The sequence below is a fragment of the Thermobia domestica genome, chromosome 12 (assembly GCF_964235325.1).
Source record: "Thermobia domestica chromosome 12, izTheDome1.hap1.1, whole genome shotgun sequence".
Taxonomy (NCBI): domain Eukaryota; kingdom Metazoa; phylum Arthropoda; class Insecta; order Zygentoma; family Lepismatidae; genus Thermobia; species Thermobia domestica.
Window position 1 is genome coordinate 223,941,287 of NC_137465.1, and position 72,089 is coordinate 224,013,375.

At 34.9% G+C, this 72,089-nt stretch overlaps 1 protein-coding gene across 1 annotated transcript; it reads left to right on the forward strand.

Moving 5' to 3' along the window:
* The first annotated feature begins 31,539 nt into the window (after window positions 1–31,539).
* Window positions 31,540–36,720, forward strand: LOC145666274 (uncharacterized). Its single transcript, XM_081733337.1, has one exon. The coding sequence runs from the start codon at window positions 31,540–31,542 to the stop codon at window positions 36,718–36,720; it is 5,181 nt and encodes a 1,726-aa protein (XP_081589463.1).
* The last annotated feature ends 35,369 nt before the right edge of the window (window positions 36,721–72,089 follow it).

Sequence of the window (72,089 nt, forward strand, 5' to 3'; positions counted from 1 at the left end):
TTTAAAATTTACTGGTGAGTACTATAATTTAATGAGGAAAATAAGAATAACAGCAACATCAAAAGAAGTTATCGAGAGTTGGTTGAACAAGTTACTGTAATCAATAAAGTACGTTATCTCCTCTCCGTCTGAAGTTAGTTCGTAAGTACTGCAAAATTAATGAGGAAAATAGGAGTAATAACGGTATCACAAGAAATTATCGAAACTTGGTTGAACAAGTTTAGTATGGTTAACAATATGCGTTATCTCCTCTTCGTTTGAAATTTATTAGTGAGTAATGTCAATTAATGAGAAAAATAAGAGTAATAGCGACGTTAAAAGAAGTTATCAAGACATGGTTGAACAATTTAGTGTGATTAGCAAGGGGTGTTATCCCCTCTTCGTTTGAAATTATTAGTGAGTATTGTAATTTTCATTTTGACTAAATTACAATGTAAAGTGAAAGGTTTAATACTCAATGGCTGCTTACATAAATTTAGTTGCTCCTCTCCTTCATTAAACGTAATCTACATAACATTTCTAAACCGCGAAACCAGCTGAATCCACCAGCCGATCTATCTATGCAATGTTTATCATTCATTTAATTTGAATTATGTACAATTCAAAAGTTATCAGATTAGCAACAAAAGAAAACAAGTAAAGTAAATATGTATCAAAATATGAGGTCACCTGATGGAAGAGATGAAAGAATTGTGCTACCTAAGGAGTCAAATAAGAGATAATAATACGTGTAAACAAGATGTAACATCAAAAATTGCTAAGACGAAGAATGCATTTGAGGAAATACAGAAGCTTCTAGCCGGAAACATCAATATAAATCACAAGAAAAGGCTGGTGAAAGCATATTTACTGAGTGTAGTATTATATGGATCTGAGATGTGGAGTCTAAGAGAATAGGGAAAGGTTGAACAAATTCCTTCGAAATGTGATGCTATAGACGAATGTTGAAAATTATATGGTGGATGAGATATCAAACTAAAAAGTGACGGAAATGGTTCACGAAAGAAGATGTACAATGAAGAACGTTTCGAAGAGAGAAATTAGGATTATTGGACACATTTTTAAATGTAGAGGAATCACGCCATTAAGTGTAGATGAAATGGCAGAAGGAATAATATCTAGGGGAAGACAGCGATAATACAAGGAAAGAAATGTTCCTTCTAAACGGACTGGATAGCGTGGGTGTTTTCATTGCACGGGTTCAGATTCGGTTGAAACAGTAGATTCAGTTTCGTATGATCTACGTGCTAAAAGATTGCCTTCAATACAAGCCCCAGTAGTGGTCAGATCCGGTTTAAACAGTAGTGGCCAGATCCGGTTTACCAAACGAAGTAGCTCAAGTGGTAGAGCGTTGACTTCGCATTCGGGAGGTCGCGGGTTCAATTCCCTCTGCCGACCATCGTGACTGAGGTTTTCCAGGGTTTTCCTCAGTCTTACCAGGCAAATGCCGGTATGGTACGTACTAAACAGGCCCTGGCCGATACCTTCCTAAATCCTTTCCACTGTTGTTGTTGTTAGATATCCAGTATTAAATTGTCTCTGAACTGTATCTGGTGATTGTTAAATAAATAAATAAATAAAGATCCCGTCTCGTATGATCTCCGCACTAAAATGTTGCATTCAATACATATCCCAGTAGTGGTTCAGATACGGTTCAAATAGTAGATTCCATTTCGTATGATCTGTATGCTAAAAGGTTGCCTTCAATATATACCAAAGTATGGTTCATATTCGGTTTAAACACAAGATCGCGTGTCGTACGTGTGATCGTGCTAAAAGATTGGTTAAACTACAATTAAACTCCTAACTAATTCAAAAATAATGTTAGATGCCACCCCTATGTCTTGGACGTTAAAAAAGATGGTTGTTTAATGAAATCGAATTTATTACGGAAGAGTTGATTAAAAGAGGGTAAGAAAACTCAGGTATCCCGGGAAAACCAAAGAACACGATGTGTCAAACACAGATTCATGTGTCCTGGGGTCTAATCAAGGGCCCCTTGTTTCACCACAGAACCATCGCGACCCCTAACAAATTTAAAATTTACCTTAAAATACATTTACAAGCAATTAGACCGCTTGGATGCCAAGTGACCTAACTCGAAAATTGAAATTTTCTAGGAGTGAAATTTGAAGTTCGATATATCATGAACAATTCATCTGTTACGTTAGAAACAAAAGCCACGACTATGTAGCTTATAGTTTTGTAATCTACTGTTTACAAATACAGTATCTCTTTAAGAAGTTACCTGTCTATACAGACAAATGAAACCATTTTTTGGAAAATAAAAATTAAATGAAATCTTTGAGTTTTACGTCCCACGATTATGCCGACTAGGCTGAAGGAGACGATGATGATGAGAAATGAATGAAATGGTGAAATGAAGAAAGTGGGAAGAAACGGGAGAACCCCGAGGAAACCTACGCACACGGCCCGTTTTTTATTTTTTGAGTTTGACTACTTGGCATACAAGTGATTCAATTTAATAAGAATCCTTTTTAATGAGTTTGATTTACCAAAGCTCCTGTATTATATACTCTGTTCATGTGTCCGTCCTCCGTTCGGGAGACAGAAAGTCTCAAGAAGCACTTTATGAATCACCATTAATATTGGTAACGATGTAGAGAGTCAAAAGTGAGGAATCCAGTCCGTTGATGGAGATGGTATTCGAACCAGAACTAGTAGAATCAACCATTGCCGTTTTTCACGTTGACCACTATAGACCAAAAACGATAATAGATCAGAAACGGTAGACCAAAAACAGTACAAACCAAAACAGTATACACCAGAAACGATAATAGACCAGGAAAGGTAATACGCTAAAAACGGCAGGGACCAGAAAATAAAGTAGACCAAAAACGGCATAGACCAGAAACGTAAATAAACCAAAAACGGTATAGACCAGAAACGGTAATAGACCAAAAACGGTATAGACCAAAAACAATACAAACCAAAAAACGATAACAGACAACGAGAAGCGGTTTTCTGTAATCACTTAAGCGCCACAAGAATATATTCCATTTCCACTCTCTCTACTAAATCTGGATGTGGTAGAAATTTACACAATTAGAATGTCAATTGAAAATATATCAAAATATACTGTATATATCAAAATATATACTAACCAAAGCATATTCTCGCCTCGTCTTGCTAAATTTTTAGAAATCCCTTTTTGTCTTGATTCTCGAAGGAATTATTTCTCAATTTTTCGTCTGGTCTTAAGTTTTGAGCAACTTTTCTCGTCACGTTTTGTATAATATATCCCGTTTTTAGTAACTCTTCTCGGACTATCAGCCAGGTGAATGCATTGATATCGGACGTTTCGAATCCAGACATCGCATTCATCTTCAGGGATTGTAAATTATCCTTATTACAATCCCTGCAAATGAATGCGATGTCTTCATTTGAAATTTCGGATGTCAGTACATTCACCTGGCTGATAGTCCAAAAAGTGTTAGTAAAATAATATCGCCAGAAAAAGAAAGAAACAATTCTTTCTTCATATACCTCGCTTTTTTCATCTAGAAGTTATGAAAATTGTTTCGCGTCATGAGTTTTCGGGGATTTAGGAATAAGATTTCTGGGATTTTGGCATCTATGGTCGTTGAGCCTCTCAGGAATGAAAGATGACATACTTGGCAACACATTAACCGAGGAAAGGGAAGGAAGGAAGCGACCTGCGACCTATATGTTAGGTACCATCCCGGCATTTTATTGGTATGAATGAGGAAAATTCAGGAAAACCTGTCAGGCCTAAAAATGCTGTTACACTTTTCCAACCGCGTGTCCCTACCGTGACGTCACACATTGTCCATGTAATATATGTGACATAACAATAGTTAAAATATGTTTATTATTGGCGTATATTGTGTAATGACTTCTATCTTTAAACGTCAACAAATGCCGTTCATTGTGTTTGTACAGTTTATAACTTTATCAATTTGTAGTTATTATGTTTCAACCATATAATAATAAAACAAGGTTTAAGATCTAAGAATTGGATGAACCAGTGCTCCCCAAGATTTGACAAATTTTTGGTCTAGAAAACGAGACGAGAAATCAGGGGCTAATCTAGCCCTACCCCCCCCCAGTTTTTTGAATGACCAAAACAATTTAAGAGTCTTCATCCTGGCGAAATTAAAATACCGCTAATTTTATAGTAATTATGTGATATCTTCAAATAGATAAAAGATAATTGAAATATGGAACAAGAGCGCCCTAGACAATATTATTTTACATGAGAAACATTTATCACGACTCACTTATCTGCTTTCGATTTCGAGCCATTTTGTAAATCGGCATTTATTTTCGCGTTTCTAAACAGCTGAAAACGGAAAGCCACTAGGTGACTTGTGATAACGGTACCTCACGCAAAATAATATTGTCTAGGGCGCTCTTGTTCCATATTTCAATTATCTTTTATCTATTTGAAGATATCACATAATTACTGTAAAATTAGCGGTATTTTAATTTCGCCGGGATGAAGACTCTTAAGCTAGTATTTATATATTTTTGAACGTGTACAGTAAACTCATGATATACCTATCACAGTCTGAGTTCTGCCTAGCTCCCCCCAGCTTTACCTTCTAGATCCTCCACTTCCAGAAATTATTACCGTTCTTCGTCTTCTTTTTAATTTAAAATAAAAAAAGTACTTTCGTCTCATTTTTGAGGCGAGAAATGAGATTAAACTAGAAATGTAACGGGAAAATATTGGACATTTTCTTGTGAATATTACATTTAGCAACGCATAACAAAAGCAGGCCTCAATATAGCTGAACGGACACTAACTCAGTTTCTAGCATTTTTATTATTTTAATTGAAGACTATTAGTATCAATTGCTTTGTATATATCAACATTAAAATAAAACTGATATTAGAAGAAATAAGAGAAAAAAAATTCTCTCATGTTAAAAGGTCATAAATCTCCCTTAGTTTTTTTTGTGTAACTTTAGCTCCGTATGAAAAGGATATTTTAAAAAAAAAGTCCATGCATTTTTCATTTTGTGTTTCTGTATGAATATGTTACTGTATATATGAGTGTGTGTTCCCTAAAACCTGTAATAGCCTCTGTCCAATAACTGTCAATCATATTGGAAAGACTGACGTTAGATATCGTCGCCCCCTCCCCCTCCATTAAAACAAAAGAACCTAACACCTGTCTCTTGTTATTAAAATACGTATACGGACAACGGCACAATACCTGTCATCTGCTATTAAATGTATGTATAAATGTGTATATATTCCAAGAAAGGAAAAGTAAAAACGCAAAAAGGCACCAAAAATATGAAGTCAATATGACATATGACAATACCCTTAAATCCTAAAACACTTGTTACACTATATTTATCCTCACATACGTAGACTGCATAACAAAAAACAATGAATCGATAGGAAGCACATACTTTGTCCTTTCTGATGTTGCTAGACGGGTATAAACACTTTTTTTTCTTTTTTAACTTTTCTGTTCATAAATGTTACACGAAAGCTAAATTAAGATTATAAATTACATTTGACAGGTAATTAGAATTCTGAATATGAACTCTGATTACTTTGTGGCATTTCCATATCTTAATGTATATTGGACATGCCTCGTATACAATAGGTATTTATTGTAATACTATTTTTGTGCTCCCATTGTCCATAACCAAATATGGTCAACTACAAAATTAATTCATTTTCCTCTTAATGTTCTTTAAAATGAATGTTCATCGATTATTATTCATAGCAACGATAACATTGTTTTCCCGCCTTTATGCCATGTGTTATTTATTTTATATGGTTTATGAAGTTTACCATAGTAAACGTTTTACACAAGGCCATATCCACATGAAACATGCTGAATTAATATAAACTAGAACACATATTACTGGATAAACATATATAGTAAGTCCGGTACAGATGGACCACTTTTTTTTCTGCCTCCAGTAACTCGGATAATTGCCCATGAAGAGCAAGTTATTTTCTGCACGAAATCCACAAAAAGATTTTCTGTAACCATAACTAAAATCAAAATGAAAAAGAGATAATTTTGTACCCGAAATTTAAGCTTGAAAAAAAAAAGATTTAACTGGTCCATCTATCCCATAGTACTGTGGGACTGATAGACCATTTGCAGAACCTAAACAACAAAAAAATATTTTAGAACAGTTTTGTCTTTAAATAGGTTATATTACTAAAGTAGATATTATATAGCTAATAGAAACCAATGGCTTTGGGCAGAAACTTTTTAACTAACAAACGCTAAAACACTACGGTATTTGGTCTTCAAATGAAATTAAATAAAAAACAGAAACTTAACGTTATATGATTGGGCTTAGGGCCGTGCCGTGGAAAATCAGCGCCCTGGGCGAGAGTATACGACGGCGCCTCCATACATATATTCCAAGCAATTTTTCCTATCTTTTTTCCTTTTTTCTCCCGAATTTTTCGCCCCACTTACTTTGGCGTCCCGGGCCGACGCCCCGCTCGCCGCATCCCCCGGGGCACGGCTCTGATTTTGATAAAGGAGCGATTCTGAAATAATTAGTGGAATGAAAATGTGAGATGAAAACGAGGAAACCTCGAGGAAATCGACAAGCACGAAGTTGTCCGCCACAAACTGACTTGGCCTGAGATGTAATTAAGTTTCCCTTGCACCAGAAATGAGCGCTTTACACACTCATAATCTGTAGTTATGTTTCTTAAGTGCATGAGAACTTGAATTTTGAATGATAGAAATTGATTGTGTGTGTATGTGTGTGTGTAAAATTGGTAGATCCCAGCCTTCAGATAGCTAAAATGACACAGAACGGCATGTGAATGTCTTTCCAATGGTCTACTTGTTGCTATAGTTCCAGCATTTCCTATTGTTTTTTGTGATATAAGGCAAAATTAAGGATGCTTTTTGCACAAATCAACAACCTTGCATAAAATAGCCAATATTGAAGGAATAATATTAAGAAGACGGAGTGTGTAGTTCGATATCTCGTGCACAACACCAGAGCCGTAACCATTTAGAAAGTGCTATAGATATACCGCATTGACTTGACACCTAGTATTCCATTCCAAGCGCTACTATCGGCTGAAGGAATTCCACTCCGTTTCGCTAAGGCTTTCTCGCTTAGCAACAGTTGAACCCTTGCTCAACGCATGGGTGTGTAGCGGGTGAGCTTTTGTTCACATTTTTGCCACAGCTCAAGACATTTTGGCAGCACTATAGTAGCCCCTATTTTGCGCGATCTCTCGTAAAAGACTAGTAAATATCGCGCGCGACGTTGATAAAGCACGAACAACCTGATGTGTTGAAAATAATACAAAATATATTTTAGAAACATGACTTAATATACTACATAACAAAATACTATAAGAACTTAATGTACTATAACAATTTAATTATAAACAGCTCTATTAAAATAGCAAACCACGTTGAAATAGACAGTTACTTAACGGATAAAACTGCATTGAAAGAAAACTTTACCTCAGGCCTTTAACCAAAAAGGGGGAGACGAGATCAGTTTTGGGGAGAGAAGGGCTAGCTTGACTTTACATCTCATACATAGAGGCTACATTCCAGCAAACAACTGATATCTTATTACGTATTATTAATGTCGTGAACTGCGCTTATAGTGGAATATTACTAGCATTATTATGGAAAATAAAAAATTGGCGCAAATTGATTTATTCATGATAGTTTGATTTGATTTGATTTTCGTCTAGCGTCCCATGGTGCAGCGAGGCTATATGAGAAGTGTACCTATAATTTAATATGTAATCCGAACCACATGAGCTCCCGCCGAGAATGGAGCCCGGGTACCTCACGCCAAAGTCACGTACGCTAACCGCTTAGCCACGAGGGAGCTTTTTACTTATGACCAGGCCCGTATTTATATATTGTGCGCCCCTGTGCTCTAAATAATTTGGCGCCCCCTGCACAAACTTACAGTATGTTTCAAACAAGGAAACAAGCCTTGATTCTCCAAATATACCAGTTTTTGTTGAGTACACTCAGAAGAATCTGTTCTCCGGACAGTGGTATATTGTACAAATATACGAAATCCTCTTGCTTACTACAGAAATCAGTATGGAGCATGCGTTATCCATATGCTCTGCCCTTAGTCGTTACATCATGCTGTTGCAGGATATGTGACATCTAACAGTTTTCCGTACATCAGATACATATACTTATGTTACCTTCGTCAGCTATATGTTATATACGTCCATTTGCATGTGAGATCCTGACCGCCTACATTGTTTCAGGCGGAACGTATGGAACACTTATGCGGAAAGTATTATAAAACATGTGTTTTCAGTTATGTCTGGTGTACGTTAAATCCAAAAACTACAGGGTTTTCGCATGTAACCTACCTTTTTACTTACGTCACCTACATTTTTTCTCAGTGTAGCAGTTTAGGTATGACAAGTTACAAAAGTTACAACATAATTTTAAGTGGCATACTTCTGTCAATGATGATTATAACGTGGTGTTGTGTCCGAAGGTATTTGTCTGACCCGAAGATGTCTGGGCAAGGTGAACCCATGGTATTTTGCCATTGGCTTCCATGGCATGATGATGACGTGCTAAAGACAGGATCTATAGCTTAACTTGGGATCCGAACCACTTGTATCCCCACAAGTAATCGATCCCGGAACCGCTTGATTACAAGGCAACGAGCTTAGCCACTCATCCATTGGGGACACATTGCAATATAATTTATTCACGTAGGTTTTAATTTACTATCCGAAGAAAATGCATCCTATTAATTCTTAAGCCGTCTGTCTTTAGCGCTTTTCAACTCAAGAACCGTAAGAGATAGAAACATGAAATTTTAATGCTTTAAAGCTCTCAGAGAAATGATCAAAATGACCTGTTTCAGTTTCCTAGCTTCACACCTGAGTTGAGATATGGTGGTGCAAAGTACCCATACGATTAACATGGGGGTATTTTAAAAATAATCGAAAACGGCCAATATTAAAGTTGAATTCATAGTTTTTTGAGGTTGCTGAGATGAATTAACAATATTAATCCAATTCAAGTTCATACTCTACTTCCCAGGGTGGTGGGGGGAGGTTTTAAAAGTAATCGTAAACGACAGATATTAGTGTTGAATTCATAGTTTTTGAGGTCGCTGAGTTTAACGGTATCAGTTTTCATGATGTTCAAGTTTAGAGTCACTGTTTGCGGTGGGAGTGGGGAAGAATGACATTTCAAAATAATCAGATAAGCTAGCTAATTAGTAACTACTGTAATTAGAGCAAATTAAAACACATTAACAAATTTTCCCGCGCTTGCGCGTGACTCTGCGCGTTGCTACTTCCAAATATTACTTTATTGTGAATCTTTTTTAAAAATTCAAAATTTTCCGCCCCCCTAAATTCTACCGCCCTGTTTTCGAGCACAGAATAGCACTTACCTAAATACGGGTCTGCTTATGACAGACATCAGACAAAAAGATGTATTTCCCTAATGAGAAGTTAAAAACAAGAAAAAACTTACGTTTTTTTCTAACTTAAATTCAATTAAAAAGTTTTATTTTTAGTTCTATTGATCAAGCTTCATAAAAATTGAAAATATTAGAGAAAGAACTTTATCTCACAATAGAAGAAGATACAGAACTTATGGAACTTGTTGCAATATTAGGCAACATGTTTAATACATCTATATAGCAAGTTGCAGAATACTCAATTGCTTAGTTAGAGCTCTATGTATCTTTCTAGCACCAAGGATATAAGAGATGTGGACATATAGTTTAAAGTTGAATTCGAACCACCGTAAAACGTTCAAAATTTCAAGATGCTTTCCCCGTCAGGAACTCATGTGGTTTGGATTCCATATTAATCTGTAGGTCCCGTCTCATATAACCTCGCTGCTGAAGAAGACTTTAAACTCAAAATCAACTCAACTCAAGATGTTTCCACTAGGAGTCCAAGCCGGAACCATATGCAACAAAATTGAGCGTCATATCAATCAGATTTGAGCAGAAGGATAGAACAATAAAAGACTAACATAAAAACTTAAGAAGAATCATACTTGTTAGTTACAAAATTAATGTAACATAGTAATCATTTTAACATTGATTTTGCATTTTTAAAAAATCGAGATTTCAATGAATTTACACGTTTGATAGCCTCTAAATGTTGATAAAGTGTTTTCTTAATGTCTGGCGTCTATTTGTGTATTCCACTTTCCTAAAGGCCATGTCGTTCAATGTGCTCGAACCAAATTACAAACTTAAGGATTTTATAAAACGCTTTAGTATGCGTATTTTTAAAGTTTTTTTCTTGCTATCTAAAATAATGGGAATTTGAAGCGCAGGGCGAAAAGTAAAATTATCTCGAAACTGGCTCCAATGGTTTTGTTTATTTTCTTAACTCAATATTTCATTATTTATGTATGTATGTATGTATTTATTTATTTAACAATCACCAGATACAGCTCAGACGCAATTTTATGCTGGATATTTAAGAACAATAGTAATCATTTTAATTGGAAACGATTGGAGACGATTGGAAAGGTGTCGGCCAGGACATATTTAGTAGGTACCACCCCGGCATTTGCCTGGTAGGACTGAGGAAAACCCCAGTCAGGATGGTCGGCAGCGGGAATCGGACCCACGACCTCCCGAATACAAAGCCAACGCTTTACCACTTGAGCTACTTCGCTCGGTACAGACCGAACTACCCATAATACGACACAAGAAATGTTTTCAGAGGAAAACCCAGAAGGGCACCGTAGTTTACTCTTGAGTGTACCTGAGAATTTTCGAAAAAAAAAAAAAAAGTGTTTTAGTTTACATTTCAAAAATATATATTTAATTTATAATCCTACAATGAAGTATAATTCATTTCTTTACAGAATTTAAAAAAACTGGCATTTTAGTCTTGATTTCGTTGCGAGAATTTTTTTTCAAAAATTGCTCATGTGATTATATTTCATAAATTAATAACTCTGCAATAATCTAAAACATGATAAAGATCTAATTCAGGATATAGAAGCAAGAGGAAATTTAGTGCTGTGTCCAGGCCCGCAGCTAGAGTCGCAGCCCCCACTGTGACTACAATGAGCCCCCCATTCAAACTTTCAGTTCTTTGTTGGTGTGCATATACAAATGTAAGATGAAATTAAATTAAGCTTTCCCGAAAATATAAAAGCATCAGCTTCCCCCAATCTTAGTGTGCTGGCTACACACAGAGTCCGAAGACATTGATATGGCATAAAAATATATGTCAAACCTGTCCGTAATAGGGCACACACACATGTCGTAATGATACTAAACACACTGCCAACAACATGAATAATACTGTTACTAAACACACTGCAAGAAGACGCTAGAAATGTTAATTATGCTAGTTTAGTCACTAGACAACATTTAAAAGGTGCTAACTTTCTATTCTAACAATATAAATGAACCAATATATATATAGACTATATATATATATATATATATATATATATATATATATATATATATATATATATATATATATATATATATATATATATATATATATCCTTAAAGAAAATCATATTCACGAAGAAATTAAATGTCGACTAAAAGCAGGGAATTCGTGTTACTATTCGGTTCAAAATCTCTTGTCGTCGCGAATTCTGTCGAGGAATTTGAAGCTTAAAATATATAAAACGATAATCATGCCTGTTGTTCTGTATGGTTGTGAAACATGGTCGCTTACTCTGAGGGAAGAACATAGACTGAAAGTATTTGAGAACAGGATCCTGAGAAGAATATTCGGACCCAAGAGGAACGAGAATGGGGAATGGCGGAAGCTTCATAACGAGGAACTACATAGTTTATACGGTTTACCCAACATTGTTAGGGTCGTCAAGTCTAGGAGGCTTAGGTGGGCAGGTCATGTAGCTAGAATGGAAGAAAGTAGAAACGCTTTCAAAGTCTTGACTGGTAGACCCATAGGAAAACGACCATTAGGAAGACCTAGGCGCAGATGGGAGGACAATATTAAGATGGATCTCGCAGAGATAGGAATACAAAGTAGAAACTGGATGCAATTAGCTAAGGATAGAAGTCAGTGGAGAGCTTTTGTGAACGCGGCACTGAACCTCTGGGTTCCATAGGCCATAGAGTTAGTTTAGTTAGTTAGTTATATATCCTTAAAAATTTCTAGATCAAGCGACAAAGTGCTACATTGGTAACACTGATAACAAGAGACAAACGACAACCGCCTCACGTTTCCACGCATGTGTATAAATTTTTGACGTACAATTATATCATCTCAAACATTGCCCCAGTGGTCAAAACATAACATACTAATCCGTCAAAACTAATGAAAACAAGGCAATATATCATTTTGACATACTATAGTTGCTCACATTTTTTATGTTCATGGCGGACATACCCGTAATGTCAAAAAAATCGACATATTTTCTTATATCCACCATTAGAAGACAATTCATTTGTAAACATTAAAGTATGTCCAAATTTGAAGACATAGATTATCGTGTCGTTTTGAGTCTTTTCGGTCTCTGTGTGTACAAGCCTGGGTGCGCCTCGTGCAATTTATTTTCAAATAAAGCACCTATATAGCTTGCAGCGAAACCATTTGAAATCACAATTCATGTATTATTTCTTAAGCCAAGATGCAGTACGAAGTCAATCGTACTGCACTTTTTTTTACTCGCTTCAATAAAATATCCATAAGAAACAATGATATGGACCGACAACATGAAAATTATTGCCTTAGGGAGACAATAACGTTGTTTACAATGGGACTAAGTTTATGTTATGTAAGGAAAAGAAAAGAAAAGACTTCAAATTTATTCATACTTTCATAATTTTAATGGCCACATTCAAACAGCATTTTACTACTCAGCGAAATTAAATTGGAAGAATAGAAAGGAAAGTAATCATACAAAAAGAAATAGGATAGATTATTATCTCATTTTCAGTTCCGATCTTGTATTTTCTACGAACACTTTATTATGTTGATCTAATGTAGCAACACAATGCTTAATATTGTGAGGTGCGTTCAGAAAGTAAGTTTCCCCTATAGTAGTAAACACGAGCAAAACACAACGACTTTGAAATATTTATTGCTTCAGATACAACACAGAAGACACAACTTTTAAACACATTCACTACCAGGAGTCAAACACTTGTCATACCGTGGGATCACTTTATGGATTACGATATAACAATCAGCCGTCTGGGAGTGGAACCAACATATGACAACCGTCTGCAAATTGTACATCACTATCAAAATGCTTCCTGTTCCACCACCCATCATATATCCCAGATCTTGGTCCGAGTGATTTTCATCTCTTCTCGCTCCTCAAAAAATTTTTGTCCGGTATACATTTCCATATGCTCTATTACACTCGGTTCTCAAACACTGGATCCACTCCTAGGCAGTTCAAAATTGCATCTAAAATTCATGAGAGATCTTGTAAACTCTAAAAATATAAGCAGGACCCCTAAATTTTAGGTCTTCTGCCGTTTAGACCTCATGATTTGTGCCTGTTACTCTCTTTTGCTTTGGTTCTGAAATTTGGCTCCCCCACAAAGAACTGCGACAGTACAGTAATGACAACAATGCTATTACGAACGTACTAAATTCCAACGGTAGCAGTCTAATACTAGTCTATAACTATTAGTATAGTTAGTATTCTGCATTTTTATACACGAATTACATGAATTACACAAAATAACTAATTTATTTGTAAGAATGAATTAAAGCATTTTTGTTTTCTACTATTGTAAAGGTTATTTTACAATACAAATTTTGTCTATAAAATAGGAACTGCAATGCCTCATCAAGAGGGGATATATTTTAATAATTTTGGTTTATTTGTCAATGGACTGAGCCATCAAAAATATACATATCTTTATGCCACGAGAAATGAAATTTTCATTCTATACCTAAAGTTATGTCATAGAAAATATTAAAAGTTAATGTTATCAAATTACTTTTTAGATAGAGTACTACTATCTTTATTGTGGTATAAGTCTGAACTTTCAATTGGGAGCAAAGGTGGCCTAGTGGATACTTCTTCCGCAGTGGGCGAGCTGGTAAGACGTATGTTAGCTTCGCTCCTTCGACTCTTCTGAAGTTGTGAGACCGTTCTTGTTCTTCCGTATAGTGTGCTAAATTGATCACATGTTCTTGGTGTTTTCTGATTGTTTTGACAATTTATAGTGTCTCAGTTCAGTGTTAGTGTTCATTTAGTGATGATTTAGTAAAATGTATGTTATAAAATGAAATGAAATCTTTGAGTTTTACGTCCCATGGTTATGCAGGTTAGGGTAAAGGAGACGGTGATGATGAGTAATGAAGGAAGTGGGAGTAAACGGAAGAACCGCGAGAAAACCCACGCACACGGTGTTTGTCCACCACAAAGTTCACAAGGCGGGAGCTGGGATCGAACCCTGGACCCCAAGCACCAGATGTGAACGCTCTACCACTGAGCCACCGCGGCCCCCAAAATTTACGTTATGGCTGCTATGAAAGATTTGCCTAATCAAGTTGTTATTTGAGAATTGTACTAGAACTTGCCTAATTCCAAACCGAATATATCAATAGAAGATTACGACGTTTCCTGGAATCTTTGACCTTTATAAGTGCATTAGAACTGAAATCCGAAAAATGCGTAACATACTTAAAATGTCGATCTGCTCAAGAATTTGAACAATTTCTTAATACTGCTCCGTCCACTGTGGAATTTAAACATGATAATAATATCTTGACTGTGGTGCATAACGTATCTGCTTCTGATAATATATGAACAGTGGGTATATATGGTTTTCCTTTGGAACTTTCCATGCATTTGTTAGAAGACCAATTATGCCATTATGACAAAGTTTATAAAATTGAAAAGCAATATTGAGAGTCCGACCTTCCCATCTGGCATCGATAGTGGTGTTCGATTCGCTTAAATGAAACTACAGAAGCACATTATGGCTAAATTGATCGCTATCAATCAGAGAATTGGAGTGTCCTAAGAAAATCTACCTAGGCCTATTACATGTTTGTTGTACTCCAGTGATAACTACGTATTTATCTCATGCCTATAGAACTTCTATTTTAGAACATATATTCTATTCTCCACACATAAGTATTACATGAAAACTATGTGGTTTGTTGCATTAGAACGTTCTACACTATACTAATGGAAAATAATTAAAATAAAGTGAAATAAAAAGATAATAAGGCACGTTACGGTGAGGTGCCCTTCAGTCAAAAATCATAACGATCACATTACATAGAATTAAACGCTGTCTTAGTGTACTTATCGGATGATAAACTCATGTGTTTGCAGCAACCGTTTTTGCATCACTCACTTGCTTACGCGGACACGAGATTAAAACATTGTACTGCAAGTATCCTTCAGGTTATTATTAGCCAATGACAGAGCGCTGTCTTCTAGTTCGCGAGGTGATCGAAGTACGGTTCATACAAATGATACTTTTAAAAAAATAACTAGGGAAACAATCGTCGTAACAAAAAATAAAATAAAATAAAATAAAATAAAATAAAATAAAATAAAATAAATAAATAAAATAAAATAAAATAAAATAAATAAACACGGCGTAAATATCAAGAAATACAATTGTTTTGTTAAAAGATAGTATGGTGAGTTTTTCTATTCACTTTTCTTTCCTTAAACTATTTCCAGATTTGGTGTTGTCTCCTCTGAAAAAAAAAATTGTCTTGAAGAAGCTCTTTTGTGTCGAGAAGTGTATCCCTTTGTATTGAGACTAACTCGTCTCGAATTTCGTCACAATAGTTGTCTCGTCTCGTCTCGTAGACGGCAGTAATAACATTATTTATCCTCACAAATAAATAGCGTACCATCTTTCACTGCTCATAAGGGAAGAACAACGTTTACACAGAGCTTCTTTACACAGCTAGGGCAAAGTGAGGATCACCAAAGCCACGACGTTATTCTATAAAGCAGAAATAAATATTCATGTTCCTGCTATACTTGATCCAAATATGCAGTGGACAATTTAGTCTTTATTACGAGTATCGAAAGAAAAAGTAAAATTATTTGGATCTCAAAGTGATTGTAACGTAATTTAGTTTCGAGGATTATTTGTTTATAAATTTCAATATGTGTACATTATTATTATTATTATTATTATTATTATTATTATTATTATTATTATTATTATTATTATTATTATTATTATTATTATTATTATTTATAGTAGTAGTAGTAGTAGTAGTAGTAGTAGTAGTAGTAGTAGTAGTAGTAGTAGTAGTAGTAGTAGTAGCAAAATAATAATAAGTATTAATATTCACATGGGAAAGAAATGTTCTTGATCAAGCACCAAAGAAATTTTATCTTGCGTCCACTACTGTTTAGCACTATGAACACTTTGTCGGTTATAATTATTTATATTAATGTTGTGAATATCTTGTAATTCATATAATTTACCATAAAATCAATTACTGAGCTCTGTTTTTTGAGAAACAAATCTATCCTCCAATCGACTTATGCAGTATCGGACGTGTTCCGTTCCAATCGTACTCACTCCATCCATCAAAATCGTACTGGTATATAAGATCGACAAGAATTTGTAATTGATAGCAGCTCCCAATTAAACAGATAATAGAGTTTTTGTGGCGCATGACTAAAATTTAAATTATTTTAGGGCATTGGCGTAGGACCGAAACGACGACAAACGAAAGAAATGGCACATGATCGTAGGATCGAAACTTTGTACAACCGACAGCATTGAAAGACCGGAACCGGTTTGTGAGCTGAAGTACCAGAGTTTGCCGGTTAAGAGGATTTCGGTCCTACGACGTTTCGATCCTCAATTAAGAAAAGTTGCTAGTTTTAAAATACATCCAATAAAAAAAAGTAACTTCCACTAGTAACATCGTATTTTCAGTAACCTCTTGGCTGTTTGTCTTCAATTCAACATTTTAAAACATAGATTAAATTTGAACAAAAAGAAACGATTATTTTAAGACAGGCGGTATATACAGGGTGTTTGAAAACAACACAGATAACGTTTGAGAGGTGATTCCTGACACCAAGATAAGACGAAAAGTATAGACGAAGATGGTTCACAAATGCTTCCTTTCGAAGTTATAGCCTGCCGAAAACAGAAAAAAATTGATTTTAACGGTCCATGCTCCAAAACTATGGGACCTACCATAGTCGGGTCAATACTTCACTTAGGAACTAGTATGTGCGCTATCCAAAAATATATGTTTTAGAATCCTAAGATACTCACGTAATTTTTAGAGAATGCGTTTTGGTTACGGGCATATAATTTGAAGTACTCAATAATTACCTTTAAAAATTGTTGCGGAACTACCGCAGGATTCTGAAACATGGATATTTAGATAGGGCAAATACTAGTTCCCAAAAAATGTCTTGACCCGACTACGGTTCGTCCTAGAGTATTGGAGTTATGGGCATTTAAAATTCATTTTTTCATGTTTTTGGCAGCCTATAACTCCGCAAGGAAGCATTTGGGCACCCAGGTTGGTCTATACTTTTAGTCTTATCTTGGTGTCAGGAATCACCTTCCAAACGTTGTCGGTGTTATTTTGAAACACCCTGCATACACACAGCATACAGTACATACAACCATGAGGTGGGTCGTAGTGAGGTTCATCTGCGTGACGTTCCTGGTTCCATGCGCCAAGTAGAGTTTATAGTAGACAAACACCGTGTGTGTGATCTTTCTCGGGATTCTTTCGTTTCCTCCTACTCTTTTCATACTACCATTTTGTTCATTATCACATCGTTTCCCTTAGCGTCGGACCATACTCGTGGGACGTTAAAAAAAAGGCAATGAACAAACACAGTGTTACGAAACAGACAAGTCAAACACGATAAACAGTCACCAAAACAGAACACATTTTGACGATTATCTTAGCAGACATTACAGCCGTTTTATTTTCAATAAATTAGAATATTTCTGTCCTTCTTGTGAGCATTATGTAAAACAATTAAAGCTGAAAGCATCTTCAGGAAGGGAAAGAACGCGGTGTATCTTCGAGTTAACAAAGTTGTCGTAGTAATTATTACCTACACACAATATTATATGAGAAATGCTTCTATAGAGCATATGTGGGTTTTCTACCTGTCGCCATATTGAGAAATTGAGTATCTCCATTCACACTCATGAAACAGAATTTAAGGTTCATCGTTACGCATGTAAGGAAAAGACGTAAACATATCACTTTTATAGAGCATGAAAATTACACTTACTTAACGGTTGTCTACAAAAGCAAAATACAACTATGAGATGAATTATACGCATTTACCCGTAATCAAAACGTATTCTAAAATCAGATGAACGTTCAGCTACGCTTATGGTGGTTAAACGTTCAACCCAGCTTCAGTTGTCAAAGCATATAAACATTTTTCTTTCAGAAAGTGTAATGTTTATTATTTTTATAGTGGAGGACTAACATAAATCCGTATTTTCGAATAAAGAGAGATATACTTCATGTTTAGGTGTAACAACAATTCAAGAACCCTTGTACCGTTTATCTACGAGGTTAAAAAGCTTTGTACAGTGTAGCTAATTAACATTACTGTGTATTGTTGTCTTAATACATAATGAAGAATTTAGTAAGAACGTGTTTCAGAATCAATATCACCTGAATAAATGGCGGTTTTCTTGTACAACATAAATTTCTGAGCTGAAAAGAAATTGTTGGATCCAAAGATCCAATGTATTTCAGTCGAAAAATGTTCTTGAAGGCCTTATATCTGGAAAACTACATATAGTGTAGCCAAACTCAAACTATCACTTAACTCAACATGATGTGATTATTCCATTTAAAAAATACCAAAAGTTTGATTTAGGGGCTGTTCAAAAATGTTGTGGTTTCTGATCCAAAAAATTCAATTAATTTCAATCAAAAATGTTCTTGTAGGTGTTGTATCTGGAGAACTATATATAGTGTAGCGAAACCCAAACTATAACTTAACTCAGTATGATGTGCTTATTCCATATAAAAAAAAAAAAAACGAAAACTTGATATAGGGGCCTTTCAAAAATGTTGTGGCCCCTGATCCAAAAACTAATCGTTCACCTTGATCGCAATCTTTTGATGCATTTTTTGATAATTCTTTAACTTCTCGGCCAAGATTCCAATCTCTTGACCCATTTTTGATCATTCCTAAAATCTTGTTTTTCTCCATTTTTCGAATACTACGCATCGGAGTTTACACTCAAGCAGACCCGTTTGCTCATCTCAATAAGATTTATTGAATAATTAATGTTCCATCTTTAAAAACATTTCCCTCCATAAAACGCTAATGATGAGTTTAAAACAAAAAGTAATGGGGTTGGATATCTTGTTTTTGAAGATTGTTCTCTTAAAGATGAGGTTACTTAACATCTTTCTCTTTTGAACATTATCCATCTATATGTCTTACTGTTTCACACATCGCAAGTTGTTCCTGACTTACATTTAGCTTCCTATTATGATCTGCTCTTTACCGGAAGCGATGAGAGTGCCGATATCCGATGTCGATTACGAGCAAAACGGACAAATTTCCTCTTCTATAGTTACTTTTAGGGAGGGGTTTTCGAGCTTGAACAAATATCTTTAAAAGATTAAAACAACGTCTGTCGAAAATGAAGAGGAAAAAACAGAATGTTCTTCTGTCTTTCTACTACATGTTTCAATCTTTTTTCTCTCAATTAATTGTGATTGGTTAGTGCAGTTTCTCAAACTGTGGTTCACGAGGTCTGCCTTGTGATGCTCTTAAGTTGTACATTAGTCAAAATTTACATTAAGTTAACTTAAAGGCAATTGCTATCAGTTGATAGACCCCTAATATCATACAAGTAGAGATTATACGTTACAACTTACATATAAATTCTTCCATGGTAGCTAGCTCACGTGGTTCGGATTCCACGTTAATCAGTTGGTCCACGTCTTATATAGCCTTGCTGCTGAAGGAAACGTTAAACTCAAAATCAACTAATTCTTCATTGGTAATGCAGAGAGGCTAAATAATATGACGATGATAAGGTTGATTATCATGGACGAATAAGGGAAATGAGAGAAAACCGGAGAATCCGGAGAAAATCCATGCACACGGTGTTTGTCTACCACAAAATTGACATGATGAGAGCTTGGTTCTTCTTGTATAGATATATAGCGTGCCCATAAAAACACTCCGTGATTTTAATTGGTTATGAAATGAGAACTTTTTGAAATTTTATGTTCACTTTTTGCAGAAAGATAATCAACATACAAAATTTCATATGGCATATGTTCATTACAGGCACTGGATGTGGTCCCCACGTGTTACGCAGCAAACATCTATTTGATAATCAAGCTCACTACTCATTTTTCGAAGCGTATCCGGCGTGATTGTCTTGATAGATTTTGAAATTCATTCCTTCAGTTTTTACCATAGTTGGGGCTAGTGGATGTACGTACACTGTATTTGTGACATACACCTACAGGAAAGTATCATATACAGTAAGATCTGGTGACCTAGCAGGCTAGTAACATTTTAAATAATAGTAAGGCATAAATGTGCATACCCATATAATTACCAATATTTAATACAAGTAAAAGTGTAAGAAATATTATAAAGTATGTCATGTTGGGGTCAAAAAAGACCCCCAAGCGAACTTCTAGTGTTAAAAGCAAAGCTTGTACAATGGAAAATATTATTCACAATTAATATTAGCAAAGCTTGTACAATGGAAAATATTACTCACAATTAATATTAGCAAAGCTTGTACAATGGAAAATATTACTCACAATTAATATTAGCAAAGCTTGTACAATGGAAAATATTACTCACAATTAATATTAGCAAAGCTTGTACAATGGAAAATATTACTCACAATTAATATTAGCAAAGCTTGTACAATGGAAAATATTACTCACAATTAATATTAACAAAGCTTGTACAATGGAAAATATTACTCACAATTAATATTAGCAAAGCTTGTACAATGGAAAATATTACTCACAATTAATATTAGCAAAGCTTGTACAATGGAAAATATTACTCACAATTAATATTAGCAAAGCTTGTACAATGGAAAATATTACTCACAATTAATATTAACAAAGCTTGTACAATGGAAAATATTACTCACAATTAATATTAGCAAAGCTTGTACAATGGAAAATATTACTCACAATTAATATTAGCAAAGCTTGTACAATGGAAAATATTACTCACAATTAATATTAGCAAAGCTTGTACAATGGAAAATATTACTCACAATTAATATTAGCAAAGCTTGCACAATGGAAAATATTTCTCACAATTAATATTAGCAAAGCTTGCACAATGGAAAATATTACTCACAATTAATATTAGCAAAGCTTGTACAATGGAAAATATTACTCACAATTGATAGGCATGCTCATTTTGGCATACAACAATTACTAACTGTATAACCGACTAATTTGAACCGTCAGAACAAAAATTCCAGTTTATTCCCCGAGACATTTAAGCATTACGTAACTATTACGGGGAATCTCAAATTTGAATTCAATAGATGCAAATGTATTACATCATTCAATCATTCTTTGCAGTTTTAATTCGCATTTTCAGCAATGAGGCTTCATGAGACGTACACCTGAAATTACAGCTACTTAGCGTCGGTGTTTATGGATGCATGTCCACATTTTGAGACTAAACACTCTGTCGTTATACTTTTTCCGAAATTCCCTGATTTGTCAGTATTTTGTACCCAAAAGTGTATTGTCTTCCCAATATGGTCTAGTTTATTGCTAACAACTCTCAATGAGGAATGTTAGGGTTAGCTACTTCAACACAACAGGAGCCACGTGCGCTTCTTCTTCCCGTCTCTAATGTATATCATTACTTCAGGTTAAGGTCAGTTATGCAAGTGTTTGGTAAATATAGTGTCATTCTTACCCTTATTAATATGTAAAAGAACGTGTGTGTGTGTGTGTGTGCGTGTGTGTGTGTGAAAGAAAGAGACAGAGAGTGTCTGTCTGTCTGCCTATCATCAGATTTTCCCATACAAAGGAATATCCAGCATATCAGTCAGATAAGGAGCCCAGTAGATTCTAAATAGTTAATGTTTATATCGTAAGTTAATCAGATGGAGGTTTGTCCACATTTGGCCATTTCTGAATGTGGTAAAAAATTTCTTTCATTCTAACATCCCAAGATTATGTCCTTTAAGGGTCTTCACTACAGCGAAATTAAACTACCGCTAATTTTAGAGTTTATCTGTAATATCTTCAAAACAAATAAAAATATTCGAAAGGCAGAAACGTAGCGAACTAGACAATACGATTTTGCATGTGATACCGTTATCACAATTCATCTATCTGCTTTCGATTTGCAACAGTAGATAGATTTACCATTTTTTGCGGTGTCCCGACAAAACGTACCAGCGACAAAACGTACCACTTGAATTTTCACGACAAAACGTACCACTTTTGACGACCTGTCATAAATGACAACCTGTCATGGATTAATTAAAACATTTCTGATATTTATTCCACGACAAAACGTACCACTTATATAAATTACAACCTGTCTTGGACTAATTAAAACATTTCGGATATTTAATCCGCGACAAAACGTACCACTTCAAGCATTTTTTTTTTCCAGCTTGTTCACAGATTATTCTCCAGATCGAACAAACTTCTCTTAAAGGTTCTGTACGTGACAAACGTAACATTAAACACGTTTATCAGCGAGTAAAAGAACACGAGTCTTCCAAAATACATTAGACCAATGAGGGTGCTTACATATCTAACAAAAGAGAACATAATGTTAAGAAACTACTTCCTCATGAACAGGTAAAACAACGGCAGTATAAGGTTGAGAAGAACAGACAGGTAATGTATCGAGTTGTCAAAGTGCAGAAACTCATTGGTAAAAGAGGGCTCATTTACAGAGGAAATGTAGCAGCCTATAAACTGAAAGACACAGCTATAGATCATGGAAACTTTTTGGATATTATTCCTTTCTTAAGCAAATTTGATCTTCCGCTTGAAAGTAATTTAGATAAGGTCACCGAGAAGAGTCATATACGCGGAGGTGAGGTGAGGTGATTTTAGTTTAGCGTCCCGTTCAGCAGCGAGTCTATATGAGACGTGGACCTACTGATTAACGTGGAATCCGAACCACATGAGCTCCCGCCGGGAATTGAACCCGGGTCTCCCACGCCAAAGGCGCGTACGCTAACCGCTTAGCCACGAGGGAGCTCATATATGAGGAAGTAAGCAGAATAGTGGTCGCATAACTTTTACTAAACACGGTGAATTAGGTTTTGAATGCTATCAACACACTTACCAGAGAAGATATTTCGAACGAAGTCTCTCAAGCTTCAATATTTTCTGTTCTATTAGACACTACTCAAGATATAATAGTTTTAGGCCAGTGTTCTGTTGTTTTACGGTATGTTTTTAAAATGGTTGTTAAACAAAGTATTGTTGTCATTGTAAAATGCATCTCTACCACAGGCCAGTGTCCTTGCGGTTTACTGCTGGAAATTCTGCAGAAGTTGAACCTTGATATTAAGAAGTGTATTGGAAATTCAACCGATGGCTCAAGTAACATGCAAAGACAATATTCGGATTTTTTCAATTCACCTATGATCAGTTACACGTGTGATTCAGTTGATTTTGAGTTTGACGGCCCTTTTAGCAGCGAGGTTATATGAGACGGGACATACTGATTTACGGGAAATCCGAAGCACATGAGCTCCCGCCAGGAATCGAACCCAGGTCTCCCACGACAAAGGCACATACGCTAACCGCTTAACCGCTAAGAAACTCAGTTACACGTGTGGTGTTACGCTCATATACTCAATCATGTCATATGTGATCTGACAAAAAAATGCATTGATTCTGTGTCATTGTTCTGCTGAATGACTGTGCGATATTATGCGTGAGTCTTATCAGCGAATGGACATTTGGAAGATCAAATGTTAACAAAGGCGTCTTACAGTTATTGCGGAAACAAGATGGTAGAAAACACATTGTTTTTCAGAAAAAGTTTGGTCATTTTTCGAACCCAGAAAGTGCTTTGTATATAGAGTAGACCATAATAATTTAAAAAAAAAAATGCTTCTACAGAAAATGTCAAACCAAAAGCTAGGTGTAAAGCGAAGGGATATATAAAAGATCTTTCAAGTTCAAAACAATTCGGACAGCACAAATGTTCCTTAAGATATTTCAAGTGACGACCTCTCTGTCAAACTATCTCCAAATAGAGGGTGCTGCTAGTGTAGTCGTATCGGATGGTGCAGACTACTCTGTTCCAAGTGAAAGAGTAGAGAGATGATTTTGAATCCGTTAAGAATGCAGCATTAATCTTTGTAGAATGGGCCAATAACAAATTTGAAGACTTAGAACGTGTTTTTTTTTCTATTGACCTGTCGACAATTCGCCTTCAGAGATGGACAAAGATTTTCCTGTGAATATGAAGATGAAGCTACTTCTATCCAATGACCAGGTACTGCATTGACGCATTCAACACAATATTGGACATGGCAGTTTTGAGTATTTCTTCAAGATTCAAGAAGCAATGTACTTTAAGGATTATTTGGACCCTAGACACTTCAACCAAGTAACCAGACGTGCCTTTCGATAAACTTACATATTTTCTGAAAAGCTTGTTTCCAAGAAGAAGTTTCCAAGGATACTATAAATGTATTCTCTTGGACTTTTGAAGGACGTGGATATCCTTGAAAGTCAGTCTTAATGACGAGCACAACCGAGAAAAAATGATTGTGCTGATGGTGGAAGTGATTCAGAATTAGGAGAAAATACATATGTTTACAAGGAAAGCGAATGCAAAACGTGTTGCAAAATTGTCCAATGTGTTGCTTTTTAATTTTGCAGTAATACTTATCCAGGTTTCCAGCATACAAATTTTTATTGACTTTGCTCGTAACTCAGGTAACATGTGAAAGAAATTTTTCAAAACTGAAATAAACTGAAATACATCAAAAATAGGCTAACAAGTACCATGTCTCAGGAACATTTAAAAACATTTATGTTGATGTCTATTGAAAAAGATTTATTAAAAAATATTTCGAATGCAAAAGTGATAGATACAGTAGCATCAAAAACTAGTACACTAAAATATCTGCTAATTTTGTAATATAGTATACGTTCTCCTTGAACTTCATATAATATTTTAAACAATTCAGAATAATATGCTGATGAAAGAATATCAGGTTTTAATTGTCAATTGTTAATACTATTGACTTACTGTAGAAAGAAACCTGTGCAGCTTGATTTGTGACATTGAGATGCTGATGGCCCTTGTGGGAGAAAGCGCCCGCGCCCCTCTAATAATACCTATCCGTCCCTGGTCCAAAGCCTGGATAAAGTGTGATGGAAATCAGCAAATATTCAAATATTGCATATGTAAGATTCTTGCTTGTCTTGGTCTGGCGAGAATCTTGGAGGTATGCTGTTGGTGTTTCGAGAATCTTGCATGCATGGTTTTAGTCTTAGTCTTGGTCTTTCATCGGTACTTTTCTCACCACCAATCTGTTCAGCTTTTAACCTTATTTTGGCCCATATATATATATATATATATATATATATATATATATATATATATATATATATTGGTCTAGGAATTAATTCGTGCGGTTGGTACGCACACATTGAAGCTGTAGTACAAACACAAAATACATAAATACCTTAAGAAAAATATTGTCCATCGCTAGCCACCACTTTCGCCAATCTGTCAGGCAATGTACGGATTCCGTGGCGAAAGAAGTCCTCATCCTTGGAAGCGATCCAGTCAGAGACCCATGTTTCGATATCTTCTGAAGAAGTAAACCGCTGTCCAATCAAATCGTTGTTCATGCAATCGAACAAGTTGTAGTCCGAAGGAGCAACGTCTGGTGAATACGGCGGGTGGGGTAAAACTTCCCATCCGACATTTTCTAAATAGGTTTTGACCGGTTTTGCGACATGTGGGCGAGCGTTATCATGTTGAACAATAAGTTTATCATGTCTGTTCTCCCATTCTGGTCGTGTTCTGGCCAGAGCTTGCTTCAAACGCATTAATTGTCGTCGATAACGTTCTCCATTCATAGTTTCACCCGGTTGCAGCAGCTCATAGTACACCACACCTTTCATACCCCACCATATGCACAGCATAACCTTTGCACAGTGAATATCTCGTTTTGGTTGTGATGGACCTGGTTCACCTGGTTTCACCCAGGCCTTTTTTCGTTTAGGGTTCTCGTAATGGATCCACTTCTCATCACCCGTAATAATTCGATGCAGAAACCCCTTTCTGCTCTGTCGTTGAAGCAGCAATTCGCAAATGGTTTTTCGTCTTTCAACGTCTCTGTCTTTCAATTCATGTGGAACCCAATGTGACATCTTTTGAATCATTCCCATGGCTTTCAAGCGTTTGGAGACTGTTGTTTGATCAACGCCTAATGCTGCTGCAAGTTGTTCCTGCGTTTGACACGAATCCTGCTCGAGTCATGCTGTCAATTCTTCGTCTTGAAATTTTTTTGGCTGTCCAGCTCGCTCTTGGTCTGCCAAGCCGAAATCACCACTTCTAAACCGTGCAAACCACTTCTGACACGTTCGCTCAGCTAGAGCATGGTCACCATACACTTCCACCAAAATACGATGACTTTCAGTCGCACTTTTCTGCATGTTAAAATAATGCAGCAGGACACCCCGCAAAAACACTTTATCAGGCACAAATTGCGCCATGTTCACTTAACTACAAACTGGTGTTGTTGACGCTTTAATCCACTGCCCTATACTACGAACGATACGCGATGACAGGGGTTTGCAACACATGTGTGGATACACGGAACTGTGGGACGCTCCGTTCGTTGCGCCATCTCTTGTCCACCCGCACGAATTAATTCCTAGACCAAATATATATATATATATATATATATATATATATATATATATATATATATATATCGTCCTATCAAGTGGTACGTTTTGTCGCCTGTCATTATTTGATAAGTAACCCTCCAGGCAAATGGTACGTTTCGCCGCTTGTCATTATTTAAAGTGTTTTTAGAAAACCCTTCACAAGCATCCCTCAGGGTAAGTGGTACGTTTTGTCGGTGGTACGTTTTGTCGCTAGTACGCTTTGTCGCGTATTCTTTTTTGCGGGTTCTGTAATAGTGGCATACCAAAAGCAAATAGGTAAATTGTGATAAAGGTATCACATGCAAAATCCTATTGTCTAGTTTACTACGTTTCTGCTTTTCGAATATTTTTATTTGTTTTGAAGATAGTACAGAAAAACTCTAAAATTAGCGGTACTTTAATTTCGCTGTACTGAAGACCCTTAAGCTAACGGAGACGATGATTAAAGCAAGTGAATGATCATGGAAGAATTGGTGGAATGATAAAGTGGGAGAAAACGGGCGTACCCCAAGAAAACCCACGGGCACAATGTTGTTCACCACAAACTTACATGGTCGGGGATCGAACCAGGGACCCCAAACACCAATGGTAATTGCTCTACCACTGAGCCACTGTGCCTTGCAATTTCTGAATGTCATAACTCTAGGTCTACCATAAATATAATGAGGCAAGGGTTTTATACCATGAATTCATACCGGTAATCGAATCATACCATCTGCGATATAGGCGATAACACCACGCATGGCTTTCTAAGAGAACACACCAAACAGCGTTTAGCATGTGTTTTGGGATTGGTGCCAACAGAAAGCTACAGGAGCCATGCAGCGACAAAGATCTCTTTTGTTTGTATTATGCTTAATTAATGTGTCTCATACGAGAGAGAGTGAGAAAGAAAGAATCAACGCCCAAGCAGAAAAGGAAGATTTAGTTCACAGTATAAAATAAAATTAAAAAAAAAAAACTTCAGATATTTTCTTCTTCTCCTTTTTGGTTTTTGATTATTGGTTAAAGATTCAAAACAAAGGACTATCGACTGAAATTACAAGTTAGAAGAAAGTAAAAATAAAAAAAATGAAATTAGCCATTAACGTTTTCGCTACGAAGGTTGGCGAATTTCCAACATTCCAGCTACAACAACATTGAATTCCTCCTGTAATGGGAAGGAAAGCCAATAAAAAAATGTTTGTTTTCAGAGAATATATGGTTCCGAAATTCATTTAAATAAGCTTCCATCGTAATAGGGAGAGTGATTAACATGCTTTCTAATGAAGATTACCGTATACGGTATTTTATTATTATTTTTAATTGTAAGGAAATAATATAATACGGGACAAAAAATATTATAAATAGAATTTGTTAATATATGACTTTTTCAGTTAAATGTTGTTAGAATATGTAGTTCTTTTTTTGTTTTAATTTGGCACATTCTTATGTAAAATTCCGTAGATAATTTAATCGTTTTGAAAATTAGGCTAACAGATAATTTTGTGTTTAGCAAAACTTAAAAATTTCAACTATAGGCGTACTATCACCAAAACGTTCGAGCATTAAGTGGTTGATACCAGACCCGTATCCACGGGGGGCTAGGGGGGCCTCCCCCCTAAACTTTGGCTGCCCCCCTAAAAGGTTCACGGTAGGCTTGCAAATGAACTATAATATGTGGGTCGCCCCCCCTAACTTCTACCGCCTCCCCTAAATTTTGGGGCTGGCTACGGGCCTGGTTGATACACATAATCTTAATTTCCTTCCCCATCGAATTGAATATGGTTTGTTCAGTTGTTAGTTGGACTTTAAAATACTTGCTCACTGACTTAGAAATAAGGTTTCTCGTCGTTTCTCCAAGAATTATGTCTCGTATCGTGTAGACTTTCGAATAATCATTTCTGATATCGTCTCGATTCTTGGAAACGTATCATATTACTGTGTATGGAAACGTATCATATTACTGTGTATGGAAACGTATCATATTACAGTGTATGGAAACGTATCATATTACAGTGTATGGAAACGTGTCATATTATTGTGTATGGAAACGTATCATATTACTGCGTATGGAAACGTATCATATTACAGTGTATGGAAACGTATCATATTATTGTGTATGGAACGTATCGTATTACTATATATGAGAATGTATCGTATTATTTTATATGGTAATGTATCGTAATACTGTATTTGGAAACGTATCATATTATTGTGTATGGAAATGTTTCATATTAGTGTATATGGAAACGCATCATATTACTATGTATGGAACGTATCATATTACTATATATGGGAATGTATCGTATTATTTTATGTGGGAACGTATCGTATTACTGTATATGAGAACGTATCACTTTACTGAAATGAAAAATGAAATGAAATCTTTAAGTTCTACGTCTCACGGTTATGCCGGTTAGGCTAAAGGAGACGGTGATAATGACAAATGAATGAAATGGTGGAATGAAGAAAATGGGAGGAAACGGGAGAACCCCGAGAAAACCCACGAGCACGGTGTTTGTCCACCACAAAGTCCACACGGCTCGAGCTGGGATCGAACCAGGGACCCCAAGCACCGGAGGTGAACGCTCTCCCACTGAGCCACCGCGCGTATCATTTTACTGTGTATGGAAACGTATCATATTATTATGTATTAAAACGTATCATATTACTGTGCATTGAAACGTTGCATTCTGTACTCTTTTCTGCTAAGCATACGTACAGTTCTTCTTGGCAACCCATCACAACTAAAGATTACATATTCCGGCAACTGTATGTAGCAAATTCTAATTCTTTAGTTCTAAATAAAAATCTTAATTAATCAAGGAAAATCCACGTTTGTTTGAATTAATTCAAACGTGGATAAGAATATAGGGTTTTTGAAAGAGAGGGGGACAGCTAAATTTAAAAAGAAAAATGTTTCTCGCTCACATCAATTTAATATTCGCATGGTCAAATATTGGTTTAATAGGATTTTATCCCCTCTTGCTAAGGACATCAAGGTCTACTTGCATGATAAGTTTGGACAAAATCGTTTGTAGTGCGCAGGGACGCCAGCAGAATTTTTCCCAGAGAGTGCAAATGGCCGACACACATTTTGATCCATGCGAGCAGATAGATAATATAAAATAACAATGATTTACGCGCATATCCTTATGAATTACAGTAAATAAAGCATAGCTCTATGCTATTTAATATACAATAAATATATTAATATATTAGTACTTATAGTATTTGAGAGAAAATTCGTATGTCTGGACATGTATTTCCAGAAACTGAACAAACTTCAAAAATCCAGGGACGGTAATATCTTCCCTTGTACCCAAGTGCAGGCGGCCATGCACGTACGATAGGTAGGTCTACTCTAAGTACAAATCCCGACTTTGTTACGCTACAAACTCCAAATACAATATAAATTCTATAACCTTAATATGTAGATTCAAGTTTGTATTGTCTCAAAGGTAATGTTAAATTCAAACAATAGGAAAAAACAGGCCTTCAAGCAATCCAGCGATCTAATTTCATTAAAATAAATAATTCAAGATATAGGCTAGCAAAATGATCTCTGGCATAATGGAAACAGATACATTTAAATATTGTTAATGATATGCGCACATTTCTACCAACTAAATTTGTAATAGTTTTTTTTTTTCTATTTTAGCAATTATGCATTGAAGCATGTATTTATCGTTTAACCGTCCTCTATTGATTTTAAGAATTCTTTATAAGAAGTACACATTGCATTTATTTTATGTTTAACTGTACTTTATTGGTTTTAAGAAAAAATTATTGAAATTACACAGTGAATTTACTTAACATTTAACTATCGTTTATTGATTTTAGGAAATCTTTATTATAAGTAGTCACTTTATTTACTTAATGTTTAACCGTCCTTTATTGAGTTTTGGAAATCTTTAATATAAGCACATATACTGCTGAGATATGAGATTTAATCTTATTATAGGTTTTAAGTTGCGATGTTTGCGAGAGGTACAACAATTAACTCTCAGAAATCAAATATTAAATAATTTTAATAGAGTTTAATTTAGAGTGTGCATTTAAATGTTTTTTTTAGTGAATTGTCTTTGTTAAGTCTTATATTATGTAGTAATATTTTCTAAGAACTGGAAACACTGTTTTTACGCAATTTAGATTTCATTTGTTATTCAAGATGAAAAGTGTTGAAGAGAGACGGTGGATAAGGCACGAGGCACGAACATTTCTTCCATAATTTTAAAGTTAAGTTTGTTATTTAAGTGCAATGAACACAGTGAAGTTATTATATGTACTTTGTGGTTTATTTTAAGTGTTAGTTAAAAACCAGCGATTAGTAAGGTATAATAAAAACTAAAAACAAGTATTGGAAGTTTCCATTGTTAGAAGACAGTCCATTACCAGTTAAGTAAATCGCGAACATTTAAGAACATAAGCATAAACAGTTTTTTTGGTCCTCCAGTGCCGAATGGAGGAAGTGTTGTGCCAAGAAAAATAATAAGTGAATCATTCAAACAGTCATATTGACTATGTGTGTGTAAAGACAGTGAGTGTTAAGAATCAGAAGCAAAATTGACCTAGTGGACTTATCACGTACGCGCCTACGCATTCAGCTGTGCATTGCAATCTGAAGAAAAACAAAGGCGCAATGTAGCAGTCACGTAGCTAAGTATATTTTTTTGTTTCTTTTACTTGTGTAAAGGTCTGTTGTTATAAGGACTTCAGGTAGATATATCACAAGCAATGGATTCAAATACTAATTCTCTTATAAAGGCAAGAGGCCTAGCTAAAGCTTCCCTTACAAGAATGAAAACATTTGTTGAACAATTTGGAGCAGACGGTGATGTAATGCAAATTAAAGTTAGGTGTGCACGTTTACCCAATATATTCAAAGAATATGATGAAGTGCAAAAACAGCTTGAATTAAAGGACGAAAACAATGAATATACACAAGATAGAGAGTTGTTTGAAGCTACTTACTACGATACTCTTGCAAAAATGACGTCAATTGTTGAAACAGCTGAGAAGGCTAGTAGTAGCAATAGAAGTTCGTCAGATAATTCAACCGCGAATACAGGGTGTCTAAAATTACCAGTCATAAAGCTACCAACATTTAAAGGTCAAGTTATAGATTTCAGACATTTTCATGATACTTTCAGTAGTTTGGTTGTAAACAATCAAAGTTTAGATGATATTCAAAGATTTCATTATTTGTTGTCCTCATTATCAGGTGAAGCAAGCAAATTAGTTGAGAATATACCCGTGACAGGTGAAAATTTCAAACTTGCTTGGGAAATGATATGCAAAAGGTATAATAATCCAAAGCTAATAGCAACTGCTCATGTAAAGGCATTGTTTTCATTACCAACTGTCAGTAAAGATTCAGTGGCGGACTTAAGGACATTATTAAATCAAACTATAAGTAACGTAAATGCACTTAAGGCGTTACAGTTAGATACTCCTTTGGAGGATATATTGTTATCGCACCTAGTTTTGGAAAAGCTAGATGAACAAACACGTAAAGACTTTGAAAATCAAACAAATAGGGAACAGTTTGCTAGTTTAGAAGAACTTCATGTATTTTTAGAAAATAAATACCAGGCCTTAGAATTGGTAAAGTCTACACAATCAAAGTCGCATGTCAGTAAATCGAATGTTGTTAAGGATGTAAAAAATGCTAGACAATCTTATGTGAGTACTAATGTTTTGTGTTCGTTTTGTCAACAAAGTCATGTGTTACACAAGTGTAATCAGTTTCAGAAATTAAGTGTATCCAAAAGATTAAGTTTTGCGAAACAGAACAAACTTTGTTTTAATTGTTTGAAAGTTGTCAACCATGTAGCGAAAGATTGTTCGCTAAGTGCATGCAAAATATGTAATCTCAAGCATCACACGTTATTGCATAGTGATTTTAAGAAATCAAAGCCTAATCATGCTGTAAGTGTTGAAAATGATTCTGTTACGGAACCTGTAGGTGAAAAGTCAATGTCTCAAGGACAGGAAGTTGTTAATACTAGTATTTATTGCTCTGTGAAGCCTAAAAGTAATGTGCGTGTTTTACTTTCAACTGCAGTTGTTCAAGTTAAAGATTGCAATGGTAAATTACATATGGTTAGGGCTTTGCTTGATAGTTGTTCCCAATCTCATTTTGCAACAGAATCTCTCATTCAAAGGTTAAAATTAAAGAAATTTCCTATCAATGTTCCTGTACAAGGTATTAATAATGTAAGTTGCAACGTTAAATACGGAAGTAAGTTACAAGTATTCTCTGCTGTAAGTGATTTTAGTGTAGATGTTGAGTGTTTTGTATTGCCCAAAATAGCGGGAAATTTACCTGATGCTGATATTGACATTAAAGAATGGAACTTTCCACCGAATTTACAGTTAGCGGATCCTAATTTCAACAAGTCTGGTAAGATTGATTTGTTGTTAGGTGCTGGAATTTTCTTTAGTCTACTCAAAGCAGGACAACAGGTGCGTCCAGGAGCGTTTCCAGTTCTCCAAAATACAGAGTTAGGATGGATAGTTTCAGGACAATATCAGATGCCAAAGCACAACAACTTCACGCCAGAACATCGAACATTCTTTTTGCACAACAACGATGATTTAAGCCATCAGCTGCAGAAGTTTTGGAAAATAGAAGATATTCAAGAAACTCCTCTATCCAAAGAAGAAAGGGAGTGCGAAGAACATTTTATCGCAAACACTAGAAGACATTCAACAGGACGCTTTATAGTGAGACTGCCATTCAAACAAGAAGTGACCCAGTTAGGTGATTCTTATAAGACAGCTGTTCAGCGTTTACAACAACTAGAAAAAAGGTTAAATAGATGCCCCAAGTTACGCACAGATTATGTGGCATTCCTTGAAGAGTATGAAGCTTTGGAACATATGAAGGAAGTGGAAGGCAACTCTAATATTACTCAAGGATATTACTTGCCTCATCATCCAGTTATTAAGGAAGCTAGTACTACGACGAAGACTAGAGTAGTATTTGATGCATCCGCATGCTCAACTAGTGGCATTTCACTGAACGATGTTCTCAAAGTTGGTTCAACTGTGCAAGACGATTTGCAGTCAATTATATTAAGGTTTCGCACCTACCCTATAGCTTTTACTGCAGATATAGAGAAGATGTATCGACAGATTTTGATGGATGAGCGTGACTGTAAATTCCAGAAGATCTTGTGGAGAAGATCAGAAGAAGAACCCATTAAGGTATATGAATTAAAGACTGTCACATACGGAACAGCCTCAGCGCCTTTCCTTGCTACTCGGTGTCTCCAGCAATTAAGTGCAGAAGAAGCTTGTGAATATCCGAAGACAGCTCAAATTCTCAAGAATGACTTCTATATTGACGATTGTATTTCAGGGGCTGAAAGTGTGGAGGAAGCTTTAAAGATAAAGGACGAATTAATACAAATGCTACAAAAGGGTGGTTTTTTGCTAAGAAAGTGGTGTTCCAACAGTACTGAATTATTGGAATCCATCTCTGAAGAATTGAGAGAAACACAACTTCCATTACGCTTAGACGATAAGGGTCAAGTCAAAACATTAGGATTACTTTGGCATCCAGCAACTGATCAACTTCAAGTGATGAATGGATTCACTTTAAATCAAAGGTCGAATAATAATTTAACAAAACGCAAGATGTTGGGTATTATTGCTTCAATCTTTGATCCGTTGGGAATTGTTAGTCCAATAACAATCGTATGTAAGATAATTCTTCAAGATCTGTGGCAAGCAGGATTGGAGTGGGATGAAACACTTCCTAAAGAACTACAGCAAAGATGCAAGACAGTACTTGAATTCATTCCTTCATTATCAGATATCAGTGTAGACAGAATGGTTCTTCAGTTGGGTACCTTGATAGACATTCAAGTTCACGCTTTCTCAGACGCTTCAGAAAAGGCTTATGGGACATGTGTGTATTTAAGATCCGTCAGCAAGGATGGTCAAGTTACTTCAAAGTTATTATGTGCTAAGTCCAAAGTGGCGCCCATAAAGAAGATTTCCCTGCCTCGCTTAGAGTTATGTGCAGCAGTGTTATCAGCAAAACTTGTCAAGAAAGTAACTAAGGCATTAAAACAACGAATATCCCAGGTGTATATGTGGACAGATTCTATGGTGGTCTTAGCATGGTTAAGAGCAAGTCCAAATAGATGGAAAACATTTGTTGGCAATCGAGTTGCTGAGGTACAAGAAGTGGGAGGAGAATGGAGACACGTCGCTTCAAGTGACAATCCTGCGGATATTATATCAAGAGGAACAAGTCCTGACAAGTTAATACATAATAGTTTGTGGTGGAACGGTCCTCAATGGTTACAGTGTTCTTCACTTGATTGGCCTAAGACGGAGCCTGCCCCACTCAGAGAGATTCCTGAACAGAAGAAATTAAAATCAAGTTACTTAGTGACAACTCAAGATAATAGTATAATCGAAAGATTCTCTACTTTGAACAAACTTCAGAGAGTCTTGGCTTATTGTATGCGGTTTTCCAAGAATGCTAAAGTAGAAACATCAAGAAGAAATGTAGACGCTCTTACTTTGGAAGAAATTGAAGAAGTTTTAATCAGACTAATACGAGAAGTTCAAAGTTCAGTTTATGCTAAGGAAATGGCTGATCTTAAAGAAAGTGGAAGAGTTAGCAATAAGAGCAAACTCTTGTCTCTCAATCCTTTCATATGTGATCAACAATTACTAAGAGTTGGTGGAAGATTAAAGATGTCTGAACTTGAATTTGATGTTAAACATCAAATTATTCTACCACCAGATCATCACCTAACAAGACTAATTATAGAACATGAACACAGGCGATTGCTACATTCTGGATGTCAGTTAATGCTAGCATCACTAAGGCAAAGGTATTGGATACCTAATGGTAAAAATGCCATTAAGAAAGTTATTAGAAGGTGTATTACATGTCAAAGATTAAAGGCGTCTGGACCAGAACAATTAATGGGACAACTACCAAAACATAGAGTAGAACTAACAAGACCTTTCACAAATTCTGGAATTGACTTTGCCGGTCCTATTTATATCAAAACTGGTACCAGAAAGTCAAAAACAAAGGTGAAGTGCTACATTGCAGTGTTTGTGTGTTTAGCAACAAAGGCTATCCATCTCGAAGTTGTGAGTGATCTTACTAGTCAGGCATTTTTAGCTGCTTTGAGAAGATTCATATCTCGTCGAGGTAAATGCAAGCATATCTATAGCGACAATGGAACTACGTTCATTGGTGCCAACAAGGAACTTCAAGAAGTCGCAAAGTTGTTGCATACAGCTGACCATCAAGAAAGGATTAAGAATTTTGCAACTACTGAAGGAATCCAATGGCATTTTATTCCGCCATATTCGCCCAACTTCGGTGGTCTTTGGGAGGCTGCAGTTAAGTCCTTTAAATACCACTTAAGAAGAGTCATGGGAATGTCATATCTCACGTTTGAAGAATTAACAACATTAGTCACACAAATAGAAGCTTGCTTAAATTCGAGACCTCTTGTAGCATTATCCAATGATCCTAATGATCCAGTAGCATTAACTCCTGGTCATTTTCTTATTGGTCAACCATTGACAGCACTACCAGAACGTGACTTACATCAGGAGAAGATTAGTTCAATTCAAAGATGGCAAAGGATCCAACAACAATTTCAACAGTTTTGGAGAAGATGGTATATTGAATATTTGTCACAACTACAAGGAAGAAACAAGTGGAAGAGAAGCTGTGCCAACATACAGCCAGGTCAATTGGTGGTTCTCAAAGAAGATAAGCTACCTCCTCTATCGTGGAAATTGGGAGTCATCACTGAAGTGCATTCTGGACCTGACGGTTTGGTTCGAGTGGCTACTGTTAAAACTTCCAATGGTTTATATAAACGCTCAATTAGAGGACTTTGTGTTTTACCAAATAATGATGAATCGTAATGTCATTCATGTTAAAGTATATTTATTTCCTGTTTTAGTCTATTTTATTTGTTGTTATGTAAAGTTTGTTTTCTTTTCTTTTTTTTAAAAAAAGGTCACTAGCCCTTTTTTGGCGGGCGGCATGTTAAGTCTTATATTATGTAGTAATATTTTCTAAGAACTGGCAACACTGTTTTTACGAAATTTAGATTTCATTTGTTATTCAAGATGAAAAGTGTTGAAGAGAGACGGTGCATAAGGCACGAGGCACGAACATTTCTTCCATAATTTTAAAGTTAAGTTTGTTATTTAAGTGCAATGAACACAGTGAAGTTATTATATGTACTTTGTGGTTTATTTTAAGTGTTAGTTAAAAACCAGCGATTAGTAAGGTATAATAAAAACTAAAAACAAGTATTGGAAGTTTCCATTGTTAGAAGACAGTCCATTACCAGTTAAGTAAATCGCGAACATTTAAGAACATAAGCATAAACAGTCTTATACACTGGGAAAAGCTACCACTAACAGATTTCTCTGACACATACCTGGTAGATCCTGACTATGATGAATATTCTATTTCCGTCCCTTCGATTATTGTTCAGCTTCAATTATAAAATAGTTTTAGTTGATGACGTATTATTATCTCAGAGACAGAGTAATGAAGGCTAGTAAACCTTTACTGGTCCTGTAATAATTCTGCCTCACTTGAAATGCATAGTCTACTGTTTAAAACGAAGTCTTGTAAAAGAAGAGTATAGAACTTAAGTTATGTCCATGTCCATGAGGACAACGAACATAGATCTTGCGTATTTCTTTCCTGAGTACACTGGGCCTCATCTTTAAAAGTACCTAGGATTTTATATCAGGATCTTTGCTAAGGTTAATAACCTAAAAGCTAGTGGACGTGACGTAAATCCACGTACAGGAATAAAATTTTTATCGAGTTCGGAAGTTCCAGAACAAATATCGGAATTTAGGGAGCAAGAAGTATATCTGTGCCAGCTTTATGTAAGAAAGACAGTCATCAACGCATAAGACGAATTCACAGACATGACTGTATAATAGAGTATTTACATCATCATCCAATTTTTACATACACTTATTTACAAATAAGTAAACTTAGTCCCGTATTTCCTAAAATTGCGTAAAATGAAAATTAGATTTGGCTCAAAATGAAAGCTAAGATTAGGACTACCACATCTCCGTGCTTAGATCCAGGGAAAAAATGTTCCAAGGGGCACACTTAGTATTCGCAGGGGCACTACTGGTACTATTTTGTTTATTATTATATTATAGACGTATTATTTTATCTTTATCGAGGGGCACTCTCAGAGCTCCAGAGCTCAGTCCCCCTAAAAAAATCATGTCTGGAAAAACACTGTTCGGATTCTGTGTTGCTACGCAAGACAGAAATAAAATCTAAGATTAAATGTGAGAAATAACATCTGAAGCCTAAACAATAAAGTATTTGAAGTTAGTATCTGAACAATAAAATGATTTGAAGATCTGAATATACCTTACAAATAAAATATCTCATTTCTTTGTATATAAGAAATATTCCTAACCAAAAATTAAATGTTTTAATGTTCAGTTAAAATAATAAACTTCCAAAAATAAAATCAGCAATAGCACACTCCAACAATTGAATGTCACTCATATAAAGAGTTATTTATCCTATAAAACTATTGAATAATTTTTTTCATTAAACATTGTTGATGTAGTCTTTACAATAGACAAACATTTTGCTTTTGCTCTTCTTTATGTGTATTAACCCTTAGCTGGAAGTATGTGTCTGACACACACGCGTGATTTTTTCTTTTGCTGTGCTGGCAAAAGACGTATTATAGACGTATTATTTTATCTTTATGTTTGTTTCAGTGAAGTGAGCTGATACATACACAGTGATAAGAATAAATATATGAAATACTTCGTCAAGGGAACCAAAGTTTCGGCGTTCCGTGTCTATCAGACACATACTTCCAATTATGTAATAAAAATCATCCTTCCAGTTAAGGATGATCGTAAAAATAAACCTGTAAGACGTAACCTTGTGCTTGGAAGTGCTTACACTTAGACCTTCACTCAAGCTGTTTTTGCTAACTCTGAAAAAAAAAAAAAATGTCGTCCGATGCCATGCTTAAAACTGAATAATACAAAGCATTAAGAAGTGTTTCCAATTACTTTATAAAAATCAGAATCAATTACTCACAACCAGGGTTGCCAACTTTTCTTAAGAAAAAATCGGGACGGTACAATCAGTGTTGGAGCGCCCTTCCCCCCCCCCCGGGGGAAGATGACTCCGCGTACGGCGAGTCATTGAAAACAATGTAAACAACAATCAGCTTAATAACACGAACCTGAATGAATTCAGCACTTTATTTTTTTATAAATTTTCTCTTCCACTGGTCATCACTATGTATAAGCAATATTATGCAACAAATTGAAACCAAAACAACTGTAATTTATTTAATATAAACAAAGTTTAGAGACAAAACTGTATACATTTTTTTTTTATCACAAATGAGTGCATAACATTGTTAAAGAATTACTGACAAAAAGTATTACTAAAATCAAATCTTATTCTTTGGCTATCATCATACCACAAATTCAAACCAAGACAATTGCAATTTATTAAATATAAAATACGTTTAAAAAGAAAACTAAATAGGATGTTTGGTTTTTACCACAAACAAATGAGTTATAGTTAGCGTGGCGGCCACCCGCTGAAGTGAGCGCTACTATTACTGCCACTGCTGTAGCAGTCGCTTTTACGTAGAGGTTAGAAAAACAATACTTTTAGCGCTGCATAGAATATGCTATCATCATAATCGGCTGGATTATCAACTCAAAACAATTAGGAAATAGCCATATATGGCCCAGTAAAATATTAATTTTGAAAATTGATAAATCCGGACAATATGAGTCCCGATGAGTGTCCGGTCGGGACAGGGGACAAATAAGTCAGAAATCGGTACAGTCCCGACAGAATCGGGACGGTTGAGAACCCTGCTCACAACACTATATAATAACAAATGTAATAATGCACTAATAGTTTTAGAAATTAGAAATCAATTAACACTATATGTACTGACTGGCTCAAACCTCTTGACTGTTAAGGAGTGCCCGAGTTTTCGACAATACCCAATGAAAGTTACGCTAGGTTCTCTAATATGTGATGCTTGGGAGAAATATTATTTGCACTCAAAAGTGTCTGTGTTAGTAGAATGTTAGTGTACATTTTGGTAAAAGGAAAATTGTTTCTAAATAATTAGGGGAGAAAAGTACGATTATAAGTACATTGGTTCACGAAGATTGCTTCTTCATATGCAATTTAATCTAAACCAGGACGTGGGAGACCTGGGTTCGATTCCTGGCGGAAGCTTATGTGGTTTGGATTCTACGTTAATCAGTAGGTCCCGTTTCATATAGCCTCGCTGCTGAAAGGGACTTTAAACTCAAAATCAACTTAACACAATCTAAACCATTTTTTGTTCTTTCACCTTCTCATTTACTTCGTTCTTCCATCTGTCTTTCACAAAAGAAACGTTTCGCATTGACTTGTACACGAAAGAAAATGAAATCTGACAACGTCGCTCTTACGTCATTGGTTTTCGCCAAACGTCAAGAGGTTTGTGCCGGACATTAGATGTTATATTTCAATAACGTAAAACACTGTAAAAACACTAATTATTTCAGAATAGATAAAACAAACACACAAACAAATTAATTGTGGTATGCTCCAATGTTCTCTTCACTGTATGACATAAGTCTGTAGGTAGTGAAATATATCTGAATGATACAAATGCTCAGTCCAGTGCGTAAGATTGAGTATAGGTGTTATTATTATAAAAATACGGTAAGTGTTGCATTTAATATTCAAGTGTTTAAAAAGTGAGGAAGAAGTTTTGAAAATGAGTGAATAATGATGTTTGTATAAGTGTTTTCCCTCCAACAGATGGAACTTTAACTCACTGTCAAGATTTATAAACTAATTAGGTAACTATATTGTTAGATAATAGATAAATCTATCCCTGGAAAATATATTATAAAATATAAATTCGCTTTTGGTCAGATAAATGGTATTTTTAAAGAAAATAATGTTGCATGATCTATCTTAATCTAAAACTTATTGCTATAAATAATGTACTATTTAATTAGATCTAATAGATAAAACTGATAGTTGTTAATATAGTACATATAACTAAAGTTTTGGAGAGTGTACAGCTATTAATGAGTTTTGTAAATTCTATAACCTTAAATATCTATATTGTTAAAAATAAGATAGAATGTTATCTTCTGGATATCCTATTTTGCCTATAAAATAGTCATTATTTTAATTCTTTATTTGGCTTAAATACCAAGAAATAGACTGAATAGTCATATTCTACTACTTTTTTTCTTTCAATATCTATCAGAATGTTATAAATGTTTGTCACAGTTTAGGAGCCCGTAAAGTTGTTATAATTTAAAATACTTAATAGTCTCTATCCTAGGAAATTATTTGTCATATCTTAGTTACTTTATATTTGAGCGCTCTAAATCTATTCAGGAGTAAAATATCTATTATCGTGAAAATATATCATTGCCAAAATCTTAAGAAATAATTACTTATCAAGTGTAAAATTATGTTTTATTTGGTCTAGGAATTGATTCGTGCGGTTGGTACGCACACATTGAAGCTGTAGTACAAACACAAAATACATAAATACCTTAAGAAAAATATTGTCCATCGCTAGCCACCACTTTCGCCCATCTGTCAGGCAATGTACGGATTCCGTGGCGAAAGAAGTCCTCATCCTTGGAAGCGATCCAGTCAGAGACCCATGTTTCGATATCTTCTGAAGAAGTAAACCGCTGTCCAATCAAATCGTTGTTCATGCAATCGAACAAGTAGTAGTCCGAAGGAGCAACGTCTGGTGAATACGGCGGGTGGGGTAAAACTTCCCATCCGACATTTTCTAAATAGGTTTTGACCGGTTTTGCGACATGTGGGCGAGCGTTATCATGTTGAACAATAAGTTTATCATGTCTGTTCTCCCATTCTGGTCGTGTTCTGGCCAGAGCTTGCTTCAAACGCATTAATTGTCGTCGATAACGTTCTCCATTCATAGTTTCACCCGGTTGCAGCAGCTCATAGTACACCACACCTTTCATATCCCACCATATGCACAGCATAACCTTTGCAAAGTGAATATCTCGTTTTGGTTGTGATGGACCTGGTTCACCTGGTTTCACCCAGGCCTTTTTTCGTTTAGGGTTCTCGTAATGGATCCACTTCTCATCACCCGTAATAATTCGATGCAGAAACCCCTTTCTGCTCTGTCGTTGAAGCAGCAATTCGCAAATGGTTTTTCGTCTTTCAACGTCTCTGTCTTTCAATTCATGTGGAACCCAATGTGACATCTTTTGAATCATTCCCATGGCTTTCAAGCGTTTGGAGACTGTTTGATCAACGCCTAATGCTGCTGCAAGTTGTTCCTGCGTTTGACACGAATCCTGCTCGAGCAATGCTGTCAATTCTTCGTGTTGAAATTTTTTTGGCTGTCCAGCTCGCTCTTGGTCTGCCAAGCCGAAATCACCACTTCTAAACCGTGCAAACCACTTCTGACACGTTCGCTCAGCTAGAGCATGGTCACCATACACTTCCACCAAAATACGATGACTTTCAGTCGCACTTTTCTGCATGTTAAAGTAATGCAGCAGGACACCCCGCAAAAACACTTTATTAGGCACAAATTGCGCCATGTTCACTTAACTACAAACTGGTGTTGTTGACGCTTTAATCCACTGCCCTATACTACGAACGATACGCGATGACAGGGGTTTGCAACACATGTGTGGATACACGGAACTGTGGGACGCTCCGTTCGTTGCGCCATCTCTTGTCCACCCGCACGAATTAATTCCTAGACCAAATAATATATTCTTATATTAATATTATTAAAATTCAGCTGTGATATATCCCGAGTCGGCGTTTTGCGCTACCCTCTAATGGAATCATATTTTAACTATCTGTTCTTCAATTTACGAATACTATACAATCCTTAGTTTGTTTTCTTTGACCCAAAAGGTTATTTTTAATTTTTATTTATTTTTTTTACTAATGTATATCTACTAATGTATACCTAATGTATACTAATGACTCTTTGAGTAATCTTAATTCTTGCTTAGGTGTCTGTATTTATTGCCATGTGCAATCATTATATTCGTAGATTTACATTCAGCATAATACTTAGAGTCTATATTCAATATTTAATATTCTCATATTCTATATATATGGTGCTTCAAAAGAACACTGACAACGTGTAGAAGGTGATTCCTGACACCAAGGTAAGATAAAAATTATAGACCAACCTGGATGCAGAAATCCGTCATTTTGGAGTTATGGGATGTCGAAAACATGAAAAAATAAATTTTAAAGGTCTGTAGCTTCAATAATATGGGGTCTACCGTAGTCGAGTAAAGACTTCACGTAGGAACTAGTATGTGCTCTATCCAAATACCCATACAATATCCCTGAGGTATTTCCACAGCAATTTTTATGGAGGTAGTTGGTGAGTATTTCAAATTATATGTTCGTAGAAGAACTCCCTGTATAAAAATCGTTGAGTGAGTACTGCAGGATTCTGAAACATGTATTTTTGGATAGTGCACGAATTAGTTCCTAAATAAAGTCTTGACTTAACTATGGTAGGTTCCAAGTATTGGAGACACGGACCGTTAAACTTTTTTTTTTTTTTTTTTTTGCTATAACAGAATTCTGTACTCAGGTTGTTCTATACCTTTTTTCTTATCTTGGTATCAGGAATCACATCCCAAAAGTTGTCGATGTTGTTTTGAAACACCCTATATATATATATATATATATATATATATATATATATATAATTCTTATATTCGTGCATTATTGTGTATATTACTGCATTGATCATCATACACTTACAGAAATAAATATGTTATCTAGTAAGTTATAATATAATAAATTCGTTTATTATTGTTGTCTAATCTCATAATTCTTTGTCCTCTCTTTTTAGGTAAGTATTTTGTGCGTCTAGGATTCATTATCGAATTTTATATATGTCTTCAGTACGTGAGTATCTGCTTAAAATTCATATTATAAAATAGTAAAATTAATGTAATAGTAAAATAACTTAATATTTTATTCTGATGCTTTGAGGAATAATTCTTTAACAAATTGTTCACCAATAATTAATTTCGTATTTCCATAGATACTGGCTAATTCGGTAGAAATCATAGTACCGGTACTAAATGAATAATAAAAAAATCCACGTACTTTACAAACGGCCAAAGGAAGCTTTTATTCCTTTTGGAAGCAGTATTTCAGCGGCCTCTAACTAATTTTCTTGCCGAAGACTGACTGTGTTCGCATAAATAAATATGTCCGAGCAAAGTCATCGGAAATGGCCTATCAAATTAATATATATATGCGCATTACATTTCTAAATAGTATTCTTTATAAAATACATTTGCCTAAGGCCTCTTTCACACTGCATGCCGTGCCATGAAAGGCGCCGTGCAGTGTGTACAAAAGTCGTGCCGTGAAACATACGGCTTTTGTCGTGAACATCACGGCAGCTTTTCTGCCGGCCAAACTGATTTGATGTCTTTACGATAGTGACAGTATGGATGATTGAGATATGTTAATATATTTGTTCCGGTTCAACTTAAAATATTAAAAAACGAAGGCATAGATGAAGGAAATGGGTTTATTTCTTAAATATTCAAAGACCTGTGGCTGGTGCATTTGTGTTATTATTTAGTGACTTAAGAAGAGGTGAAATGAAAGTTTTAAATTATACTCGTATGTCGATAGCAACCTTTGATGAGTTATTGGAGAAAATAAAAGTACAAATTTTAAGGCAAAATACCCACTTAAGACATGCCATTTCACCGACTGAAAGACTTGCCGTAGCTCTGAGGTAGTTGGAAATTCTAAGTTTCGAAAATGGACGTTTCGAAAATGTTTGATGTTCCATTTACACATTTGTATCCAATTGTAATTTGATTTTGAAAACATATATCTCGAGTAATACAATATCAAATTGTAACAGCCAAGGTGGGTAATGTTGCCATGACCGTCCCTTCCCAGAAAAACTAAATCTTTGAAAATCAGGAAAGAAAGTTTTACGTTCCCTTCCCTCTACTCAAACAAGTAGCCCCTCCGAGAAGAGTTTCCCGGGCCAGGTATGTGGTTAACAACGCCGCTTAACGCACGTAAAAATGTAAGCTACTGAAAGAGAATGGTATGCTAAAGTTCAACAAATAATAATAAGTCTTCAAAGGTTGCAGGAACATAACTCTACTTGATAAACAACACAAAAAAAATTCAGATAACTAACAAATTTTATTATTATTTTTTTTTTTAATAAACGTAATCTTGAATCTAACAACGAATTTGTAAAGTTCGTAAAAGTTTGTCCGATTTTGAAAAATATTTTCAACTACTAGTAGATTTTAAACAATTTCGATTCATGCAAGAACCACAAGAAATTTATAATTACTGAAAAATTTATCAGGCACATGTTGCATGAAGTAAAAGTCCAAGATGGCTCCTGCCTTATCACAAGACATATTCAGCATAAACCATATTTGAAATACACATATTTATATTATAGAAATTCAATACCAATATTTGAACTGATGGTTCAATTAGAATATTTATCAATTTTCTATCTACATGTTTTTTTTCTTATTTATATATATATATATACTCACGGAAAAACCCAGAATAACTTTAAATTCACAAAATAAAATACACTATACACAATATCACATATGATGTAACACATACCTAGCGAAGAGAACAAGTGACGGGCCCAATCACTTAATTTCAAAGCTCCTTCATCGGAAGGATAAACAACCAATCAAATTTAAGTATAGCAATCACATGACATTGACAAAAGACTAACCATAATACCAGATCATTTAAATTAAGAAAACACCAACTCTCTATCGCAAAAATATACTGTAGTGGAATACAGGGAGGAAAAAGGAAGGTGAATAGGTTACCAAAATAATAATAATAATAATAATAATAATAATAATAATAATAATAATAATATAGAAGGAAACAGTATATAAGGAAACAGCGCTGTTTCTAATTTTAAATTAAATCCCTTTTTCATGCATTTTACTCTATAATACCAATGTAAAGATCACTACGGCACAACATCCCCCTCCAAAAAAAAAAAATTCTTCAGAATATTTTTCATTTTATACCAAAAAAACATATGTACAATACAATATAGTAATGAGTATGAGATGAAATGATGATGAAAAGGGTTAGTAGCGAATGAATGATGATGAACATGAACAATAAATATACAATTGAAAAAAACATCAATTTACCTTACATGGTTCCACCACACACATTTCTGGGCTCTCTGTAGAGCTTAGCTAAAGTAGTATGCGTCACGACTATTTTATTATAATTTGTTTTGCATTTTAATGTATTTGCCGTAGGTTTAGCAATCACAGTAACAGGACCCCACCAATTAAAGGCTAATGATTTTGTAACCTTATCCTGTAGGGATGACTTTTGCTGTGATTTGATCAAAACACGATCACCGACAGCAAAGGTGACAGAAACAGTACGCTTATTATATATCCTTCGTCTCTCTTCCCAAGCTTTGTGCATGTTTTCTAAAGCTTGCTCCCATATAGTGGCATTATTAGGGCCATCAATATCTTCAGAGGAAATTTTCCACTTAACCATCAAGGTATCAATAGGATCTCTCCCAAGAAACAATCTAAATGGAGAAAATTTCAACTCTGAATGTTCAGCAGTATTTAGAGAAAACTGCAGTTGGTTTATAAAATATGCCCATTTCTCCTGTTTTCCATTCAAATAGGATTTCAGGCTAGTTTTTACTAATCTCACGTATTTCTCGACTGCATTTCCACCAGGAAAGTAAGGAGAGCTCCTAATATGTTTTATTCCATTTCCAAAAAGGAAATTCTTGAATTCTACGGAAGAAAAACACGGACCCCTATCGCTCGTTAGAGAACGACAAAATCCGAAACGACAAAAAATATCATTCAAGGCTTTGATAACAAGCTTGCTCGTTGCATTACGTAAAGGAACTAAATGAAGGAATCGAGACGCATTATCGAGACAAAGTAGAATGTATCGGTATCCATAACTACACGGGAGAGGCCCAGCCAAATCTACGTAGTTATGGCCATTCACCTCAGAACAATATTCTGAGATCAATTGCCCTTGAGGTAGATAATTTCGAGCCTTCGAGAGTTGGCACTCATGGCACCCCCTCACATACTCTCGAACTTCATCGTACATGTTCTTCCAAGTGAAATACTTGGAAATTTTCTTGTAACTCTTCAAAATCCCAAGGTGAGCCCCATTGGGTAACATCGAATGATAATAACTTAATAACATAGGGACAAGTAAACGGGGAACCAAAACCTTATAAGGTGAATATTTCGCCTTAGTATTTTGATACAAGATATCCTTCACAATCTTATAATCTTGGTATTCCCCACCATGTTCAACCACCTCCCGATAGATATCTTTAGTATCAGCTTCTGTTCGTTGATGTTGTACAATATCGGTATGTGACAGAGGTAAACTCCATAGACTAAACATACAATTCTCCGCGGAATTAATGGAACAAGGATCAACATCTACATCCGTGGGATTGATTTCATAAATCCGCGTCAAAAAATCCACTTGAAAATTCTTCGCACTCGAAATGTGCACAATTTTGAATTTAAATTCAAATAAATTCTGTACTATATTACCATAACGACCTAAATTCTTCGGATTACGTAACATGTGTACGAGAGCATTATTATCTGTAAATATAGTAAATTCGTTACTCAAGAATGAACGAAACCGCATCACCGCATTATATATGGCAAGTAATTCCAATTGATATATTGTTCTATTAAAATCAGCGGGTTTTAAAGTCTTACTGAAAAACCAAACTGGTTTCAACAAGCCCTCGTCCGTTTTCTGAGACAAAATTGCGGCTTGAGATCTCAACGTAGAATCTACATGCAAATAAAATCTTTTATTTAAATTGGGGATGGACAAAATAATCTGTTCTTCAAAAGCTCGCTTTATTTGCTCCAAGCAAGAGTCCTCTCTGGGACCCCAAACAAATTTCTCACGTGGAGAACGCATTTTCGATAAGGGTTCGATAAGGCCCGCGAAGTCATTACAAAAACGAGAATAGAAGTTTAAAAAGCTCAAAATCTTCACAAGGCCACGTCGGTTTTGAGGGGGTTTAATATCCCTAATTGCTTGTAGCCTTTCGGGTAACATCTTAATCTCACCGTCCTCGATCAAGAAGCCCAAAAATTCAATTTTTGTCCTCAATATCTTACATTTGTCGGGAGAGAGAGTGAGGCCTCTGTTCGAAAAACGAGAGAGAACTTGTTCAAGCATGGAATTGTGTTCCTCAATAGAACGTCCATATACGACAATGTCGTCCGCGTAGAATTCAACCCCCTTTCCTCTCAAGTCTCCCAATATATCGTTAAGAGCCCTCATTAAAGCCTGTGTCCCAATGCATATTCCCATCGGTACTCTATCGTACTCATATAATTTGTCTTGTACAGCGAAGGCGGTGAGCTGTCTACTCTCAGGGGACAGCTGGACCTGGAAGAAAGCTCGACGGGCATCAAATATTGACATAATTTTTGCATCAGAAAGCGAACTAATACACTCGTCGAGGTTCGGACACGGGACCCCATCTCCACAAATGATATTGTTCACCCGAGCGAAATTTACTACTAGCCTGGAAGATGAATCCCTATTCTTAACAAGAAAACAAGGAGATCTAAACTCAGAGAGTGAAGGACGAATAACATTATTTTCCAATAATTGTTCAATAATATGAGATAATTCCTTCTGCTGAGTTCTCGAAAAAGGGTACTGTCTCTCACGTATCACTTCATCTGATTTTCTTTGGATATGGTATACAAAATCACTAATGCAGCCTATACGATGAGTGATCACATTATCATATTTACTCAATAACCTATCTACATAAGCCCCTAAACTCTTGTCTTGTTCCAATAACTTTTTATCTATACCATCTATAATTTTCTTTCTCTCTTCTACAGTAATATCCCACTTACTCTCATCACCTGACTGTAACATACATAACAATGGATCGCCCCCTATTTCATTATCATAATTGACATTATTGACATCAAAATTCACACGTTTCCCACAGACGTTATCGTCATTTACTACATTACAAGTATCAGGTCGCGAAGAAGGCCCAGGCACGGGCTCATTTTCTAACATAGAAATATTATTTTTCTCAAAATTAGAGTCCGAAGTAACATTTGTTTTTCTTTTTAAATTTGATGAAGGCAAATGAAATGTCCTGGAAGAAAAATTTTCGCTGCAAGAGTACCTGTAACCATGTAGTCCCACTGTGTCGCTCCTGGTCGGCTTAGAAGGCTTACGGCTCCTTATCTGCGGTGCCCTGGTCGCATCCAAATCTTCCCTATTAGGATGTTTACTTCCGTTGTCAAAATTTCTCTTACAAGTCCAGGGCCTACGGGAATGAGGCGAAGAATCTCCCAAGAAAAGTTTGGCGGCAGCTTCGCTCACACTCCCCTCCCTGGAAGGATAAAAACCAGCAACAGACTTCCTTTTGTTATAAGTAAGAGGGGAGGGGGGAGAAGATTTTACTAAGGGAACTTCTATTTTTGACTTGGTCCAATATAACGTGTTTTTATCAAAGTCAATACATAATCCCTCTCGACGAAAACAATCGAGTCCCAAAAGAATTGGATATTCAAGATTTTTCATCACATAAAACTTGCACTGAAACTTATATCCATCTATAACCAAGGGTAGCAACACTGAAGGACGTAACACTAATGCTTCTCTGTTAATAGTTTTTCCACGAAAACAGTCTTTATAATTAACACGGACTTCATCTAAGTTCTTAACTTTATTAAAAACGTCCAAACTAATTAAATTAGCCGTGCACCCACAATCTAAGGCAGAGACGACTGAAAAATCCCCAACTTTAAAGTTCACCAAGGCAACGCCCCCACTATCTTCTACAGAGCACACTTTCTTTTCATTATTTCCAACAAACGACATAGATGAAGACGAATTTTTATTTAAACTACAGTTCCGTCTTAAATGCTGACCGCCACAAACAAAGCACGCAACAGTTTTATGTTTTTGTTTATTTGTAAAGTTTTTATTCACAACTGGCAACCCTACTTGAGAGCGCACCTTAAAATCAAATTGCTTAGAATAGAGTTCATGAAAAGTATAGTCGTTAACCAATCGGTGTAATTCACTCATAGTTTTAGGTTTCTGATTATAAAATAACCCCCCTTTAATTCTAGGCAGAACGCCACTGGTAATGAAACTTATTAATCTCTCATCACCACAATTTAATTTAAGCAAGCGATCCACTGTGACTAAACGTTTAACAAAGTCTTTCAAGTTCTCTGCCTGACCTTGGGGCTTATACATATATTCAACAACTATGGATTGTATAGCACATTCCGATAATAAATTATGAAAAACATAATCTCGCGTGAGCTCCCAGGTACGAAGCTGACTAGGCAATTCCAGTAATACATTTTTTAAAGGACCTGATACTTTTCCTCTTAAAGAATACAGTAATGCCGGGAAAGGAAAACGGTCTACATTATAAAACTCGTCTATTTGTTTAACAAATTCATATAATACTATAGGGTTAGATCCGTCACAACTTGGTAAATTATCAAAGAAAGATCGAAGTACCAAAGCTGCGGAATTCTGTTCTAGTTTTGAAAAACAAGCATTCGAAGAAGAAGTTAAGTTACATTGCTGACCTTGCACATTCTTATCAACTAGCGAGCCAGCAAAAGGTGAATGAACACTTGGTACAACAGGCACCGTGTTTGTATTACCCACAGGTGCTATAACTACCTCCTGCTTATCAAGGTCAACAGACGACTGTGGGTCAGCTGTTTTATTAGCAAGGAATCTATAGAGTAGTGATTTTGCTTCTCCTTCTGATAACGTTTCTACGACCTGTCTTTGGTCAATTGGATTCATTGTAGCAATTTCTTTCAAAAATATTGATTCGACCTTTCTTTGTTCTACATTTTCATTTTCCTTAAAAAGCGGTATCTCATCCATAAAAAAGGAACTATCACCACCAAAAGCCATGATGAATATAAACAAGTAAGCAAGGATATTGACTAACATGTGCCAAGAATTGGGTTCAATCCCGCCTGCTTTATTTTACCAATGAAGACTATAACTGACTTTAAACTTCTAAAGCATACCATAAAAAAAATAAGACTTGTTCTCTTCTTTTGTAACAGCCAAGGTGGGTAATGTTGCCATGACCGTCCCTTCCCAGAAAAACTAAATCTTTGAAAATCAGGAAAGAAAGTTTTACGTTCCCTTCCCTCTACTCAAACAAGTAGCCCCTCCGAGAAGAGTTTCCCGGGCCAGGTATGTGGTTAACAACGCCGCTTAACGCACGTAAAAATGTAAGCTACTGAAAGAGAATGGTATGCTAAAGTTCAACAAATAATAATAAGTCTTCAAAGGTTGCAGGAACATAACTCTACTTGATAAACAACACAAAAAAAATTCAGATAACTAACAAATTTTATTATTATTTTTTTTTTAAATAAACGTAATCTTGAATCTAACAACGAATTTGTAAAGTTCGTAAAAGTTTGTCCGATTTTGAAAAATATTTTCAACTACTAGTAGATTTTAAACAATTTCGATTCATGCAAGAACCACAAGAAATTTATAATTACTGAAAAATTTATCAGGCACATGTTGCATGAAGTAAAAGTCCAAGATGGCTCCTGCCTTATCACAAGACATATTCAGCATAAACCATATTTGAAATACACATATTTATATTATAGAAATTCAATACCAATATTTGAACTGATGGTTCAATTAGAATATTTATCAATTTTCTATCTACATGTTTTTTTTCTTATTTATATATATATATATACTCACGGAAAAACCCAGAATAACTTTAAATTCACAAAATAAAATACACTATACACAATATCACATATGATGTAACACATACCTAGCGAAGAGAACAAGTGACGGGCCCAATCACTTAATTTCAAAGCTCCTTCATCGGAAGGATAAACAACCAATCAAATTTAAGTATAGCAATCACATGACATTGACAAAAGACTAACCATAATACCAGATCATTTAAATTAAGAAAACACCAACTCTCTATCGCAAAAATATACTGTAGTGGAATACAGGGAGGAAAAAGGAAGGTGAATAGGTTACCAAAATAATAATAATAATAATAATAATAATAATAATAATAATAATAATAATAATATAGAAGGAAACAGTATATAAGGAAACAGCGCTGTTTCTAATTTTAAATTAAATCCCTTTTTCATGCATTTTACTCTATAATACCAATGTAAAGATCACTACGGCACAAAATTTTATTTTAAAAAACAGAATCTAATAAATCATATTCTCCAAAGTTTTAATAATATGAGATTAAAGAGTAGAATTTTGTAAGGCGCACGCCGTCTAGTCTGCAGAGAACCATAAGAGACAATAGTAATCAACACGCCGTGTACTGCGCGGCGTCGCGCAGCTTCTTGGAGGGCGCCGTGACGTTTACGGCCGCGGCGGCCGTACGCGCCGAAACACCGTGGCCAGATAATCTAAAAAACCTCATATATGTTAATGGTAATCAAATAATCACGGCTCCGTGCCGGAAGCGACACGCAGCAAACACCGCATAATCTGAAAGGGGCGTAACTCATCAGGGTTTTAATTTCTCTAAAATTTTGAATATCCGACTTTTTGAATACTAAAATTCTCAAATCGTGCTTTTCCTCATATTTTTACGTTCTGAGTTTCAAAAAGTGTCTAGATTAGGACATAGTCTAATCTCGATGGACCTTTGGAAGTCTGCCAGCGGCTCAACTCAATGGCCAAATCAAAACGCAAAAATTCAGGTTAATGTTCTTATTAACATTCGTATTCTTTTCTAAACTTGTTCTTATTTATCATAGGATAGTTGTGTATCTATCCTACTGATAATTTAATAAATTAATTCCTACAAGGGTAAATAAAACATTATCAGCAATTTTGACAAAACTTTTCTAACGTTTTTCATTCTGACCTATGTTCTCGGTTATTTTATTGTTATGCTGTCGTGGTTATACTATGAAAGTTTGATCCTAGTTCCTCGATTTGTCTTCCTTTTGTTGCAGATAGATCATGGCCGCTCCATTAGAAATTTGCACCAAAGAAGAACAAAGAGCAGTGATCCGGTTTTTGTGGTCGGAAGGTGTATCAGGAACTATTATTAATTTCTAGACGATGTACCACATCATCAATAGTCACTCGTCTGTCTAACACAGCGTTTCCCATAGGTCGCTGGTGTCCCGCGACGAAATCGAAACAAAATTGTTAATTCTATAGGAATCAAATTGCAAGACATAGGGAAAAATGTATATTTGTATTTCACATTACTATGAACCTCTACTATGAATTTACAAAAGTTTCACACTAGGTTACTTTTCTGTACATTTTTAATGTTGAGAAAAGTATTTGTTATCATTGTCATGACCATTATTGCTTCATTGTTGTTGCAGTTTATTTCGTAACTTGAAATTATAAAATATCATTCAATCCTTTTGACAAAGCAAACATGAATAAAAATGACCTACATTTGTGTTTCAAACGTACAAGAGATTTGTTTATTCGTTCGCTATTTAGTGATCTTCCTTTTTAGTGAAAGGTTGGATACAGTTTTCGAAAGAGAAAGTGGATTTTTAAAAAAACCAGAGTCCTATATTTCACTGCAATTGTTTACTATTTTTAAATTAAAATGAATAATAAGCATAATGATTTACCACAAAGGAAAACCAGTCATCGAGCTTTCTTCTCTATGGGAAGATCAGTAGGGCTAATTACAGAAAAAAAATATCACGGTATTTCATATATACAAATAATAATAATAATAATAATAATAATAATAATATCTATATATATGAATGTGCCGCGAGCATTCAAGTTACACATGTAGTATGCCGCAAGTTGAAAAAGGTTGGGAAACGCTGGTCTAACAGAACCATGTCACTTGCACGTTCAATGTTGTCATTGTTTGTGACCGTAGATGGTCGTTCGGCTCCTCTCTCGTCCGTAACATTTGTGCGAAACACTTTTGAATTCTTCAGTTAATTCGTAGACTCTCCGTTACGGCAAGACACTGTTTTCGTATTGTCCCGGAAGTCTTTGATGGATTGCAGTCCCTGATACACCTGCCGACCACTGACCGTTGTTTCTCTTTGGTCCAAACTTCTAATAGAGCGGCCATGATCTATTTGCAATAAAAGGAAGATAAATGGATGATTTAGGGTCAAACTTTCATAGCATGACCACAACAGCATAAGAATAAAACAAAGAAGGGCAGAGGGCAGTGTAAACAATGTAAAAAGAGTTATGTCAAAATTGAAGACAAGCTTTGACTTGCCCTCGTATTTTTAGCTCATTTCTTGAAATGCATAAATCAAACTTCAGCACTTACTTGTTGGTATATTTCTTCTTTTACTACGCTTTACTATTATTTTTAATAAGCGAGTTCTCTCTTCTGCTTTTGTATGCCATGAAGATACAGAGAAGCATTTCAGCTGAGCTGTTGTGTTTGTTTTCTTTTTCCATCAGTTGTTTGTCTTGTTAGAAACTATGCCTTGATCATAGATTCTTTGTTTGGTCTGTGAAGTTGTAATGGATGAATTCAGCATAAAGCAATTATAGTCAAAAAGATTTCTTGCTTAACCGTAATCTTTAAAACTATGCCTGAGGGATAATGAAATGGAATGAAACTAACAAAAATCTTCCATAAGGGTTTTCACTGTAGCGAAATTAAACTACCGCTAATTTTAGTTTTTTCTGTAATATCTTCAAAACAAATAAAAATATTCGAAAAGCAAAAACGCAATTTACTAGACAATATTATTTTGCATCACAACTCATTTATCTGCTTTCGATTTGCAACTATCGATATATTTAGTTTTTTTTTTTTTCGGATTCTGTAAATAGCGGCACTCCAAAAGCAGATAGTTGAATTGTGGTAAAGGTATCACAAGCAAAATAATATTGTCTAATGCACTACGTTTCTGCCTTTGTAATATTTTTGTTTGGAAGATATTACAGAAAAAAACTAAAATTAGCGATAGTTTAATTTTGCTTAATGAAGACTCTCCTAGTTGGGGTGTTTGCGAGTGGTAAAACAATAAAATCTCAGAAATCAAACTTTAAAGAATTTTAATAGAATTTAATTTAATGTGAATTTAAGTGTCTGCTAGTAAAATGTCTTATGCACTGGGAAAAGCCTAGCACAAACATATTTCTCTGACACATACCTGGTAGATCCTGATGCTGATGAATATTCCAGTTTACAACGATATTAATGTAACGACGTTATAGTAAAATTTATATAACGACGAACCACAAAAACCGAATAATGTTCTGAATGAATCAGCAATTTATATATAACTAACGTCGTTATCCAAAGGTCCTCAGTTTGTATATTTATATAAGCAAGGCTACGGCACATCACCATAAAACATTTTACATACTGTATTTAAATATTATCTTTTATTAGGGCACATAACAAATTAATCAATTACACTCCTTAAAATTGTTCATGTAGCTTACACAAGATGGATCCGAAATTATATCTATTTATCTTTGTGTTGCTATGACAACCAATTTCACATCGTCGAATTACGATATTAACAAAATAGCAACGTATAACAACTGAAAGAGAAATTACATCTATATCCTCTTTGTTTCATATTCTTCATCTCTTCTTAAACAGTTTGTGCATAATTTAAAAGTAAATTCTGCTCACAAGTACAAGTAAAGATTGAAATACAAGTATAAATACAAGCATCGTTGTAAGTTCCGTGCTTTTGATTATTATTCAGCTCCAATCCCGAAATAGTCTTGATTGATGCCAGATTATTATCTCAGATACGAACTAAGGATGGCCACATTTTTTCGAAAAATACTTTTTGGAAAACGAAAAACGAATTTTTTTTTTGAAAAACGAAAAACGAAATTTTTTTCGAAAAACGAAAAATTTTACGGAAAACGAAAAACAAAAAATTTTTCGAACAACGAAAAACGAATTTTTTTTTCGGAAAACGAAAAACGAAAATGTTTTCGAAAAATGAAAAACGAATTTTTTTCGAAAAACGAAAAAATTTCGAAAAAACGAAAAAAATTTCGAAAAAACGAATTTTTTCGAAAAAGCTAAAAACGAAAAGACGAAAAATGAAATTTCCGAAAATCGAAAAACAGATTTTTCGAAAAAGGCCAACCCTAATACTAACTAATAATGGCTAGTAATTCTTGACTAGTTCTGTAACAATTATGTCGAACACCCTCCGTTACGGTGACGTTAAACTTGAAATAAGTACTGTTTAAATCGAAGTCTCCTAAACGAAGAATACAGAACATTAGCTATGCCCATGATGAGAACTAACATAGATCTTTACGGAGTACAATGGACCTCATCTTTACTATTATCTAAGATTTTACGTCAGGATTTATCCTGAGGTTGATAATCAATTTCTGTAACAGTGTCCCGATGTTACTTTCACACCACCTGTATGTCTAATCGGTAACATTAGGTCTGTGTTTGCCGCAACACCGAACCTTTAGTATTGATATAACAGGCTAAAGTTGTAATTATGTTGGGGCATTTGGCCTGTGTTAAAATTGAGTTATTTTAACACCATCACTTTTTCCTGGGAATAAATGCTCTACCGTCCAAAGAAATGGATTTTATGAGTTCAACCTCTTCAAAACCATTAAGTTTACACTAGTTAAAATGATATTTTGAGTCATTTTCAAGTCTAATATTATTGACAGAGACATTTTATTTATTTTTGTGTGTGCGACCTTTTCGCGGTTTCTTGACAATTGTACAGTCCGCATCAAAAAAAAAAAAAAAAAAAAACTGCAACATGCGCATGTAAGTTTATTGTGAAATGACGAAGTCTATTTGCTCCAAAATAAGTGTGATGGGGAGGAAGCCGATGTTTCTCCTGGCGTGATTCGTGCCACTTAGACGTTATGTTGATTCCCTGCTATGCTAGACGTAGTTTCACAGTAAACTTACATGCTCATGTTGCAGGTTTTTTGCTGCGGACTGTACGGTACCAGGGTAATATAGTAAAATTCTTTTTGGATAAGATTTATCGTATTTTTAAATCTCGTTTTAGCAGCTAAGCTATATGAAACGCGATCTACTGTTTAAAATAACATCGAAACCGCTTCTCGGGTTTGTATCCGAGATAAATACGCTGGTAGTGAATGAAATTGCTATTCATAGCCCCATGATGCGCTATGAAATCCCATCTTGAGAGCCAAAAGAATCCCACTTTGCATCTTAATTTGCCACATGTATAATAATAATAATAATAATAATAATAATAATAATAATAATAATAATAATAATAATAATAATAATAATAATAATAATAATAATAATAATAATATGTGAAAATTAAATACCGTCTGTCGTATATTCTTTTATTTTCAGTTTCTGGGTGAATTTCAGTTTCTGAGTAAATTTCAGTTTCAGTTTCTGGGTAAATTTCTGGGTAAATTCTGGGTAAATTTCAGGGAAAATTCTGGGTAATTTCTGGGTAAATTCTGGGTAATTTCTCAGTAAATTCTGGGTAAATTTCAGTTTCAGTTTCTGGGTAAATTTCAGTTTCAGTTTCTGGGTAAATTTCTGGATAAATTTCGATCTTCCACGTTTATAAAATAATTTGTGAATAACTAGTTTTCTTAAATGGAAAGAGGTATATTTTGTTATGTAGTCAGAAATGCAGTCTACACCTTTGTACCATCACCTTATACTGAGCCGAATGATCGAGAAAAGTTTTGTCCTTCGTACATTTGATGTGGAACGTTTGCAAATTCATTGTTTCTCATTTGATATTTTATTTGCTTTCTTTCTTTCATTTTATTCATTGGTTTGTTTTCTTCTCGCTTCAAACACCAGAGCACAAGTTTCGTTTCTTGGTAATTGTTTTTTCAGAATTTCATATGATAAAGTAGGATTGCCAACCGTCCGGTATTTTACCAGACAGTTCGGTTTTAGATCTCCTTGTCCGGTGTCCGGTACCATCTCAAAACCGGACATTAAATGTCCGGTATTTTTGCTCTTACCACTCCTATTCTCTGTTCTGTTCAAATTATTTTGGAGCGACAAAAGGAATCGTTTGTCGATGTACATGGTTAAGGCAGAGCTTATAATTTGCCTTGATATCGACCTGTCGTGCGTGGAATTTGGTAAAGAGTTGAAGATAGGAAAATTTACTGAACTTATCAAAACTGCTAAAGATCAACAAAAGTACATCTGCACTGCTGCATCCTCAGCTACATCTTCCAATTAAATAATGCATCCAGATCTAGTAAAAGTATGTAGGCATTATGAGGCATTCAGGGCCGGATCCAGGATAGTCTGAGGGGGGTGCACAAATAACTACCAAAATAACCAATCATACTAAAACCCTTCAAAGTGACATGTGACAATATTCATTATCCCTGACAACACTGAAACGTAAAACGGGAGGGGGAGGTATTTTAAAGAGGGTCGCAAGTGATACGAGTGTGAACTTAGCAGGACCACTTTTGAAAATGATACATATTTACATACCATACGTTTGTACTGCGTTTGTACCGGTTTGTACCGTAAAAAATTTCCTTTGTACCGGTCTCAAATTCGAAAAAATCGAAAAATAAAGTGGTCCTGCTATTGTTTTTGCAAAACTCTTCTTTCTTTTAAGCCCCGAACGGAAACATGACGGCAGAAAGTTTCGGAAAGGGTTGCTATTTTCACTGCTTGTTTCTCATTTTAGATAGTGTATATTTATAACGAAGTGGGGTGCACGTGCACCTTTGTATCCCCCTAAATCCGGCCCTGGAGGCATTACCAGCCCCGGCGAAGCTGGTAAGACTTTTTTTTGTCAAATATGTTTTGTGCATGTCATAATTATATTGTCCATTATATTTGCTTTTCTGTTGTAAATACGATGTATTACTGATATAGTAGCCTACAACCGACTCCACCAAAACTGGAATAAGTAAGGTTATTAAATGCTTCAGAAGAAACTAAAGTTGTTAAATTCGAAGTCTGAACCCCTCAATTTTAACTGACGTAACCACTTTCAGTTTGTGCACATTTTTTCACGAGCGATGATGATGTCACAATCTTACGAGTACACGCACTCCAGAAGGATGTCCGGTATTTCCATTCTTGAAACTTGGCAACCCTAGTTAAGTCACACCTCAATATCAAGGATTTTGCGGATAAAAGAAAATCTTCAGACTAAACGTTCACAACATTAACTCGTTGTTAGTAACCCATTATGTTTATTTTCCACTGTTAGAGAATTTTATTGGCGTGAATTATACTTATAGTAAATATACCATAATATATATATATATATATATATATATATATATATATATATATATATATATATATATATATATATATATATGTTTCCAATCTCGACGAAAATTCCCTTTATCCTATTCCGAATAATTAATGTAAAGATTGCACAAAATGAGATTTTTCACACTTGTCCACTTCACGCGAGATTTCAGGGTATGTTAGAAATTATGTAGAACCTCAAATTAATGAAAAAATGAGTATAAATCATATTGGAATATTATAAAATTTCACGAGAAAACTGAAACATAATATCTGCATAACCATGAATTATACAGTACGAACGCGTATCAGGAAATACTACTATGATATTTGAACTTCCTTTTCCACTGTAATTACCATGCAGATTTATGACTATTGAACCATAAACAATTTTCACAGTGTTGTTTTTACTTAACAGTTTACCATTTGAACCGTGCTATTAATAATATATATAACATTTCAATTTACTTAGAGTCTTTGTTGCCAAGAAAGTGAATGGTAGCGCTAAAGAAAATATTGGCGTACGATGCAACATCTGTCACCTTTAATAAGAAATACACAGTGAAAAATCCGTTCTCCGGACAGCGGTATATTGTACAAATATACGGTATCCTCTTGCTTACTATAGAAATCAGTACGGAGCATACGTTATATGTATGCTACATAGGCACTGCCCTTAGGTGTTACATCATGCCGTTGCAGGATGTCTGACATCTAATGCTTTTCTGTATATCACTTGCATGTACGTCCATTTGTATGTGAGATCCTGACCGCCTACATTGTTTCATACAGAAAGTACGTATAGATGCAACACTTATGCAGAAAGTATTATAAAACATGCGTTTTCAGTTATACGTCTGCTGTACGTTAAGTTCAAAAACTACAGGAATTACGCATGTAAACTATCTTTTTAAGTACGCCACCTACAATTTTTTTTCTCAGTGTACCGAAATTGTTAACCATGATACGATAATAGTGCTTCAAGTTCGTTTACATTATTGGCTACCACGGCAAAATTCAACATATTTGATGTCAAGACTTGAACTGTGGGTATTCACAATACAGTAAAATTTAATTTTAATGTGAAAGTACCTTGTATAAAACTAAGGGGAATAATGTAGATTTTGCAGTAAGATATAGCCACAAGATGTTGTGACGTCAAAAACAGATGGAAACGCGCAAAAAGTGTCAAAAATGATTTGTCGAAACAGGCGAATGACTATTCGAGAGCTTTCCGAAAAATTAAACATCTCGTGTAGCAGTGGCGGATCTAGACCAGGTCCGGGGGGTTAGTCCCCCACCCAGTTTTTTCAGTGACAAAATAATTTAATCTATTATTTATATATTTTTGAAAGTTTAAATATACCTATCATAGTCTGCGTACTGGCTGGCCCGCTCAGTTTTTACCTTCTAGATCCGCCACTGTCGTGTAGGGCCGTGAAAAGCATTTTAATTAGGGATGGCCTTTTTCGAAAAACCTGTTTTTCGGTTTTCGGAAATTTCTTTTTCGTTTTTTCGTTTTTCGTTTTTCGAAAAAATTTTCGTTTTCGTTTTTCGTTTTCCGAAAGATTTTTCGTTTTTCGAGAAATGGTTCGTTTTTCGTTTTTCGAATTTTTTTTTTCGAAATATTGTTCCTTTTTTCGTTTTTCGTTTTCCGAAAAAAATTTCGTTTTTCGTTTTTCGAAAAAATTTTCGTTTTTCGTTTTCGAAAAAATGTGTCCATCCCTAATTTTAAGCGCTGATTAAATGGGCAAATGTCTTCCTTTTTCACCATGAAAACGCAGCGTGCCGCACTGTGTTTTTGGGTGCTGCGAGTTTTAGACTCAAAAAATATTGTCTGTCCGCATTCGCTGATCTCTCCAGATATAGTACTATGCGACTTCTAGTCCTTTCCAAAAAGTAAAACCGTGCTTAAAGGAAAATATTTTGACATTATTCCTTACATTAAGAGGACCATGACAAAGTAACTGAACAATCTTCTAAGACAAGATTTTCAGAAATGCTTCCAGTCATGGATTAAACAAACGTTGGGAAGACTCCATTGCTAGCCAAGGACTGTATTTTGAAGGAGATTAAATCTTATTCCATGTAAACTGATTACTTTATTTCTAATAAAATTATTCACCGTATTTTTTTTATCATATCTCGTTTTGCGGTTGTTTGAATTCTACAATAATACTGTAGGTTCACGTCTCATGTAGCCTCGATGTTGAACAGCGACTCTAAACTCTAGTAAACAAACAAACAAACAAACAAACAAAAAGTAAACACTGAATATAACCCACCTCTGAAAACTAAACTATTCAAGTTGCTCTGAAGTTCATTTTTCCAAAATAAAAATGTTACAGCACTATTAATAAAAAAAAAAAAACAAATTAACTATTCACGCATAACTCAACAGCATCAATACTCAATTTTCATGTAATAAGTGCAAGTATCTATTTTTAAACTTTGAGCTTCAAAATAACGTTCGTTCTATGGAGGAGAGAGAGAGAGATTATCCACGTTCCATTGGTAAGCGTTGGAATGCAAGCATCAACATTGACGATGAGAGGAATTGTGTGGTACTCTTTGGAAAAAGTCAACAAATTAGGTCACAAAGATACATTCGATCTATCTGCTGTCTACATTATTCATAAAGCTCGTTTTTGTTGTTGTGTGCCATGGTTACGTTTTTTTAAAAAAATAATTATTAAAAAATTTGCTTATCTGAATATATTTGCTTATTAAACATTTTTCTTTATTTATATTTGGTATGAATAGGAAGTAGATAATTACAGCATGGTCAAATTTAATTACAAATCTGCATCACAGCACAATAATTTCGGAATGCAACGGTATATAAAAGAAAACCCATATAAACAAATAGGAATGTAGTGTGTATACTCCGTGAAGAAGTTTGGTTTCGTACAACGTAATATTTTCTCAATTAATATTGAGACAGGAAATGGTAATGTAAATTTCTACTGCTTTAGATTTTAGTACGGGCCAAATACATTGCCAAAAAAAAAAAAGAAAAAAAAGAATAAGAAAGACTAAAAGAAAAAAAGAAAAAGAGAAAAACGTTTCTTCCTATTATTACTGTTCTTGCTCTATAGCAGGGGTCTCCAAACTACGGCCAGAGTACCAACACTGGCCCCCAAACACCACCAATCTGACCCGAAACCCTTAATTTTGATTAATTTCTAGAACTTACTAACAAGGAACGGACATGAACGTATCAATCCAATCGAACTTCCGAATCAAACCTACCAAAACCTACTACCATGGACAACGGAGTAAGTACCTGGTGCCCATTAACCCTATTAGTATAATGATAATCGTAGACTTGCAGTGAAATAGCTATTGCATCAACACTGTTCATTAGAAAGTTATAGTTCCTTCTCTTCAGCATAAAACAAGCTTTCCACAGGTGCTATGTATTAAGGCCCATAATGTACTTGAACAAGGACAATTGGGAGAATGTCGGGGAAATTCCATCCAGAAATCCCTCCCGTTAGCTTTGGATCTCTCTGGAATGGCCCTGGATAAAAGCACACGATCCAAATGTATCTCGGAAACTACTATAGAGGATACGAAATGTGTGTACCAAGTTTTGTATTGACAAACAGTAAGTTTGAGGGGAAGTGTGTATTGATATACAAGCCTTTTCCTCATATCTATTCCGTATATCAATACAAAACTTGGTACACACATTTCTTATCCCCTATAGTATTTTTTGAAATAAATTTGAATCGTGTGCTTATACCCAGAGGGTTCCTAAGTTGATGGAAGGGATTTCTGGAGGGAATTTTCCCGACATTTTCCCAGATTTACCTGTTCAAGTACGTAAGGGGCCCGAATATATAACACATCTGGGAAGCTTGTTTCATGCTAAAGAGAATGAACTATATAAAACATGACTTTCCAATAAACAGTGTTGATGCATTAGCTATTTCTCTGCGAGTCTACGATTTTCTTTATACTAAAAGGGTTAATGGGCCCTTGGGATTTACTCCGTTGTCCGTTTCACCTAATTTCTGTGCATGAACATATTCAGTGTTTCTTTCAGAAACTATGCTCCGGGGGGGCACACTTCGTATTCCGGGGGCGCTGCTCGTACTATTCTATTTATTATTATATTATAGACGTATTATTTTGGTCTCCTCCGGGAGGGCACTCTCAGAGCTCCGGGGGGGCAGTGCCCCCCTAAAAACATGTCTGGAAGAAACACTGAACATATCTTTGTTATGTTTATCAAATGGACTAGGTTTGATTAGGAAGTCCCGTTGACAGGCTCATGTCCTTTTGTTGTAAGTAAATCATACAAAATAATAACCGGATGTTTTTATATGATCAATTAAGAAACACAATAACTAATATACATAATGAAATTGAATTTTTTAACTGTAATTGAAGATATAAGATTAATCCTTAAAACTTACAATAAATGATATACATAGGTAATTCAAATAACGAAATTAAACATTATAATTATGATTAATGAGACGTATGTAGCTCTAACTTTCCACTGACTAGCCCTCTTTGTAGTTCTAGATCAAGTTTACTGTGGAAATTATCAGCAGCGACTTCAAATACTTATCACCTAAATTAAACCTGAAAATATTATTTATTTGTACATTTCATTTCGATTTTTTTTATTAAACAGACAAGTAGCTCCAAAAGTGGAAAGAATGCCACAAACAAATTTATGCAATAGATCAAACTGTGTAAATGGAACATTAAAAAAAAAAAATTCCAGCCATGATGAATTTAAATACTTCTTCTTCTTTAAAAATATTGCTACACTGCAAATCAAGCATACCCATTTTGACTTTTGGGGCAAAGGTTTCTATGTCGACATTAGAAGGATTTTTAAAAATCAGAATGTCGTTTGCAATTACACCAACATCTTAAAAACTAGACTTAAAATTTATTTTTAAAACTTCCAAAGCTTTAACTGTAAAATCTACCAGAATTAGAGTCTCATTTTACTGAATAATTGTTTGACATCTATTAAAATGCGTTAGACCTCTATACATTTTTTTTCAACTGAAATTGAATCAAAACAATTGTTTGTCGAAAGAGCTGAATGTGAGTGTATAAATCAGGCAGAAGTTGGTTTTCACTTTGTAAGTAACGGGGAGCATGACGTCACATCATTTCCCTGCCTATGTTTACCCATTGTATTGTTTAGAAAGTAGGGGGGTGCCGAAGGGCGCCGATTTCTCTGTAAATTTGGGAGGGCCCATTCAGATGCGCAAAGTATATATGTACCGTGTTATGCAAAAGTGAACTAAGCACCAAATTTTGAAAATCCACGTAAATGCGACGATTGGTTCCTGATAAGCATTAGAACGTTTTGCACAATCGAAAAGAGAGGGAAACCAACACCTTTCCAAAAAAAGAAACATAATTTCACTTTTGATTACGGCTACACTAATGCTGGACATCAACCTTTAAACGTAATTTTCTCAAAAGTACGAAAGTGGCGCTTAGTTCGTTTTCGCATGAACGGTACATATATATATGAAGATTTTAAGACAAATTGCGCTCAAATTATGCAAAATACTGTATATTCATAAATACAATATGGGGGCCTACATGAGCTTTGGAGGGGCCCGGGCCCCCTCGACCCCCCAGGATCGGCGCCTTTGGGGAGGCTGCAGATATTTTCTGGAAGTGGGAGACATTTCTTCTGCTGCTGCAATCATACAATCCTTGATTAATTTACTGTCAGTAAATGGTTCCTCATATTTCGCTATTGAATGAACCACACAGAAATTAGCATCAGTTCCTGCTTCTTGTCCACGATTTACTTTCTTAAACAATTATTGTTTTTCAAAGATTCATATTGTTTTCTAATCGTAGGTTTCCTGTAAATTTGGATTAGTTCTGAGACTGTTTAATCTCACAGTGACGTTTCATATTGTATTCTTTGAGGGGTGATATCGTTTTATTGCAAATTATACACATTGCCTTATACTTAATACTTGACTGAATCACGAAATATTGATATTCACAATGTCTACACTTACTTTTCCATATTTATACAAATCCACACAAGAGGTATGTAACTTCAAATCAAAATAATGCTAATTAATACCATTATTAATAGACCCTAATGCACATACAATAGCATTAGAGTCTAACGAAACAAAAAAAAAATGCTTGCATAATATCTATATTAACCGATATATCTCTTTGTGTTGCTCAAAATAACACGTGTGGAGATTATTTTCACAAACAGTTTTGGAGATAATTCACAAAAATATATACTGAATTCAGTGAAATGTAAATTATTCTTGTTCGATAAGAAGAAGCCCAATAACGCGCTAGCTCTTGAGATGAATTTAAAACATATTTCCATCAATGTTATCAAACAATATCACACTAGCAACAAGATGACTGTATATACTACGTTAGCCTAAGGGTCCATTTATCCTCGCGTTTCTCGACCGCTGCGGATCCGCTATAGTGTTTCACTTTTAGTTGTATCCACTGGCATGTAAAATTTGGGGGAGGGGGACATTAAAGAAAGTGATTTAAACGGTACTACCTAGCCCAACCTGTTTATTATCTTCGATTCCATTTGTTATCTTCCTGTTTACCTTCACGGAACCCCTAAGGTATATCAAGAACTCTGTTATAATCGTTTCAGAGCCTGAATATTACATTCCAAATAAATACTAGGAATGCAATGTGTATACCCGATTGCAATGAAATGAGCTGAGCGAGCTTAAATTACGTAATCAAGAAGCGTTTTTCGGTGATTATTCCTCGATGGTACATCGGATTTTTGATTTCGACCTATGTTGTCACTCAGCACGACATACTCTATCAGCGTCCTAAGTTTGGTTGAGATTGGCCAAACGGTCTAGGAGTAAGCGTTTTTCGGTGATTATTCCTCGATGGTACATCGGATTTTTGATTTCGACCTATGTTGTCACTCAGCACGACATACTCTATCAGTGTGCTAAGTTTGGTTGAGATCGGCCAAACGGTCTAGGAGGAAGCGTTTTTCGGTGATTATTCCTCGATGGTACATCGGATTTTTGATTTCGACCTATGTTGTCACTAAGCATGACATACTCTATCAGCGTGCTAAGTTTGGTTGAGATCGGCCAAACGGTCTAGGAGGAGTTCGCGGACAACCAAACGGCTAACCCGAGTATAAGAGCTTCGCTTCGCTCAGCTCAATAATTATTAGACTATTAATTATATGTTATTCTGTTGTAAGTAATTAAATTAAATTAGAATAAAATATTGAATATTTTGCACTTCAAAATATTGGGGGCACGCGTCCCCCTTATCCCGCCGTCAAAGACGTCCATGGTTGTATCTCCGGACGCTACTGATAATGGTGGGAGATACAGTACCGAGACAGTGTTACCTACTTACTTACCGAAGTTCTGTAACGTTCTGTATTGAAGTCGCTCATGTTTCGATTCTTCCACTTCATGTAACAAGAGTAACTACATATATGGCTATAAATCGTGAGAGTTGGCAGCTCTGCGATAAATAGAGGCAGCCAAACTGCCGCGGATGATAATTGCCATCGGTAGGATTTTCAGATCGGCGGTTGGAGATCTGCTCCGCCGAAGATAATAGGGCTGATTTAACTCAATATAGTTGGAAAACGTGGTGGTTCAGTAACCACTACCGTAACCATGAGGATGAAACGAGGATAACGTTTCATTAACTCCTAAATTTTAACCTTAAATATGTATCAATTTAAGTCTTTTTAGTTGTACGTATTTATTTTACACATTTAGACATGAGAGAGTTCTTAAACATACGTATTTTTCTATAAATACAAGTCTGCCTTGGTACATTTCTGCTCATACAAACCTAGAATCCCTTTCAGATACTAAAAATGTGAGAATAAATCCATTACAATTTCCACAGATCAGTACAGAAGGTATTGCATTTTCTCTCCGTTCTTTATGTAGACACTAGCTGCAAGAAGCATTTGTGCGAACTGTAGCCGACAGTTAGATCTGTAGGATCTGTAGGCTCACGTTTTGGACTGTCTCTGAAAGGGATTCTAAGTTTTTGTGAACAGAAGTTTTTTTTTTAAAAAAATAAAAAAAACGTTAGCACTATACAGAATAGTGTTGTTCGAGGCCTATTTTCTATGAGTTTAAATTGAATTTGTTGGTTCGAGGTCTATTTTCTATGAATTTAAATTGAATTTGTTGATTCGAGGTCTATTTTCTGTGAGTTTAAATTGAATTTGTTGATTCGAGGTCTATTTTCTGTGAGTTTAAATTGAATTTGTTGATTCGAGGTCTATTTTCTATGAGTTTAAATTGAATTTGTTGATTCGAGGTCTATTTTCTATGAGTTTACATTGAATTTGTTGATTCTAGGTCTATTTTCTATGAGTTTAAATTGAATTTGTTGATTCCAGGTCTATTTTCTATGAATTTAAATTGAATTTGTTGATTAGAGGTCTATTTTCTATAAGTTTAAATTGAAATTGTTGATTCGAGGTCTATCTTCTATGAGTTTGAATTGAATTTGTTGATTCGAGGTCTATCTTCTATGAGTTTAAATTGAATTTATTGGTTCGAGGTCTATTTTTACGAGTTTAAATTGAATTTGTTGATTCGAGGTCTATTTTCTATGATTTTAAATTGAGTTTGTTGATTCGAGGTCTATTTTTTACAAGTTTAAATTGAATTTATTAATTCCAGGTCTACTTTCTATGAGTTTAAATTGAATTTGTTGATTCCAGGTTTATTTTCTATGAGTTTAAACTGAACTTGTTGATTCCAGGTCTATTTTCTATGAGTTTAAATTGAATTTGCACATCAAAAAACGATATTTTTTAAAGTTAAAGATACAGAAAATCTTACTAGGCAAATACAAATTGTAAATAGAAATAAGATTTATATTTATTAAATTGTAAATAAATAGAGTCATTTTGGATTTTATTTGTGATGATAAGACTCTCCGATCTGAAGCTGTTCATTAGTGACACCCCTCCTGAAGGTACCAATGGCAGCACTGTTCTAAATTTTTTAAAAAATGAAATCTTTTAAGTTCTACGACCCATTTTTATGTTCTGTACGTTAAAAAACACGGGTATTTATATGGTGGAAAATAAGTGATTATATGGTAGAAAATAATTGATTGTATGGTGAAAATAAGTGACTACATGGTAGAAAATAAGTGATTATATGGTAGAAAATAAGTGATTATATGGTAGAAAATAACTTATTATATGGTAGAAAATAAGTTATTATATGGTAGAAAATAAGTTATTATGGAAGGAATTGATGAATGAAAATGTCAGTGGAAACAGAAGAACCATGAATCCAATTACTTACGCAATACGTCCACCATAAACTCACATACCCTGGGATCTAATCCGGTACTCACTGCATCATGTGTGAGCACTCTTACTAGAAATGTAAGCTTATAGCCAATATGCAAATGTAAGTTTTAAAAAAGAAACGTTGGTATAGTTCTTTTGGTTGGTAGCTCACAGTAGGATTTAAAAATGGTGCGTAGGACTTAAAAAGTAGGATTCAAAAGCTTCATAAGTTTGGAGACCACTGCTCTAGAGCAAATGGAAGCTGTAGAAATTTACTAATTATTTTCGGTTTGAATATTACACTCAATACAGCTAAAAAATGTTAAGGAGATAGCAAGAAATGAGTTTTTAAAATGGTTTCAGCGTGCCAGGAACACGCTGCGTTTCTGACTTTAGTCCTGTACTACGACTAGAAGTTCTAGATCTACTACGACTAGTTTTGGTATCTATTCAGTTCCCATACGATACAAGTCTATACGATACGATACGATACGATACGATGCCGAAACTCACTTGTAAATTTCAACTGACAAACCTATTATCAGTTCCTAAATATTTGTAATATTAGAGCGAAAACAATCTTTTTTAAAAGCACATTATGTAAAGTATCCCTTGTAAACATTATTTACGCAGAGAAAGCACTGAGGCAGAGACTCCCAATCACTTTTTATTATTTTATTTTATTTTTATTTTTATTTTACTAACGACACACTTACTGAACGCCGACGACGTAGCGACACGCTGTTTAGAATTTATATTCTGCCATTTTCGATGACTGATCCGAATTCGAGACATTCTACTAATGCATGTATGTATCTACTAATGCGTGTATCTGCAAGCTGGTATGTGTAACGGTGGCCACAGATAACGATTACAACGATTTCGCGATGTACCCGCTTGGGTCCGCCATCTATTGACGATTTTGCCAACTTAAGTGAGTTTGACAGTTTTGGCGGCAACAGAAAAATGTGCTCCTGCGTTTTGGCTGGTTTCATATTTTTGTTCGTCTGGAAAACAGTGCTTATAATCCAATAAATAAATAAATAAGAATTTAATAAAATAAAATACATAAATAAGTAAAATATAAATAAAAGACATTTATGAACGGTTTTAGGATTCAGGAACGCAATTATGCCAATTTCAGTCCAAATGTTTTACGAGATATTACAGTAATGTAGTTAGTCGCTTTTCCGTAACATACTGGAAATATGTCATAATAAAATACTTTTCACATATATTTTAGTTTGTTTATTTTCAGTAACCTCACGCAGAATATAAAACTGAATAGCTTTCAAGCTATTTGAAATAATTCCCGTGTTAATGGTTGAATAATAACATAAAATATAATAGTGTTAGTCTATAGGTTTCTACACTGAGAAAAAAAACGTATGTGGCATACGTATAACGTAGGTTACGTATGTAAATCCTGTAGTTTTTGGACTTAATATACAGCAAAAGTATAACTGAAAAGGTATATTTTATACGTACTTTCTGTATAAGTGTTCCGAATAAACGTAGTGTCCGTACGAATGAAAGAACTATATACAGACGGTCAGGATCTCACACAGATAAACGTATGTAACATATAGCTGGCGTACGTAACTTATGTATACGCATGTAATATGCGGAAGACTGTTATATGTCAGACATCCTGCAACAACATGATGTAACATCTAAGTGGGAGAAGTGTGCAGTATATGGATAATGTGTGCTCCGTACTGATTTCCGTAGTAAACATAAGGATTCCTTATATTTGTACAATATACTAATAACGGATTTTTTTGTCAATGTACCTAGGTATACCTAGTATACTCTCTATCAGACTCTCTAGAGTACTATGCATTGTTACGTTGCTGGAGTCGTTGAATGGTATAGTTTGTCTCAAAATTGACTTTAATTAATTATTTGTATTTCATGATTGGTAAGTTCTAAAATTTCACATCCCACTCTATGGAATTGCTAACCACTCCACTAAAATTTTAATAAAATATTACACTATCTTTCTGAATTACAGGAAAGAACTATTCTAATTAAAAAATAAAGCAAATGAGAGTAGGCTATACTTAGAACTGAATTAATTATTTAACAGCTACATTTGTTTGTATTTCAGTACCCGTATCTCACTTTACGTTTACATTGAAAAGGTAATAATAAAGAGGCAGTTTATATTATACAAATAAGCCACACCTTCCGAGGAAATTCGCTTTTAAACTTTCTAATCGAGCGTTGTTAAAACAAAGGCAATAATTACAGGAGTTCTCGAGTAATCCTACACCGTGCTTTTGTATTTTCTTTTCTATCTCTCTATCTCTCTCTCTCTCTCCTTCGCTTTGCCTTTATCAGCCTCTCATTCGCTTTAGTACCTTCTTCTCCCAATAAAACAACTCTCCACTTAACAATTCGCATCCAGAAATACGTATCTTTCAACCTACGGAATTATTATGAGTGCATGGTGTAAAGAGATCAAAGGTAAATTTTACTGAAAATGTACCTACGATAAAAGACATGATCAGAGAGAGAGAGATAGAGAGAGAGAAAAATACAAATCTCTTAGTTAGGTAAAATGATAGGCAATGAAACTGAGTGTATGGGTGGTGAATTTGTTTCCGAGTATTGTGACTGTTCAGAACGTAGAAATGTTTTCTTTGTGTGGAAGAAATTTTAAAAGCTTACACTTAGGGAATTATTGTTTGGTAGTAGAATTACAGAAAGGAAGAGACACTGGCAACAACTTTATCTTGCAGGAAAGTGGTAACAATTAAGAAGCAAATATTTTTATTTAATAATTAGTAGTTGTTTCTTCTACCTCTTCCCTAAGCTTTCGATAGTTTGTACACTAAATATTAAAATCATCCTTACTAATTGTTTATACTTAATTTCTTATTATTATTATTGTCTTGTTTTGTGCCTACTAATTGTATATATTTAACTTCTTCTTATTATTATTGTCTTGCTTTATGCTTACTAATTGTTTACATTATCTTCTTATCTTGTTTTATACTTACTACTTGTTCACATTCAAAATCTCTTCCTTATCTTGTTTTGTGTTTATTAATTCTTTACACTTAACTCCTTTTTCTTCTTCTTATCTTGTTTTGTGCTTACTAATTTTTACACTTAACTTCTTATTCTTCTTACCTTGTATTGTGATTACTAATTGTTTACACTTCTTCTCCTTGTCTTATTTTGTGTTTACTAATTGTTTACATTTAACTTCTTCTTCTTATCTTGTTTTGTGCTTATTAATTGTTTATATTTAAATCCTTCTTATCTTGTTCTGTGCTTACTAATTGTTTACACATGATTTCTTCTTCTTATCTTGTTTTGTGCTTGCTAATTGTTTACATTTAAATTCTTATTTTGTTTTGTGCTTATTAATTGTTTATATTTAACTTATTATTATTATTGTCTTGCTTTATGCTTACTAATTGTTTACATTATCTTCTTATCTTGTTTTATACTTACTACTTGTTCACATTCAAAATCTCTTCCTTATCTTGTTTTGTGTTTACTAATTCTTTACACTTAACTTCTTTTTCTTCTTCTTATCTTGTTTTGTGCTTACTAATTTTTACACTTAACTTCTTCTTCTTCTT

Excerpts from the sequence above, each read along its gene's own strand:
- LOC145666274 (XM_081733337.1), top strand. The coding sequence starts at position 31,540 with ATGGATTCAAATACTAATTCTCTTATAAAGGCAAGAGGCCTAGCTAAA.